The sequence below is a fragment of the Azolla caroliniana genome, unplaced genomic scaffold (assembly GCF_043228905.1).
Source record: "Azolla caroliniana isolate FFs.n. ecotype wild unplaced genomic scaffold, voAzoCaro1.0.p SCAF_1, whole genome shotgun sequence".
In the NCBI taxonomy this organism is placed as follows: Eukaryota; Viridiplantae; Streptophyta; class Polypodiopsida; order Salviniales; family Salviniaceae; genus Azolla; species Azolla caroliniana.
Genome location: NW_028230436.1, coordinates 10,300,344 through 10,371,700, shown reverse-complemented (window position 1 = coordinate 10,371,700; position 71,357 = coordinate 10,300,344). Strand labels below are relative to the sequence as shown.

At 37.8% G+C, this 71,357-nt stretch overlaps 7 protein-coding genes across 7 annotated transcripts in view; 4 read left to right on the top strand and 3 right to left on the bottom strand.

Annotated features, from left to right (window-relative positions):
• The first annotated feature begins 25,651 nt into the window (after positions 1-25,651).
• On the top strand, positions 25,652-28,801 carry LOC147868934 (uncharacterized). The gene is made up of 2 exons (XM_087324873.1): positions 25,652-25,906; positions 27,510-28,801. Exons 1-2 carry the CDS (start codon positions 25,817-25,819, stop codon positions 28,590-28,592), a joined length of 1,173 nt encoding a protein of 390 aa, XP_087180999.1. The 5' UTR covers positions 25,652-25,816; the 3' UTR covers positions 28,593-28,801.
• Positions 28,802-31,397: 2,596 nt separating this feature from the next.
• Positions 31,398-32,314, top strand: LOC147868933 (xyloglucan endotransglucosylase/hydrolase protein 31-like). The gene has a single exon (XM_087324882.1). The coding sequence runs from the start codon at positions 31,476-31,478 to the stop codon at positions 32,085-32,087; it is 612 nt and encodes a 203-aa protein (XP_087181008.1). The 5' UTR covers positions 31,398-31,475; the 3' UTR covers positions 32,088-32,314.
• Positions 32,315-34,763: 2,449 nt separating this feature from the next.
• Positions 34,764-39,927, top strand: ATP3 (gamma subunit of Mt ATP synthase). The gene is made up of 9 exons (XM_087324860.1): positions 34,764-34,916; positions 36,770-36,812; positions 36,926-37,078; positions 37,169-37,282; positions 37,418-37,545; positions 37,641-37,763; positions 38,106-38,225; positions 39,311-39,432; positions 39,533-39,927. Exons 2-9 carry the CDS (start codon positions 36,794-36,796, stop codon positions 39,600-39,602), a joined length of 849 nt encoding a protein of 282 aa, XP_087180986.1. The 5' UTR covers positions 34,764-34,916; positions 36,770-36,793; the 3' UTR covers positions 39,603-39,927.
• Positions 39,928-42,227: 2,300 nt separating this feature from the next.
• On the bottom strand, positions 42,228-44,027 carry LOC147868931 (protein RGF1 INDUCIBLE TRANSCRIPTION FACTOR 1-like). The gene is made up of 4 exons (XM_087334706.1): positions 43,802-44,027; positions 43,187-43,261; positions 42,953-43,096; positions 42,228-42,757 (listed from the first exon to the last, which is right to left on the bottom strand). Exons 1-4 carry the CDS (start codon positions 43,970-43,972, stop codon positions 42,395-42,397), a joined length of 753 nt encoding a protein of 250 aa, XP_087190832.1. The 5' UTR covers positions 43,973-44,027; the 3' UTR covers positions 42,228-42,394.
• A 6,561-nt stretch (positions 44,028-50,588) lies between these two features.
• Positions 50,589-52,508, bottom strand: LOC147868930 (Excinuclease ABC, C subunit, N-terminal). The gene is made up of 3 exons (XM_087324848.1): positions 52,259-52,508; positions 51,211-51,317; positions 50,589-51,046 (listed from the first exon to the last, which is right to left on the bottom strand). Exons 1-3 carry the CDS (start codon positions 52,447-52,449, stop codon positions 50,841-50,843), a joined length of 504 nt encoding a protein of 167 aa, XP_087180974.1. The 5' UTR covers positions 52,450-52,508; the 3' UTR covers positions 50,589-50,840.
• An 887-nt stretch (positions 52,509-53,395) lies between these two features.
• On the top strand, positions 53,396-55,456 carry LOC147868929 (2,3-bisphosphoglycerate-dependent phosphoglycerate mutase). The gene is made up of 3 exons (XM_087324836.1): positions 53,396-53,554; positions 53,653-53,705; positions 55,087-55,456. Exons 1-3 carry the CDS (start codon positions 53,467-53,469, stop codon positions 55,222-55,224), a joined length of 279 nt encoding a protein of 92 aa, XP_087180962.1. The 5' UTR covers positions 53,396-53,466; the 3' UTR covers positions 55,225-55,456.
• An 8,109-nt stretch (positions 55,457-63,565) lies between these two features.
• LOC147868928 (serine/threonine-protein kinase ATG1c-like) overlaps positions 63,566-71,357 on the bottom strand; it is a 7,902-nt gene continuing 110 nt past the window's right edge. The window contains exons 1-13 of the mRNA XM_087324827.1: positions 71,087-71,357; positions 68,205-68,322; positions 67,872-67,930; positions 67,735-67,799; positions 67,542-67,635; positions 66,707-66,787; positions 66,520-66,631; positions 65,674-65,731; positions 65,187-65,491; positions 64,797-65,104; positions 64,435-64,690; positions 64,285-64,355; positions 63,566-64,100 (exon numbers count right to left, since the gene is read on the bottom strand). The exon at positions 71,087-71,357 is cut by the window's right edge and continues 110 nt beyond it. Of these exons, the coding sequence (XP_087180953.1) occupies positions 63,876-64,100; positions 64,285-64,355; positions 64,435-64,690; positions 64,797-65,104; positions 65,187-65,491; positions 65,674-65,731; positions 66,520-66,631; positions 66,707-66,787; positions 67,542-67,635; positions 67,735-67,799; positions 67,872-67,930; positions 68,205-68,322; positions 71,087-71,317 (1,983 nt within the window). The 5' untranslated portion in view covers positions 71,318-71,357 and the 3' untranslated portion in view covers positions 63,566-63,875. The remainder of the gene's footprint in view (positions 64,101-64,284; positions 64,356-64,434; positions 64,691-64,796; positions 65,105-65,186; positions 65,492-65,673; positions 65,732-66,519; positions 66,632-66,706; positions 66,788-67,541; positions 67,636-67,734; positions 67,800-67,871; positions 67,931-68,204; positions 68,323-71,086) is intronic.

The window sequence follows — 71,357 nt, the reverse complement described above, 5'->3', positions numbered from 1 at the left end:
GGGGTTTTTGTAACTGAAACATACCTGGACGATGATCGAGCGGGTTCTGTGTTGTAGCTCTCAATCTGCAATGTCGATTTTCTGCTGTTGCGGGAGCTACGTCTGCGTTCGTGCTCTGAGTACTCCATCTGCGTTCAAAATCAGACTTAGGCTAAACAGGAAATTGATGACATTGAAGTCGACCTTAGATGATGGTGCTATTCCCCAAGTTCCACTACGTCTGAAACAGAAGTTCAAATATTTGAGTTTTTTCATAAATTAGTTTTTCAAATATTTGATTTTCCCACAAAAAAAACTAGCTAAACAAATAGCTAATTAGCTATGGCCATTTTAGTAGCTAATTAGCTATAATAGTGTTTCCACTCGCATGCTTTTACCCATGTGTCTTGTGTTTGGTATGTGAGGTTGTGGGTTCAAGTCTCTCAAATGTTATTCAATACAATATTTTAGTTTATTTTTCTATCATGAAGCAAATCCTTCACGACACATAAACCCCCACACGCTCCTATTCATCGAGGCCTCACACTCTATATAACCTTTTACAAAGATTTGAATAAGCTCATATAAATTGGTAGAGGTTATTTTCTCATCGTGGCATGGAAACGTCAAGACATCCTCCCTCTCTAGACCTACGCATCCTCTGGTATGCGCCAACGAATGTGTCCTTCTTCAGCTTCATGGATGTCATCTTCGTTGAGGAAGTTAGTGCTTTGATCTTCCCTTCTCTTGAATAGCTTAATTTGCTTTCCTACAATTGGTAACTTTTAAGCAACTCCATCCATTTCAGTTAGGACATACGTTGCATTTTTATTCAGTTGTCTAATGATATATGACCCGAACCATCTTTTGGCAAATTTGCAAGAAGTACTATGTTGGTTATCCAAGCTGCTATCATAAACTATGACCCAATCACCTTCTTGGAGCTTTCTTGGTCGAAGGTGATGGGTTTTATCAAATCTTTCTTTGTTCCATAGTCGACATTGTTTCATCCTTTCCATAGCTATTTGAACATCTTCACCCCTTCTTTATAGTTGTCTTATTCTAAGAGCAAGCAAATCTTCTCGACTTATTTCATCTACCCATGGCAAGGCAACCCAGGAAAATACCGATTGCTCTACTGGAATAATTGGTTTTTGACCAAGTATCAATTCTGATGGCATAAAGTCAGTTACGGAACTGTGAGTAGTGTGGTCAGCCCATAGTGCATACGGTAACAGATGAGGCCAGTTAGCTATCTTTCCATCACAAGCTTTCACCAAAGCTTTTACTATAGGGTTATGTCCACGCTCAACCTTCCCATTAGCTTCAGGATTATATGCCGTAGTTAAGGACAGTAGAATTCCCATTCTTGAAAAAAATTGTTCAGCTTCGTCAGAATCTAGTTCTCCTCTGTCTGCAACAATCTTCCCAACGCACCCGTACCTACAGATCACATCTTCAAGAAGGAACTTACAAACAACTGAAGTGGTTTTTTGGCGTAGGGCTCGGCCTTCCACTTGATTTGTTAAATCTTCTCTTGCCAATACAGATATCTCATTTGCCAAACCCCCACAAGCATCATTACAATATCCACAACCCATTTATAATGTAGAGATAAAGAATAAGTAGGTTGCAACCCATCATGATGCCAAATATTCGAATACATTTGGTAGTTCTCACACGATTGTACATAATCTGCAACATCATTGTACATTCTAGCCCACCAAAACTTCTCTTTTAATTTCGAGTAGGTGGCCCAAACTCCACGATGACCTGCCCATAAAGTATCATGAAATTCAAATATTAGTTTTTTTTGCTCTTCCCTTCTTCAAACCACTCTTTGCGGGATCCCTTTCACAACTTTTGGATGTCTCCAAAGATATCCCTCATGAAGAAAAAATTTATAAGCTTTCTTTCTTATTTTATGAAATAGCTCCCTTGACCATGTTCCATCTTTCTCGTGAATACTCAAGTATTTTCCAATTTGTAACATCTCCCCCTCATACTCAGATTCACGAAGAATAACATGAACACCCAAATCACATGACCCCTTCAAGTTACAATTTATGGAAAAGAAATCAAAACTCTCATCTTCTTCATCAGTCATTACCATAGTATTTTTACCTTTAAACCTCGCTCTTGAGAGCATATCGGCAACTGGGTTATCCGTTCCTGCAATGTGCTTGATTTCAAGACATAGTGATGTTATGTAAGCTATCCATCTAAGCATAGCTATATCAAATGTTTCACAACTTGAAATCATTCCTAGCAATGGACGACAATTTGTTTCAACCACAACTTCAGCACCAATTAAGTATTCACGATTTGTTTTAATAGTTGTTAACATACCCCATAACTCTCTTTTAATCTGTGGGTAAGCTCTTTGGTGTTCTGTTAAGATTTTTGCACCACATCGAACTGCATATCTCAACCCATCCTTCTCTTCTTGGCTAACAGCCCAACCGATCCCGATTGGATTTGTATCCACAGTAACAATGATGGGGTGTTCACTATCGTACCTAGCCTTCCGTAAAACAGGGGCATTCAACAACATTTCCTTTAGTTGGTGAATTGCATTTGTATGTACATTAGTCCAAAGGAAACTTGAATTCTTCTTAAGCAACCCATAAAGCGGATCAGCCACATGTGCAAAATGTGGAATCCAAATTCGGTAAAACACACAAGCACCCAAAAACCTACGCACTTCTATTAGAGATTTACAATCATCCTTTAGATTTTGAATTGCATTTACCTTAATTGGGGATGGCTCTCTTCCGTAGGGTCCACACATGTGCCCTACAATCAGAACATCGAGAACCCCAAACATAGATTTTTAACCTGAAAATGTAAGATGAACCTCTTCTAACCTTGAAACGATTCTTTCACAAGCATCAATGTGGTCTACAACAAACTTTCTACATCCGTTCGGCATGAGTTTTTCATCCTTCTTATTCATCGAGCATCCTTTAATTGGAACATCATCTAGAAAAGGCATAGGTATTTTTGGCACAAAATCTCTTAAAATTTTATTCATAGCATTCACCATATGTGCTACAAAATTTGTAGCACCTTGAGGCAATGTACACATTCGCATCAATCCAATTGGTGTTCTTATAGTAGTTATATCATAACTATCAATAGCAAGCTGAAATTGATCATATCCTGAATACAAATCACACATAGAATATATAGCTCTTCCTGCGAAAGCTTCTGCAAAGGCATCTACAATCGGTTCAACACCGATGTTTCAAATAGTAACTCTATTGACAGGCTATAAATCCTGAATGAACCTTAATGAACCGTTCTTTTTAGGTACAGTAAACCACTTATTCGAGTAGGGGGCATCTGATGGCTCCAAGATACCCAATTCTATTTTTTCCTTAAGCAAAGCTATTACTTGCGGTATTTGGGCCCGAGGAAGAGGGATAGGCCTTAAATTCCAAGGAATATGCAGAACTGTAAATATAATCATTGGTTCCACAATTGTTGGGTCTACACAACCAATTTCACTCGGCTCAAATGCAAATGCTTTCCCATGACTAGCAATCATATTTCGAAAACATTGTATCTCAACAGGCAAAAGAAAATCATTCTCACCAATTTTTAGTTGATCTAGAGTAGCATTTGTAAACTTATGACCAATATCCTTAAAATCCCGCAATGTTGGCTCAAACACGACATTCTTTTTCATTTCAGTACTATCCATAAGTAGATGCATGGCACGGGCTTGACCTTTTTGTCTATTGTTTTATATTTAGTGTTAACTTTTATTGCATAGTTATTTTTACTTGCTTTTTTAGCCATTTCATGATAGCTATTGCCAACTATTTCACTATTAGCTATACAACCATTTTTTTCAATAAACTCAGCAATATGAAGGTACATATCAATAGAATTTACATGAACAAATCTCTTGTCGCGTTCTTTCTCATTCAAGCAATTTTCTAATATTCTGATTGTATCCACATTTGAATATTCAAGAAACATACCAAAAATTATGTCATCCCTTTCAATCATCCCTGAAGTGCACAATGCATCCAACATCTTCCTGCTCCCTTTATTTTGTGCATGACTTTCCACACCAAAGTAATAGGTAAATCCATCCATTGTATTAGACAAAGTATTGATTGTTTTATTAATTGGAAAACATTTTTGCAAGGAAAGAAAAGCTTTGGGACCATTGTGTCCCTACCCATCAATGATCCTATTTAAAAATCCAACTCATAAGATGACATATCATGCTCACATGAGTTAATTCGTAATTCTTCTTTATTTCTATCATGCTACTGCCTAACAGTAAGAAATTGAACACTCCTTTTACCATCAGTATTCCGAATTCTAGCATATGTCAAGCCATCTTCAAGCACCTTCGTCTCCATCCTAGAAGATGTGATATATGGTTGACCAAGAATCACTAGGTATGACGAGGTCTTTTGGATAAAGAAATGTTGCTCCATTGGCACATCTCCAATGGTGACTTTGATGTTTGGGCAAGCTCCATGAAGTTGCTCGGTCGTTGAATTAGCCAATTTTACCCTCCACCCATGATTCGTTTCCATTGGCCATCCGCCTTTCCTATAAACATCATAAGAAATTAGATTAATTCCTGAGCCGTGGTCAATTAAGGCCACGACCGAATCTTCAAGGTTTTCAATCTGCACGGGTGTCTTAGTTGTTGCTCTTGCCCAATGTTTCTTAGCATAGTAGCTTTTTAGCTCTTTCAGCTTCTCTTCAAAAGTTGTTGTCGTAATAGCTTGTGTACCAACAATGGAAGAGCAAGCTTTGAGGACTTCCACCGTTGCTTTCTTTACTTCACTTCTTGGGTTTTCGACGGCTTCAATACTTTGTCGTTTTCTTTTAATTCCATCTATTATTGCATCATGAAATTCTTTTTTAGCTATGCCCAAAAGTTCCCTCAAGGAAAGTTCCACTTTGCTATCTAAAATTCTTTCTTCTAATACTTTTTTTAAATCAGTTGAAGGTTCAATATCAGATAATAATTTGAACGAGAGACTCTTCTTATCCTTACCTTTTTCAATGTCAGGGCTTACCATTTTTGGACTTTCTGTCTCCCTCTTGTTAGCGCTTCTTAGGTCCCTCTTCTTGTTATCTTCATTTTCCGCCCATTTACGTTTCTCTTCCATGATCACTTCATGGGCTTGGGTTGTTGCAACCTTGGTGAAAGCTAAGAGGCCATCCACTGGGTCTTCCCAACCAATTTTGCTTCAGACAGCATCACCTCCAGACTTCAACTTTTACAACTTGATTTTACCCTTTCTTGCAGCTTTCAAAATACACTTCCAAAATTCAAATTCAGATCCTCCTTCACCAACATGGATGACTGTAGTTGTTGGTTGATACACAGCTTGTGTCTTAGTTATTTCCATGTCTTCAATTATCCTTCTCATACCACCTCTTCTAAAGTTAGTTTGGAGAGGTAATCGAGTTTCAGAAGAATGAATCTTACCATCTTTGATATCACCCCTCTTTCTATCGCTTCTTGATAGTTATCACACCCTCCTCTTGAATGGTCGACACTATCACACCATATGCATCTTCTTTCATAATCTTTTTGGGGTTGTGAGGATTTTTCTTCTGGTAGCTTTGCAACATGTAATGAAAGATCTTTTATACCTTTTATAAGATCGTCCATCACTAATTCGGGTACCTTGGAAATAGTTGACGGACTCCCAGTATCCTCCTTGATGGTTGTCTTCACTTCATCTTTCATACCTCTAGCAATCGAAAGATCCTCACACCATTGGGCTCTTTTGCTGATTCTGTTGCAAGCTTCATGTACTCGATTCCAATCAGACACTAGTCCAATGGGTGTAGTCCACTCTTCAAGGAAGGCAACTAATTTTTCTCGATAGGATCGTTCTGATGCCTTCAAGAATAATATGACCTTTCTTCTTCCAAAAGAGTCCTTTCTGTCGTCGTTAATTGATTATAACGAGCTTCAAGCTCTTTCAACAACTCCATCACCGAAATCTTCTTGTCCTCTTTGTCCACCCAATCCAAGACATTCCTCCTTGATGCTCGGATTGTATCACCAAGCATGTATTCATTTAATCAAGCTTGCTCAAATGCAACCCAATCATTAGAACTTTTTGTGAGTTCAGAGACTCTATTTCTCAAAGGGAGTTCAACCATGCTCACAAAATTCATCTGAACATCAAGTTGATTTAATCCTTTACTACCCATGTCAATAACATATACTTGTAAGAATTTAGTTATATTTTTACCTTCAAAGAGACCTATTTTCTCTACAAGCTTGTCAATAGCATGATCGATTCGTTGAAGAGCAGTTGCACGTTCTTGGTTATGCATCATTCTTTCAATCATTTGAAGCACCACGTTGATTTGTGGCTCCACAATGACTTCTTGGTTGATTCGTGGCTCCGAAACTTCTTGTTGGTTCTCCATCTCTCTTAACTTCCCATTTCACGTCGGGTTCACCACTGTCGCGTTGATCTTGGCGTACAAGAGCAACCGAAAAGAAAATCGTGAATCTAGGAAGTAAGCACCAAGCTTCTTGTCAAAGAAAGAGGAAAAACGGAAATAACTTGTATTGATATCTGAAGATGAGTACAAAATATTTCTTGTACAATAATATAGCTTGTCCCTCCTATTACAATAATATTCCTCATCTCCTGTTCCCCCTCTTTTCCCTTTCCCTCTTTAAATAGGTGCCCCCATGCATATGATGCATGTGAGGGTACAAGACATGCATGTGATGCATGATCGCCATTAAATGGCATTCATGCATTACATGTGGTGCATGATAGACATCCCACACATTTGAGCTTTCATGTATGAACTGGCATAAGTACAAACATTAAAATATAGCTTTAAAAGAACAAATGACCTAGCCTAATGGTATGTGCCTTGTGTTTGGTATGTGAGGTTGAGGGTTCAAGTTTCTCAAATGTTATTCAATACAATATTTTAGTTTATTTTTCTATTGTGAAACAAATCCTTCACAACACCTAAACCCCCACACGCCCCTATTCATCGAGGCCTCACACTCTATATAACCTTTTACAAAGATTTGAATGAGCTCATATAAATTGGTAGAGGTTATTTTCTCATCGTGGCATGGAAACGTCACAACACCGCCATTAGCCGATCAAGTCCAGTTTGAGACATGTGACCGAGTCGGCCATGCCATAAGTTTGGGTTGGTCTTTTTGGCTATGTCCAGGGCCCCTTCTGGATTGATTGCCATTAATGGGTGCATGTTGTTGTACTTGTGCCCACTCCCAATTTTGAGGTTTCCTCGGCTGATCATCCATGCTGACTCACTAAGAGTCGTTCGATACCCATCTTCGGCTAGCATGCCGATGGAGACCAGGCTCCTTTTCAAATTGGGTATGTGCCGAACTTGGTGCAGGGTTATTGTGTTTTGTCATTGGCCAATCGGATGGGAACCTCTCCTGTCCCTGCTATTCTACACTCTTGCTCGTTTCCTAGTTGGACTGTGCCGCTGGCGTCGGTTGAATAGTTTGAAAACCATTCGATGTTGGGGGTCACATGGAATGTGGAACCGGAATCCAGTAACCACGTGTGTGCACCTTGTGCATAGTATATGACTTCTCCGATCATTGAGTCTTCTAAGGAGAGAACTTCTCCTGATCGGGAGTCAGCAACGTTGATTTGGTTGCCGACTGGAGAGTGGTCCGAGTCAGATCATCCTTGATTCCGCTCGGATCACTGACCACTCTCCTTCCTCTTGATTCACTAGCAATCAGAAACATTGTGGCTAGCTTTTCTGCAGTGTGTGCAGAATTCACCTAATTGGCCCGTTCTCAACTTCAACCGTTGTCGGTCTCCCCTCGTTTTTTATCAGTTGGTATTCTGACTAGTTCTGTCGGCTTGTTCTCTCGATCGACTCTGTCAGTCGAATGACTCGGTCGAGTGATGGGCTTCTACTGATTCATCGATGGTAAGTCCCATCAATTTTCGCCAAATGTCCCCGGTGAGGACTTGGCCGATCGTCTCATCTAGATTTAGGATCGGTCGACTATTAGCGTATGTCGTGCAGAATACCTTCCAACTCTCCGGCAAGCTCGATAGGAGGGCAAGGGCTTTCATTTCTTCTTCGAAGTTGATCCCTTGTGAGGAGAGTTCTGACAACACCCGGCTAAAGGTGTTGATGTGGGAGGTACCCGGATCGGTCTCTCTCATCTTCATGTTGAACAATTGTTTGATCAAAATCAATTTTGAAGATGAGGACTTTTTCTCGTACATGGCTTGTAAATTCTCACATAGTGAGAACGATGTCGTCTCTTTTGCCATGCTAAAGTAGACGTTTTCGGCTAGGTGCATTCAAATGGTGGAGCGTGCGATTTCGTCCATTGATCTCCACTCATCGGCTAACATTGAAGCAAGCTTTTTGGAGTGTCGAATGGCCTCGACCTGTCTTCAAATCATCAGTGCGTCCTGCATCATCTCCTTCCATAGGGCAAAGTTTTTGCCGTCAAATTTTCAAATTTCAATTCCTGTATCGGATGTTGATGCCATGATTCTCTTGGAAGTGAGATTTACTAACCTAGTCTTTTCTTTCAGCCTTTTCTGTTGTCTGTTGCCGCCGAACAACAAATTGCTTTGATACCAGTTGACGCATAAGTGTATGAGAAAACGTATGAGTATTTGTCTCAATTCGTACTTAGAAAACAACACAAAAAGAGAAGCAAAGATATACACAGATTGAAGCTTTAATGGAAGCTCTATTACGTTCTCTGTGTCTCTATCGCTCAGAGACTCAATATTCAATACATGACCAAGAAGATCGTCACTTTACAACGTTAGGTTATTGCTTATATATACTAAGCCCTAACTATGTGGACGAGTTCACACTAGGATACAAAGTTGAAGGAGTCAACGTTTTATGCCAACAAGTGGGAGTTACGCTCTTTGGTCGGCCGACCGTGTCGGCCTCGTTCGAGCCGACCTTGTTATGGGCATGATCATATAATATCCCATGGTGAGAATTTACCGTAGTATTCTATACACATGGATAAGTGTGAGGGTTAAACGAGAGCGTAAAGAAGGGGAGGATTACTTTTAATCCTCGGGATTGAGGCAACCCATTAGGCCAAGTGTGAACTTGCCTGGAGGCCTTGGGTCCTGCTATAAATATGAGGCCTAGCTACCCTCATTTCATGATCTCCGGACTACGTCGAGAGTCTGTTTCGTGGTGGGTCAACTCTTGTAGCGAGCACGCCAGCACGATGTACAACTTGACACCACAACAGTGGTATGGGACGCCGATTGAGGCTCGATCCCTTCGCTCGGGGGTGGTCTGGTGGATCGGCACCCTTCTTTCTCTCTCTCCTTTCTTATTTCATATATCTTATATCCTTATCATATGCTTACATTTGATCATTACTCTAATAGTTGGTATCAGAGCTTGTGTTTCTAATGTTTCTTTTGCTGGTTTTTGTTGTCTTCTTGATGGATGTCGATCAATCGACATGCGGTCAACCTTGATCCAGATAGCGATCAACAAAGGAACTTTGGTAACTCTTTCTTGTTTTTTTTTCTATTCTTTCTTCTCCCAATCTAATCATGTATAGTCAATATGTGTTTTCTTTCATTGATTCAATGTTGTTGTAGTGGTAATAATTGGTTGTATAAAACGTTTACATATGTGTATGAGGTCAATACCTCATTTGACATATATTTGATATATGATTCGTGTTGTATGCGTACGAGGTTAATACCTCAATTGTGTAATACGTTCACATACATATGTTACGTATGCGTATGTGGTCAACACCTCGATTTCTAAGTAAATGATATGTGTTTGGTGTTGTATGCATAAGAGATCAATACCTCAATTGCGTATTATGATTAACCCTTATTTTTTGATGTTTTGTATCCGTAGAGGCTATATGCCTCGATTACGTATCTCGATTACATCATTGTTGGCTATTTGATATTACAATTTTTTTTAATATATGCATATGCGGTCACGTGTATACGTATTTGATCGTATATATGTGATAAATATACATATGTGTATATTAGTTATTGCGTGATTTCTATATCGTATGTGTATATTCAGGGAAAGGATCTTGGTGGCCATCCTCACATTTTTGTGAGAATGGCGTAGTCACCATCCTTTTTTCAACAATTTTTTTGTTGACATCCCCGTTGGTCACTTCTTTTTCGTTACGTAACAAAATGATCATAGCCACAATGATGTCGACAACGTAGGGCTTGACCCACTTCATGTGAGGTCACTTCTATGACACACATATCCAACATCCCTCGCTCATTACATGGATACAATGCCACCATGAGATCATTCTTACAAAAGGCATTCGTGATGACGTAACCATGTGATGGGCCACGTGTGCCTACTACGAAAAGAGGTCTCATTTCGCTTTACCATTAGGTTGCACTTTGGCGTATGCCATCGTAATTGTGAGAGTTGAGGTTAGGTAACGTACCAACATAATTTGTGGTAAACGAGAGTGAAATAAGGACTCTTGACATATATGTTTCTTTTAAAAAAACATATATGGGCAAATGCCTCACATATCTCTTATACGCATTTTTAAAATATTAAACATTCAACACGAGCAACCTATTTGGTTAGCTCAAGTGTTTAATGCATTTGTTCTCGAGGTCTCGAGTTCAAATATGACCAAGACCATACAACATTGTTGATACATATGACTATAATACATGTTTAGACTTTAGGTCTAAGTGCACTTCGGGGTCCTCGTAATAGGACTTAAAGAGCCGAAACCACATACGTGGGCACAGAAATATAGTTTATTGTTAACATTTTTTTCGTGTATAAACTATTCATGACACGAACATACATGGTTGAGCCTCAGGGAGCAGCCATGAAAAAATTGATATAGAGATCAGGGAAAGACATTCATTTGTCACCCCCATGGTTTTTAAAACACCTTTGTGTTACCATAGTAACCTAATCTTGAACCTCATCTCATGCGTCTAGAGGGGTATTGACGCGAGATCATGATATCGATTAATGTTGACCCATGATATGTTTACATCACGACTTGATGTTATGACTATTTGTTTGACCTTATCCTATTTCTTAATAATAACGACCCGATGTCATCCGCTCAAGCGGAAGGAACTAAAGGAAATCCTCCTAGACCAATTTCCATTGAGTTGTATTTCTTACAAATACAAAATTTCCTTAGTTCAACCACTCATCAGATGTCCAAACTTCGGCAATCTCAAAGTGCTCTTGAGGCATGTGTCATTAGTTTACAACATAACACTAATAGACCCGATGAGCATCAGGGTGAACCATCATTTGTTGTAAAGCCATTTACGGGAGCAAAAATGGAAAGAACCGAAGAAGCAATCTGCACGTGGTTGGGCCGATGGGAGTCTCATTTTGAGCTCTATCCCAAGCCAGATAGTACGACGATTGCATATGTCGGTCGAGAACTAGGGGGTAAGGTCGCCGCCTGGTGGCGTGGGCTCTGAACTTTAGGAAAATTGCCTGATACCTGGACAAATTTTGTCACAATTTTCAAGGGCCAAATTTGCAACCTCCCTCTCAAGTCGAGGCAGCACAAGCTTTAATGAACCTCTCTAGCAGGAAGTTTTCCTCGCTAGAAGACTATGTTCACCATGCTAGAACCCAAATCCAAAAATCGGGTCTAGTAGGGGACAACTGGTTAATAGCTTGTTTTGTCATTGACATCCCCAATTCGAACTATCACTAGATAGTGCACAATAAGGATCCAAAATCCTTTGAAGAGGCCGTTGAAATAGTTCTTCGCTATCAACGCACTTCGAAGAAGGACCATAACAAACCCAACAAAGCGCTCGAGACTAAGCAGTTGCAATTCGCTGGGAAACGCAAGACACCCAACGAATTCATGGATCGCGATTGTAAGCGACAACATCCTTTTTGCGTATTCTGCAAAAAGAAGGGTCATACAAAAGAACAATGTTGAAAGCTCCAACAGAAAGAGCACAACAACAAAGCAAAAGTTGCAGACCATAAAGGTCGGATTCCTAATGTCCTTGAGGTCTATACAAATGATTTAAGTAATTGTCAATGATCTTTCCCTCACTATGTATTGGGACCCAATGATTTACTACGTGCAAACGGGTATATCAATGGATCTCCCGTACAATTTTTATTTGATTCAGGAAGCTCACACAATTTTGTGAATGATCGTTTGGTTCAGATATGGGGAATCCAACCCACCATAAGTGATCACACCTATAGGGTGCACTTGGCTAATGGAAGAGTACAATACATCAACAGGGTGATTCGTTCATTAGGAATTTCTATTTATACTTATATAGAGGAAGTAGACTTCCATGTAATGAATCTTTGTACCACTGATGTAATACTAGACTAAGCAATTCAAGAACTATTTACGAATGTGTTATATATGTTATAGTAAATCTCCATGGGGTGCACATGTTCTCTTGGTAAAAAAGAAAGAGGGCACATGGCTTATGTGTATTAATTATCGATGCCTGAATAAAGTGACGATCAAGAATTCATATCCATTGCCCCGGGTTGACGATCTAATTGACCGTCTCCAGGGAGCTCGGTATTTTACGAAACTTGATGTCATGATATGGCAAGACTCGAACCCACGAGCTCTTAACCATCACACCATCTATTGTAATTTGTAGGATATCATTTTCATTTATGATTTATTATAAGAAATTAATGCATATTCCAGATTTCTCTGGAACATTCTAGAAGCTTAAGGACTACTCCTAAGAGCACTATAAAAGGAGGCACAAGGCATTGTTTTGAACCAAATTGGTTCAACGCCAGTCTTAAGCCTCTAGCCACTTTGTACTTATCCTTCACATAATATATTAGTTGTTATCATCATCTCTCTCTCTCTCATCCTCGCTATCTCTCTCTCCTCTTCCCTCTTTCTCTCTCGGGAATCTTACGCAGTCCCGTCCTCTTAGTACTAATAGTACTTCTCTTCTTTAGTACTAATTCTCTCTCTACTTTAGTACTATTCCTGACAGTTTGAACCAATTTTCCTCCTCAAGCCTACTTGTCGTTCTCCCTCATCCTCCTACCCTTTTCCCTATACTATGGCTACTGTTAGTACCCAAGAATATCAATCCGTTTTCTTCGAGCTACAGTGCCTAAAAGAAAAATTTGTTGCCTTGGAACAAGAAAACCAACAGCTGATAGGGGATTTGCAACAAATCGCTCTAGAAAAACAACAAATGCAGCAACATCATGGGGAGTTAGCATTACGGGTACAACAACTCGAAGCAGCATTGCAACAACAAGGATCAAGTTCCCAATGATTTCATAAAGAGCCATAGATTGGACTTCCTGTGAAATTTGATGGAACACGATTGCAATTCAGGGGATTCCTTAATCAGGTACGATTAGTCATCCAAATGCATCCTTCCCGATACCCCACTGATGCATCCCGAGTCGGCCTAATAGGCACGTTGCTTAGCGGCTCAGCCTTAGCATGGTTCGCTCCGCTTCTAGAAAAACAATCGCCCTTGCTTAATAACTCTGAAGATTTTATTAGTGAGTTTAAAGCCTGCTTTGGAGACACCGACAGCATCAGGATGGCGATCAACAAGATCCGACGATTGCGTCAAGGCGATCGTCCAGCCTCTGCCTACGTGGCAGATTTCCGTCTACTCACTTCAGATATCCCCTGGGATGATCAGGCACTAATGGAGCAGTTTCGCTCCAGCCTGCGAAACGATGTCAAAGATTTACTTCTAACCTTCCCTGAAGAACCAAAGTCTCTTACGGAAGCAATCAGTCGAGCGGTCCGATGCGACAACCGCCTTTTCGAACGGCGTTCGGAACGTCAATTACAAATACCACACTCTAGGTCGGAGCCCACTTACGCCTCAATCGCGGCTAAACCATTTGCACGAGACATACCTCAAGCAAATACTCTGACACCGATGGAGATCGACACCATGCGTCGACGAGGCCCGTTATCAGAAGAAGAAAAACAATGACAACGTGCAAATCGATTATGTCTTTATTGCGGTGGACCAGGGCATATCACAATCAATTGTCCCCATAGGCCAAGAAGACAGGTAAATCAAATCGTAGCCTATACTAAACCCGAGTCAATTCTTCCCTTCGGAGTGTCTGATAGTATTAATAGTACTAATAGAGTGTCTGATAGTATTAATAGTACTCATAGCCCAAGTATCTCAAACAAATTTGAAATCCTTAGTCAATTAGATGAAGAGTTAAACAATTGAGTCCAGCCAAAATAGGAGCCATTGGTTGGACAACCCTAGATCTGTACAACCCATTAGTGATTCCATTCCCTCCAAGCAAGTTAGCAATGTGTTCCTAGCCCAAGTCATGGTTAGTACTAAAAGTACTCCCCCAGTACACGTCCTAGCACTTCTAGATTCCAGAGCTAATTCCTGTTTCATGGATCGAAATTTTGCCCAAGCTTCTCAGATATCCTTAAGAAAACTTCCTTGCCCCGCATCTGTAGTAGTCATTGATGGTCGTCCCATTGCTTCCGGGAATATTGTAGAAGAGTCAGAACCCATTCAAGTTGTCCTAGGTAGTTTTGTGTGTGTAGTATCATTTAATATAATTAGTAGTCCAGAGCATCCCATTGTCCTGGGATTACCTTGGTTTGAATTACATAATCCAGACATAGATTGGAGAACAAGAGAAGTCCAACATCGACAACCCCAAGAATCTACTCATCGAGTTTCGACCATTTCACTACGTCAATTACGCGAAGAAGGACACAAGGAGGCAATGTTCCTATTTGCAATATCAGTACATCCTTCCAGCACTATTAAGGAGGAATCCTTAGGGCAACTCCCGGCGAAATATCATCCTTATGCCGATGTATTTGACAAGGTAAAAGCCGGTACTCTTCCTCATCATCGTCCCTATGATTTTCCCATCGATTTACAACCAGGAGCAGAGCCACCATGGGGGCCAATTTACAACTTGTCACCCACCGAGTTAGAAGTCCTTCGAGCCTACATAGAGGAGAACTTGGCAAGCGTGTTTATTCGTCATTCAAAATCTCCAGCCGGTGCACCCATCTTCTTTGTCAAGAAGAAAGATGGCTCACTTCATCTCATCGTTGATTACCATGGCTTGAGTAAAGTCACCATCCGGAATAGGTATGCACTTCCTCTTATATCAAGTCTTTTAGAGCGAGTTAATGGTGCCAAGTTTTTTACAAAAATCGATCTACGAGGAGCATATAACCTCGTGCGGATCCAACCAGGAGATGAATGGAAGACCGCCTTTCGCACGCGGTATGGGCACTTCGAATATACTGTTATGCCGTTCGGTCTAACCAATGCACCCGCAGTCTTCCAACACATGGCAAATGATATATTCAAAGACCTCTTGGATATTTGTTTGATAATCTATCGGGATGGTCTATTGATTTATTCGAAGACCCAGGAAGAGCACGATTCTCATGTACTATTAGTACTAAAACGACTCTGCGAGAATGGTCTTTATGCCAAGCTAGAAAAATGTAGCTTTGACTGCAAGCAAGTGGAATTTCTAGGCTACGTCATCTCCTCAAAGGGCATCTCCATGGATCCAACTAAAGTCCAAACTGTGCTAGAATGGCAAACTCCACGGTCAATACGAGATGTACAATGTTTTCTAGGTTTTGCTAACTTTTACCGCAAGTTTATACAGGATTACTCGAAGATTATTTTACCTCTCACACAACTTACGAAGAAGGGACAAGCATTTCTTTGGTTCAATGAAGCGGACATGGCTTTTCGGCATCTTAAGAAAGCCTTTACATCAACGCCTATTCTAGCTCATGTGGATACAAGCAAACCATTCATCATGGAGGCCGACGCATCAGATTTCACCCTCGGTAGCATCCTTTCTCAACAAGGAGATAAAGAAGAGTTACATCTTGTGGCTTTCCATTCGTGCAAATTCGATGTTGCGGAAATCAACTACGAAATACATGACAAGGAGTTATTAGCCATCGTGGATTCATTTGTGCAATGGCGGCATTTTTTGGAGGGCTCTCCACATCAGGTCATCATCTTCAGTGATCACAAGAATCTTTCTTATTTCCAGAACGCTCGTGTGCTAAATCGATGGCAAGCTAGGTTGGCTCAATTCCTCACACGTTTTGATTTCAAAATCGCATATTGACCGGGGAAGCAGCAAGGAAAGGTAGATGCACTATCACGGCGTTCATATCTTGCACCTCATCCTGGTGATCCAGTGTTTGATAATCAAAAGCAAGTAATCTTGGGACCAACACGATTGCACACAACGCGGATTTTTCACATCCCAATGGATTCCCAAATTACCGACACCATACGTGCGAACTTGAAGATGGACAATTTTGCTCAAGACATTCTGGCGCACATTGATACCTCTCGGGCATCTTGTTCCCAGTCTCAACAACCAGGTATGGACTACCGATAATTCGAATATCATGATGGTTTGTTATTCTTTAAAAATCTTGTATATGTCCCCAATTTCTCATGTCGCCTTCAAATCGTCCAAAGTTGTCACAACACCCATATGGCGGGACATTTCGGTAGCACTAAGACATTGGATCTAGTTCAACGATCCTTTTGGTGGCCCCATATGTGACGTTTTGTCAACGACTACGTTCGGACCTGTGATGCTTGCTGCCCAGCAAAGATGCCACGACACCATCCATATGGCTTGTTGGAACCCTTACCGATTCCAAGTAAGCCGTGGCAATCTATTTGTCTTGACTTTATTACAAATCTACCAATCTCGAAGGGGTTCGATGCTATCTTAACCATCGTTGATCGATATACGAAGATGGCACACTTTGTGCCGTGTACTAAGGTCATCACTAGCGAGGAAACCGCCGCCCTTGTCATGCGTGAGTTATTTCGGCATCATGGCCTCTCAGACAGTGTCATCAGTGACTGAGGACCACAATTCGTCTCCAAATTTTGGCAGCATCTCTTCAAGATGCTCAAGGTCTCTTGCAACCTCTCCTCCGGCTACCATCCTCAGACCGATGGGCAGGCGGAACGAACAAACCAAACGCTAGAGCAATATCTCCGGTGTTTCCTGAGTTATCAATAGGACGATTGGGCCGAGATTCTCCACTTTGCGGAGTTTGCGTATAATAATGTTGTTCACTCCTCGACCTGAGTCTCCCCATTCTATGCTTATACCGGTTCTCATCCTCGTTGGTCGATGATCGACACCCTAGAGCTACCTACCAATCCTCGTGCCGAGGATCATTTGGAGAGACTACGCAAGATCTAGATGGATCTCTCTACTCATCTTCGTCATGCTCAACAGACACAGAAGACTTACGCGGATCGTCATCGGCTTCCCTCCTCTTTTGCCATCGGAGATCGAGTATGGCTTTTACGTCATCACATCAAGACTACTCGACTGTGCGACAAGTTGGATTATCGACGACTCGGGTTTTGCCCATCTGATATTTGGCTCGCAACACTTGCAATTTGCTTGTGGCGGTCTAGGACTCGAATTCAAGCTTTGCTTTGGCGATGTTGTACAAGGAGATGACCCCATCGAGCTTTTTCTGGAACAACTCCATGTCCTACTCGTATTTGCGAACGAGCCTGGATTTCTCTTCCTCGACCTCCGGCTTGCACTGCTCTAGTTTTTGTCTGGATATTTTTGCGTGATACCGGAGGGATTCTTCTAACACATGCAACCGACTATCCATCTTGCACATTAATTGGTGCTTCCGGTTGAAGTCTCGCTGCAGTTCCTTGTGCTTGTGTTGTAGTTCAATGAGTTCTTCATTCTGGTTGAGGAGTACTTTGTGGAAGGATTCTTTTTGTTGCTGCATCATGGCAACTGATTCATCTTTTATTGCTTGCACCGCTGCTGCAGCCTGCTCCTCTTTTTCTTGAAGTGTGCAAGTGTATCCGTCTACCTTCTCCTTCAGGGTTGTGTCGAATTGTGTGAGCAACTCGACTTCTCGGTGTTGGGCTTGTTGGAGGGTTACACAAAGTTCCTTGATTTCGGCGTGGGCGACGTCCTAATGTTCCTTGGCCTTTGCGGCCATGGACATCTATATCATGCACATTCTGATGTACAGTATATAAGTCGAAGATTTGCTTAGTGTTGAACCATTCCATGTAGAAAAACTTTTACTAGTCAAGAATTGACAAGTCTTGTTATGCGAGAAGTTTTCAAGCACCATGGCCTTCCAAATGAAATCATTAGTGATCGTGGACCACAATTTATTGCAAAGTTTTGGACACACTTACTTGAGAGCCTTGGAATTTCTCGTAAACTATCTTCAAGCTACCATCCTCAAACCAATGGGAAAACGGAACGCACAAATCGAACATTAGAACAATATCTCCATTGCTTTATCAACTATCAACAAGATGATTGGATGGATTTCTTACATATGGCAGAATTTGCTTACAATAATTCAATCCATTCTTCTACAGGATTCACTCCGTTCTTTGCAAACACAGGATATCATCCTCGAAGGATGATGCTCGAATGTCCAAAAGTCTCAAAAAATCCCACGGTCAAAGATCATCTAGAAAAACTCAAAGAAATTCAAACCAACCTTTCTCACAATTTGCTTCATGCTTAAGCCAAGTACAAGAAGGTGGCGGATAAACATCGCTTAGATTCTTCACTTGAAGACCCTAAGTTTAAAGTTGGTAATCGTGTCTAGTTATTGCGTCATAATGTGAAAACTACTCGACCAAGTGCCAAATTTTGCAATTCGTCTCCAAATTTTGGCAGCATCTCTTCAAGATGCTCAAGGTCTCTTGCAACCTCTCCTCCTGAAGAGATGCTCAAGGTCTCTTGCAACCTCTCCTCCGGCTACCATCCTCAGACCGATGGGTAGGCGGAACGAACAAACCAAACGCTAGAGCAATATCTCCGGTGTTTCCTGAGTTATCAACAAGACGATTGGGCCGAGATTCTCCACTTTGCGGAGTTTGCGTATAATAATGTTGTTCACTCCTTGACCTGAGTCTCCCCATTCTATGCTTATACCGGTTCTCATCCTCGTTGGTCGATGATCGACACCCTAGAGCTACCTACCAATCCTCGTGCCGATGATCATTTGGAGAGACTACGCAAGATCCAGATGGATCTCTCTACTCATCTTCGTCATGCTCAACAGACACAGAAGACTTATGTGGATCGCCATCGGCTTCCCTCCTCTTTTGCCATCGGAGATCGAGTATGGCTTTTACGTCGTCACATCAAGACTACTCGACCGTGCGACAAGTTGGATTATCGACGACTCGGTCCTTTCTGTATTACCGGTAAGGTTAATGATGTCATGTTCCGCCTTGATCTTCCTCCGCATCTTCGGATACATCCGGTCTTCCATAGTTCTCTTCTTGAACCTTATAAAGCAAACACTATTCCCGATCGTGTTACACCGCCACCGCCCCCGCTTGAGTTCGACGTCGGCCCGGAGTATGAAGTTGTTGCCATCCTCGACTCCAAATTTGTTCGCAACAAACTTTATTATTTGGTCGATTGGCTCGGTTATAGTCCGAGCGAACGTACTTGGGAACCCGTTGAGCATGTCGCCAATGCTCAGGATCTTCTTGCTGATTTTCACCGATAGTATCCCAACAAACCCGGTCCTCAATCAGCGTCGACTCGTTCCACTCGTCGTCTTAAGGGCGGGATAGTGTCATGATATGGCAAGACTCGAACCCATGACCTTATGGTATATGGGTCGAGCTCTTAACCATCACACCATCTATTGTAATTTATAGGATATTATTTTCATTTATGCTTTATAATAAGAAATTAATACATATTCCAGATTTCTCTGGAACATTCTAGAAGCTTAAGGACTACTCCTAAGAGCACTATAAAAGGAGGCACAAAGCATTGTTTTGAACCAAATTGGTTCAACGCCAGTCTTAAGCCTCTTAGCCACTTTGTACTTATCCTTCACATAATATATTAGCTGTTATCATCATCTCTCTCTCTCTCATCCTCACTATCTCTCTCTCCTCTTCCCTCTTTCTCTCTCAGGAATCTTACGCAGTCCCATCCTCTTAATACTAATAGTACTTCTCTTCTTTAGTACTAATTCTCTCTCTGTTTTAGTACTATTCCTTACAGTTGATCTCCGTACGGGCTACCATCAAATTCGTATTAGTGAGGACGATGTTCCTAAAACGACATTTCGTATGCGCTATGGCCATTATGAGTTTTTGGTTATGCCTTTTAGTTTGACCAATGCGTCGGCCACATTTCAACAAGAAATGAATGACATTTTCTGAGAACAACTTGGAAAATTTGTCGTTATTTTCTTGGATGATATTCTAGTTTATAGTCGTACATTCGAAGGACGTGCTAAACATGTCCGCTTTGTAGCAAACATTGCAAGACAAGCAATTCTATGCGAAGATCTCAAAATGCGAGTTCTTCAAGAAATCAATTACTTATCTTGGACATCTCATAACCGAACGAGTTGAAATTGATCCTTCTCGCATCGAGAAAATCAAACTTTGGCCCACTCTTTGGAATATTCGAGAAGTTCGATCATTCCTTGGTTTTGTCGGGTTTTTGCGCAAATCCCTTCATAATTACTCCTAATTGACGACACCGTTTACTGATCTTCTAAAAGGTCAAACGTATTGATCCTTCTAAAAGTCTACAAAACCTATTGTGTGGAATGCTACACTAGACCTCCCCTTTAAGGAACTCAAAGGACCTGTGTGCAAGGCTCCTTCGCTTCTTTTACCTGATCCCTCAAAACCTTTTGAGGTTGAAACCGATGCAAGCAATTATGTTATAGGTGTTGCCTTATATCAAGATGGTAAGCCAATAGCATTTGAGAGTAAGAAACTTGATTCTGCTCAATCTCGGTATACCGTTTAAGAAAAGGAATTATTTGCAGTTATACATGCACTCAAAACATGGCGTCATTATCTTTATGGAAATCATTTTGTGGTAACTACAGACCACGAGTCCTTGAAATATTTATGTGACCAACAAAACCCGAAAGGTTGTAAGGCACGATGGGCTTATCTCATCCAAGACTTTGATTTTTCCATACGATATCGTAAAGGTTCCATGAACAATGTCGATGATGCACTAAGTCGCATCCGTGAAGTTAACATGCTTAGCTTCATTGAAATAACATCAGATCTTTATGATCACCTTTGAGGAAAGTATCCTGATGACAATTATTTTGCGAAATACTGGGCAAGAGTTGAGTCTGGAACAGACACCACCACATCCTCGAAGGAATCCTTCCACATTGTTAACGGTCTGCTCTACCGTAATGGGAAGGTTTGTGTTCCAAATTTGCCTGAGGTCAAAAAGAGAATTCTTTTTTAATGCCATGATGCAACCTCAGCATGGCACCCTAGAATACATCGTACACTCGTTCTCATCTCCACTAAATTCTATTGGCCTACAATGTGTCCTGACATACATAGTTATGTGACTAAATGTCACCAATATCAAGTTAACAAAGTTGTGCGACTTAAAGCCGCAAGACTTTTACATTCCTTGGACATTCCCAATAATAAGTGGGAAAGTATATCCATAGATTTTATTGTTAGCCTTCCTCGTACCCAAAAAGGCCATGATGCCATCTGGGTTGTGGTTGATAGACTAACTAAAATGGAATGGATGGATAAATCTATTAAAGAAGCCACATGGGAACACGAAAATACTCTTAGAACTAACTTCCCTAACTTTCCATTACAAGAGTGCAATGTTTTAAAGAGTATGTTATGGGCATGACCATATAATATCCCGTGAATTTACCGTAGTATTCTATACACGTGGATAAATGTGAGGGTTAAACGAGAGTGTAAAGAAGGGGAGGATTACTTTTAATCCTCGGGATTGAGACAATCCATTAGGCCAAGTGTGAACTTGGTTGGAGGCCTTGGGTCTCACTATAAATATGAGGCCTAGCTACCCCCATTTCATGATCTCTGGACTACGTCAAGACTCTATTTCGTGGTGGGTCAACTCTTGTAGCGAGAGCACCATCACTAGGTACAACTCGACGCCACGGCAGTGGTATGGGACACCGATCGAGGCTCAAGTCCGTCTCAATCCCTTCGCTCGGGGGTGGTCGGGTGGATTAGCACCCTTCTTTCGCTCTCTCCTTTCTTATTTCATATATCTTATATCCTTATCATATGCTTACATTAGATCATCACTCTAATAGACCTCTACTCCCACGGCCGAATCCTCTTCCCTCATCCGATTGGGAGTAGAGCATCTAACCATCAAATATAACTGAGCATGTGGTCATGAACGCATGACGCAAGGCAGTACAACACACAGCTCGCGGCCTGCTCCCATGTTGGGTTGGGTTGCGTTTCGTGAGCTCCCTCGATGTAGCTCCAGTAACCTTGTTTGACAAGGTACTAATGCATCTTGTACTCCCAAGATGTGAAGTTTTTCCTATCGAGCTTCTCCGTAGGAAGAGCACTTCTCATCTAAGTATTCATGATGATTTCTTCTCTATTTTTTAACCGGTTATGTTGATCGTCGATGTGTAGCATGACACAGTCAATTAAGTTTGATCAGATAACCACACACTTTGATACCATGTGAAGAATGAGAGGCGTAGATGGTGTTATGCAACGGAAGTGAGCTTTGTGTGTGAGTGTGTGTGCATGTGATGCCACAAAGAGAGAGAGAGAGAGAGAGAGAGAGAGAGATTAACGTCTTCTAAGGCCAAAATTGGCCCATGAGACAAATGGTTTACAACAAAAAATGGGATATTTACCCATTCATCGAAAGTATAAAATAAAATAAAATAACCATTACGAAATGTTCAGCCACATCCATCCTTTTGGGACAATTTGGCCACATCAGTCCATCCGGATAGTTTGGCCCAGGTCCAACCATTTCTTCTGTGCTACTAACACATAGAGAGAGAGAGAGTTCTAAATAAGAAAATTGTATATTACATCCAACAGTAACTAAGTTACAAAAGGTTGGTTTAAATACCAACTGATCTAGTGCAAGTGCCCTTTCTACTAATTACAAAACTAGCCTAGTGTGATGTCCATTGACTCGTGTGAACACTGCTCTATGGGAAGTTGAGTTTGATTCTCAACAAGTATTCAATCAACCTTTGTCACTTTGCCTCATGAAACAATTTTCATGCATACTTATCATTTACTGTTATAGGCATCAACTTGCGAACCAATTCTATTGCTAGTTTTAATGGGTTAAGGATAGGATACTTGGGGAATCGATTATCCTAGGAAGTGAGACAAACACATATGAACCTATGACATGTGAAAACATGTAGTGATTTGGGAGACTTAGGTGTTGAGCTACATAAAGTGGACTATACAACATCTTCAAATGTTTTTGAGACTCTATTGGTGAGGATCAACTCATCTTTGTCCTTCGAATATATTATTCAGCATCCAATATGGTAAATATTAAGTGATATGGGACATCTTTGGTATTTCTGTTTGTCTCAAGTCCTTTGCTCGAGGGTGATCGACGTGGTTAAGTACCCTTAATCTATTATTCTCCTTAATCTCTTATTCCTTTTCTCATTGTTGGCATGATCCGTAACATTTCCTAAGCTCACTTTCACACTTGCTTGTGTTGCTTTAATTGATAGCAAGGAGTCAAGCAAGTGTGAAGGTTCTTCGAGAGTTCTTTCCTCTAGCCCCTTGCATTTCAAACTAATGGATAATAATAAGATTTAGAAAGAAATCAGTTTTATAGATATATTTTCAGTAATATATTACAATCTCCATTTTGAATCTTTTTTGTTAATAAAAATACAATGCCCCTATTTTAATGTCCTTCCTTTTATAGCAAATGGGAAGTAGCATCAAGAGAGAGTGGGAGAATTTCATAATATAATATGAAGTAATGAATCAAGGTTCCCAAGAATTGGTAAGGGAGACATCAATGAAAGAAAGAAATAGAACCATGAGTAATTACAAAGATGAAACAGATGCTTCATAGATGACATTGAGAGACCTAACAATGAATAAGTGATATAAATCATTACCAGTAGAGGAGGGAAAAGGAACAAATGTATACTTGTAACTTGATATTAATAATCAAATAGAAAAGGAGACAAAAAGAATAAATCAATAAATGAAAAAAATGATTACATGGACATTAGAGAAATCATTATATGGAGCAAGAGGACAAACAAAATGTTATATTGCTATCTTCCAAATGCCCAAGTTACCTTATGGGATCAAAACTTACATCCATGTGAAATGTTGAATAAGGAATGTGTGTTGTAAAATATAGAAAATGTAAGGAGCTATTAGTTGATACAAATGGTTATTAAGAATATCAAGAGAAGAATGAGGAAATATGATAGGAATCGTTGCATGGTTACATTCGTAAGAAAAATCAAGATGATCTAGAGATACTTAATTTTCACTATGAAAAATAATCACATTGCATCATATCAATGCTCTACAGCACGTTGAATGTAGTGTTGTGTTTGGTGGTGTTGTTTCTTTGTTGTTGTTGACCATCAAATGTTGGATATATGTGTTGTCACCCTTGTTTCCAAGTGGCTAGTGGTTTTGTAACACAACACCCTATAATTTGGTATAGCCATTAAGTCCAACTTAAACAAAAGCATGTTATATATGTATAACTAAGTGAATGGGAGAGCAAAAGCATCATACTACAGACACATACATACACGTGCATATGTACATATACATACTAACATACATGCAAAAATGTTTCTAAAGGATGTTATTGCACCATGTTAGATTTTGATTTTGATCTAAGACAAAGAACAGATAAAAGGTTGCATGACCGAAAGTAAACCCACCCCATAGGATAGCTTCTAAAAGCACCATCTGATTGTTTGGAGTAGCAGAATCAAATTTCGAGAATTTCACGCAGTTCGGCAAGTCTCGCGTAGTTCTTTACTCTAGTCTGATCATTGAAGCATGCATGTGTTATTTAGTTAATTGTCATTAAATTCTACACTTCAAGTAGGCATGAAGTCGAGTACAAGCGGATGATGCATCTCACAAGCAAAACGAGTAGAGATCAGATGCATGTTACATACATTACATTACATTATACATACATACATACATACATACCAATACATACATACATACCAATACATACATACATACATACATACATACAAATACATACATACATACATACATACATACATACATGATCAGATGCATGTTACATACATTACATTACATTATACATACATACATACATACATACCAATACATACATACATACATACATACATACAAATACATACATACATACATACATACAACATACATACATACATACACACACATACATGAATTCACACATTTGATCGATAACATACAATTCATATGATTGCAAGCATGCATAAATATCGAGATTTATTAATAAGAATCAAAATACTCATGATAGTAGAAGGAAGATACAAAAACAAAGGAATATAAAAGGATAGTATTGATGAAGAATAGAGAAATATGTTAAGAGTAAAACGAGAGAAACAGAGAGTATTTTTTGCTTGCTTTTTTTATTTTCTCTGCTCTGCTCTGCCTTCAATGTGAACACACAGACTCCGTCTCCTACTAATACACACAGTCTCCGCCCAATCTCCTCTGTGTCTCCTCTTCCCCCCTTGGCTATGGCGAACCTCCTCCTGTCCTCCAAACCCTAGCAATCTTTCAACCCCCCTCCCTCCTCCTCCTCCTCCTCCTCCTCTGTCCTTAACAGGTCACGGATTTCCTTCCCCCTCCCCCCCAGCCAATCCCTTCACTGACCCCCAAATGCTTACAATCTGTCAGGTAACAGAAAACGAAATGTTCAGAAACGAAAGGACGTCTTCTTCTTCCTGAGGAAATCAGCGGGAGATAACGAAAGGAAATGCGTTGCTATGGCCACTCAATCGAGGAGTGATGCTGCTGTAGCCATCAGTGAAGCTATCTCTTCTTCCGCAGAACATCTCTATGAACCTCCTGAACAGGTATGTAACTCCATTAAACTGTAACAGTTTTTTTTTTATGCATTTCCTTCTTGGATTCCTGTTTATTAGCTCCGATCTGGAGGAAAAGTCCTTTTAGTAGAAATTGAAACCTTAACATTCAAAATGCTGCTTGAAATGGTAACTTTATGAGCTGTAGATGGAAAGCATGTGTTATGGCCATGGTTATTCTAGGTATGGAAACTATAGCGATTCAAAAATGCCGCTTGAAATGGTGGATTTTTTTAGTTAGGAAGGATAAAAATTTCTCTAAATAATGTTTTTTTACCATGAAAATTAGCAATAACCACAAAAAGGTGGGTTTTCATACGAATATGTATGAATTTTCAAGAAAATTAAACCTTTTAATGTTTTAGAGAGAGAGAGCTATTAGTGATTAAAATACAAATATCTGTTTGAAACAATTTATTTTACAGCTTTTCTTTCCATGGAAACTTGCCAGTAACTTGAATTACAGAAACTGTCATTTGTCATGAAGTTTTGGAGGGTCTTGAAATGATACACTGCTATTTTACCATGAAATTAGCAAGGCGTTGAAATGATGTATTTTTAAGTTGGTGAAGGAAACTATTTGTTCAACTTATGGTGACGGTAGAGCTGGAAATATTTGCGAGTAAACCTGCCGCTTGAAATGCATTCGAGTTAGGAAGGGAAACATTTATTCTGGATTATGTCACAACAATTATTATGTCGACATATACTGTTGTTTTTATGTGAAAAAGATTCAGTTTTCAGTTATGGAAATGTGGACGTTTGCTCAAGGCTGTGGTTATGGCATGAAGAAGGTTAAGATATGCTGTTATATTTTTACATGAAAATTAGCATGAAGCACAAAGATGAGAATTTTCTTATCAATAGGTTCCTCCTGCTTGAAATAAAGCCACTGATTAATCTTTGTAGACAGCCACTTTCAAGGGTTTTGGAATCTTTTGCACAAAGTTTTTGAATAAATTATACAAGAACTTTAAGACCATATCTTTCACCCAAAAGAAACTAAACGTCATAGAAATTGGAAAAGTTAGCCCAAAGCTTTATAATCTTTAGGTTTCACAAGGTATGAATGCACCAAATTATGTAAACTTACTGATCCTGTGGGGCTCCTTATGATTTATTCTGGCTATAATCTATTATTTTTGGGGGTTTCTTATGATAGCATTTCCAATTATATTAATAACTCTGCTTATGTGATTAGAAAATAGAAAATAGAAAAATAGAAATTAATGTGTTCAAGGGTATGGTTATACAAATGGAGATAAGCTATTAAATGTTCTGCCATATTAAAATTTGGCTTAGTAATAGCATGAGGATTGAGATAAACTTTCCTTTATGCCACAGAAAAAAGCGTAATCATCAGTGTCATATCAGGTGATTTCAAGTTGCAATTTACAATTTGCTTATGGATTAGAAAATTCAGAATGAGATTATAATAAAGGGTAGAAGAATCATTTTTCAAGGTGATGTTTATAACCTGCAACAAACAAGAGGGTCAAGATAAACTTTTTTTCCATGAAAGTTAGATTTAACAACAAGAGGCAATTGCTTATCGTGTTATAACTTATCATGGATTTCGTATATATAATTTCAGAGGAGATGGAGAATGGATTGGGCCAGGTATTGGTGTTTCAAGTCTCCAAAGCGAGAGAGGAGAATAGTACCATCAACAAGGTCTGAAGGAGGAGGAGTGAGTGGACCCGTGGGGACATGGCCAATTTCACAACCTGGTCTTGGCCTTGCACCCCCTTCATCACCAGCTTCGTTCATAAATTCTTCAGTTCAATCTCCAGCGAGTTTTTCCTTATCATTGAACACTGCATCTACAAGTATGTGCTCACCAGGTCCAGTTAACACCATGTTTACGATTGGACCTTATGCACATGAAACACAATTAGTTTCTCCTCCAGTTTTCTCTACATTCACAACAGAGCCTAACACAGCCCCTTTTACACCTCCCCCTGAACTTGCGCACTTGACCACACCCTCATCTCCTGACGTGCCTTTTGCACAATATATTGCTTCTTCCCTTGAAACTAAATCTTCTCGGAGAGAGAACATATCTCCTCTTTCTACATCGACCATGCCATCACCTTGTGATACACCAGTTTGCTATACACCTATATCGGGACATATGTATCTCGGTAGTCCATTTGGTCACCATGTTTCTCCACCAACTTCAGATGTTTTTGGTAAAGAAAAAGAGTTTTTCCCCCTACGTCATCATCATCCTATGAATCGAAATGTTAATTCTTCTTTCCCTACGTTTGACCCCTTTGCCTCGGCAACTTTTGATGGTGTTCCTTTTGCATCTTTTATTCTGCCTTGTGAAGCAACTGATCCATCACAGTCTGGTGTTTTGTGCCATGATTCAAATCAAAGCCATGAAGAAGATGTATCGGGAAACAATGATATAGATGGACTACATATAAAATCAAAGGATTTGGTTGGTTTGGATTTGATGCATGAACCTATGGATCTCAGTAGTGAGAAAGTGGCATCAGGCCTCATAAAGGACCTTATTGGGAATGTCCAAGGTCAATCTAATGCAAGTGAAGATGGACATTGTATCGAAAGAGGATGGTTTGATATGCATGCCTTTCATGGGACTTCTAAAGATGACGAAATATCGTTGGCAGTTCAATATGAGCATAATACCGTTCTCTGCCAAAAATAACTGTTTTTTTTCAACATCACTAACTCTTGTAGAAATAGTAAGGAAAATTATGCAACAGAAGAAAAACGCTGAATTGACATCTAGTCACTACAGTGGATCACTCACAATCCTATGGCCTGTATTTCTCTTTTGAGTTGAAACCTATGATTATATGTTTATTGCCTTGAGTGCTTAGAATATTCATTAACGAAATCTGCAAAGCTTTTTTCTGGGAATTGTTTTGTGCTGCAGAGATAACATGCTATATGATGCAATCAGATGCCTATCAGGTAAGGAAGGTGTTTGTCAGTGGTATTTTCTTGCTTTATGCATATTTTGTAAATCTGCTATTCTGTACACAAGGATAGAGCTGAAGGAAGAGGAATTCTCATTTGATATGTCGGTCATAATTTATTACAGGTTTTCAGTACCACGTTTGAATGCAATATATGCAATAGTGTTTTCTTATTCATATAATGACGATGTTGCATATTTGATTTTTGAACACGATTGGTACTACCAACAAGTAAATTGGTGGCTTCTAAGGTTGTAGAACTAATGAATATATATGAAAAATACAGCTTTTCAAAGATATATGAAACAATAAATTAAAAGTATATTTTATCTGTTCATGTTGGTTGATTGAGTGTAGAGAAAAACGATCGAAAGATATTTCCTGCGTTCATCTGTACTTGTAGAGGGAAACGGATGAAAAGCATGCTCACCTTCAACTTATAGCCAATTAAAATCAGTGAGCAGGTTTTAATGAAAACTTATTAAAGTTCACATCTCTATCCCACAAATGACTCACAATAGGGTTTGTTAGCCACGATTGCTATCTGCCTCTTATCTCATCTAAAGAATGTGCTTATTTGTGAATCCGAAGACACTGTCAAGCATCATTGGTACAACCTCAGTCACTTCCCCATAATGTGTGTTTCATTGGAGTAAAAATAGATTGAATAGAAGCCTTGGTTACCACTTAAGGAAAGAGGAAATTGGAATCCAGACACATCAATAATTGGAATTCTAGTAGGAAGTCTAAGGTTGTATGGATGTGCATCATAGATGTGCTTTCGTTGTAAGCTCATGTCATTGTGTATCCTAATATTGGCGTCATTTTGGTCTTTTCAAAACCATTTGCCCTAATTGCCATATTGTTTTGTCCAACAATGATGTAAGACAATTATATTACTAATGGTTGTAAAATTCTTCAGCAATATGGTTGAACATTTTCTATTATGCATGCACTGAGTTTGCTTCAAGAGAGTTTTGTGAACATTATAGTATCTTTTTTTCGGATGAGAAGTTACCTTCTATCAAATTTTATAAAATAGCTGTCTTATATTCTAAAGATGCCATGCCAAGCACATGCTTCTAGTTATTAAAGATAAAAGGATAGAGTTTTTGCTCATTAGTAACTCAATACCAACATTATATCAACTTTATAACAATCTCACAATACAAACTAGTGTCCACCGACATACAATACAAATTTGCTAGAGAATTGTTATAGAATATAGATCATGTCATGTAGAAGCCTTGATCAGTAAAGGCCAAAATTGTACACTCTCTTTTTCTTCTAAAATAAGGTTTTCATGAGCCTTTAGACATGGGCAAATTCTATTTATTATAAAGCCTTAGAATTAAGAATTGTACAATAGAGTAGACGGCTTTAAAACTTTTGAACACATCATGAGTTGTAATTTATTCAGGCTTTAAAACTTTTGAACACATCATGAGTTGTAATTTATTCATGCACACTCAGTAATATATTCTTTTGGAACATGTCCATCCAAAATTATATTTTAAAGTAAAATCGGTGAACATAAGGACAATATTGCAATAGCTTAGCGGCAAATAATACAACGTTGAAACAACTAAATTTGGCGCTCAAAAGTCTCAACTAGCTAAAGTAGCATGGGGAATATCACAAACTTTTGCTTTCACATCAAAGGCACTCAAATTTATCCCCTACTTTCACATTAGGCTTATATAAGTCTTTTCGTTCAGCTAACAACTCAATCTACTTTGACATCGCCTTAGATTGTTCTAATTAACCCCATCAACAACACCTTTTGATTTTGTTCATGCCACATTGGCATTGTCCATCCGAAAAATGTCATAAATAGTAATGACTTTCTACCATTGTAATTCACATGATCAATCATTTCTACCATGTTTTACCTTTGTCTTGAGAATGATGGACAAATTTTGGTACATTGGTGTGACGCCCCCATCATCAAGTAGCATTCATGTGGCTTGTCCACTTTTGTGGTCATTCATTGATTAGGGAAAGAAGAAGGGTATTTTAAGAGTTTTGAAAAGAAGGGGGAAACTTCTAGTTTCTCTTTATTTCTTCACTACACCCCTACACAATTTCTTCATTTTCCAAAAGTTCTATGTGCTATATTTATGTATATATTGTGGTGTGCATGTGTTCCTTTGTGCCACCCTTTTAGCTCACCCTTTTTAGGATGCATGTGCTCAAGTTGACCCACCCTTTTAGCACACCCTGTTTAGCCAAGCCAACCCAAATGGGTTCTGTTGTATCAACTATAAATTGATTAAGAAGTAAGAAGCTAAGTAGACTGGTTTTGATCTCTTATGTGCATTTCACAATATTTGAGGCTTTTCTTCTCTCTTTCAAGGGTAAATTGTTGAAATAAATAAAAAACCGTTGATATTCAGAGGTTAATTCCTTTCTAATTTCTAAAACGACCCGGGGGGTATTTTGAGAGTTTTGTGAAAATAGAAGGTAAATCTGAAGATTTCCCAATACTTTCCCTATCCTCCTCACCTGTAGGCTTTATGTATACATATACAGAAAGAAGGAGGATTTGAAGGGGGGAAAGAACGGTATAAGGAAGAAGCAAATCGAGAGTAAAGAAGGAACATAACGAGATGGCGTCATGGTGTCAAATTCCGACCAAGAAGATCCATGAAATCGCAGTGGACTACAATCCCGTGGTTTGCGAACACAAGAAAGAAGAAGATGCAATCGAGATAAGGTTCGATGAGATCGGTGGGGCTCGATGGCGAACTCTTCAGCAATACGAAATGGGCACCTTTAGTGCCCGTATCAAATGCCCTTCCGGAAACACCTCTGGCCTCAACTGTAGTTTCTATCTCTCCTCCCTCGAAGGCGACAAATCGCAAGATGAGATCGACTTCGAATTCCTCGGTAAAGACAAGGGTATTGTTCAAACCAACTATTATACCCAGGGTGTGGGTAACCAAGAAATCATCCACACTCTTGGGTTCGATTCGTCAGCCGATTTCCACGAGTATGAGATCCGATGGGTGCCCACCCATTTCATCGAATGGCTTATTGATGGCATTGTTGTCCGCCGTGTAGATCGATCCGAAGATGAACCTTTTCCTTGTTTGCCGATGTTTCTCTATGCTTCGGTTTGGAATGCGAGTGATATTGATAAGGGTCGATGGGCAGGTAAATACATCGGATGTGATGCTCCTTATATATGCACTTACAAAGATGTCCGTATACCTGCATAAAACAACCTTTGGTGGCTTAATAATGTCCATGCCATTATGTTTGTGGTATTGATGGAGATGGTTTATGTTGCAATGGCCACAGTAGCTTTTTGCGGTAGTGTCCATGTAAAAATGTGGTAATTTCCATATTGCTTAGATATGGTATTGACCATGCTTACATTGTGGTAATGGCCATGGTTGAATGTGTTTGGCCCATGCTTTTATTTTATGGCATTGTTTTCAAAATCCTTGCATGTGGTAATCATCTTCATTTGGTTATGTGGTAGATGGACATGGATTTTATGTTGTAATGGCCACAGTTGCTTATATGTGGTAGTGACCATGAAAAAATGTGGTAATTTCTAAATTGTGTATGTGTGGTAATGACCATATGTATATATGTGGTAATGACCATGCTTACATTGCAGTAATGACCATGGTTGGATGTGTCCGGCCTATGCTTTTATTGTATGCCATTGTTTTCACAATCCTAACATGTGGTAATGTCTTGATTTTCACTTGGTTTTTTGTAATACTGATGATGCCTATGTACACATGATGGTTTAGAAATTATGATGCATGGAATATGGAAAATTGTCAAATGTAGGGCTTTGATATGCCCACATACAATATATAGCCGTGTCATTTCTTTCAGTATGAAACTCCGTGGGAAAGAAATCGATAACTTCATGCATATATCCCTATGGTAGGGAAAATGTTTATTTTGCCAATTTTCACAAGGTATTGCACTTAGATCGAAGTCCTAAAAGCCTTTTTCCTCTCTCTCATCACTCGATTAGTTTTTTTTGTTTTTACTTTCCTTCAACGTTTCCTTGGCTCTACATGATCTTTGTGAGAGTTTATTGATATGTTACATTCAATTTCCATTGTGTTGAAAGGTTAAAGATGTTTGCCTCAAAAGTTTAATTCATCATAAATTAGCACGTAAAATCAAAGTAATAATTCCAGCAACAAAATACTTATTATCTTGGGCGTAGTTAACGATGACGAAATTATACTTTATTATATAGGGCCAAGAATAAACTCAACTTAAGACATATCAACATAAGACCTAGTGTTTACCACTAGAATATATGAACCATTTATTGTTTAAATTTTGATATTTAGATTATAAGTATTTATATATATTTTTTATGTATGTATAAATTCTATTAGTACTATATGTACTTAAAAGGAACACAATCAATTACCATACAAAGCAAACTTTAGATTTCACTCCCTTAAGGAGTATGTTCATCATGTCAAACACAATTTGAAAAATCAAATTTTGATGGAGAATTTTAGTTTATGTCTTGTTCCTTGATGGGCTTCTAGATTTGGATTATCATTGGATAGTACATAAACTTTCAAAAGTGTGAGGGACGCACACTCATTAAGGAAAGTATGTGACAAGTGTTAGCAGCTTGTAGGTCTCATCAACCCATTCTCCAATTTAACCCTCTCACAAATGGGGCATGGACGTTGTCAACTTGTTTATGTTGCAATCCAAACTAGAAGTAATACATCATAATTGCCTATCAACTATTGCATGAAATGGGTTGAAGTGAAAACATTACAACTGCCAACCACTCTATACTAAAACATCTAGCTCTGCTATGGATTTCCCATCGAACTCATTAGTGACAAAGAGGGCATTACCCACAAGTGATAGATTTAGCCAATGCACGTGACAAGACCTTGCAAAGAAAGATCATCAACTAGAACCTAGCAAGTTGGGACAAGAAGTTACGGTCCTCACACCTACTAGACTTACTTAAAAGCTAGTGTTGGTTCTCTTCATGACATCATGCCCAATTCGCTTCTCAACCATGCCATAGTCAATGGTGCCAACAATGTGTGTATGATCTATCATCATCAAAAACTTCTAAGTGATAGAGTAAGGTGGCAGTATGATGCAAGAGGATTTTGTGAATCAACGGCAAGTGCAAGGGAAGGGAGGCATGCGCGTGATGTGGTATGTACAGGACTTGGTATGTGGTGGAGGAGTTCATCTCCCTCCCTCCCTCTCTTTCTCTACCTTTGATCATATTCGACCATGGTTTCCACATATCTTTGACCAAACCCAATCTTTGCACGAATTTCTCTCCACAACCACAATGTGCACTCTTCGATTGCACACATTCGTTGGTAAAGTTCTCGAACATTGAGAGTCGCTACTCATTTTCACATGTATTACATGAAATGTAATATTTTTTGTCTCATAGGTCATATTTGACGTCCGAAGATGATAATAGAATCTCTCTCTCTCTCTCTCTCTATGTTTTGGTTCTCGGAAGCATTATTGAACAGCCCGCCCCTCTCCACACCCATCCACACACACACGAATGCGCCAAAACAGACATACACGCATACATACATACACACACACACACACATATACATATACATATACATATACATATACATATACATATACATATACATATACATATACATATACATACATACATACATCACACACATATACATATACACATACAGACATACATACATACATACATACATACATACATACATACATACATACATCACACACATATACATATACACATACATACATACATACATACATACATACATACATACATACATACATACATACATACATACATACATACATACACAGACACACACATAAATACATACAGACAGACATACAGAGATACATACATACATGCATGCATACATACACACAGACAGACATACAGATATACATACATATATTAACGCCCCACGTGTTAGGGTTTCTGAGCTGCTTTTCCTGCTGCTGCTGCTGCTGCTGCTGCCATAGCCTCGGATCTTCGATCGTCGTCCTAACAGCATCTACAGGTCGGTCTTTCTGTCTTCTTCTTGTCCTTGTCTGTTATACTTTTGCATTCCAAAGATACAAAGCCTCGATTGTCGTCGGAAGAGAATCTACCTATTCATTCGTCGTCGTCCCCCACACCCCTTTCGTCTTCCTTCTCCCTTCGTCCTTCTGTGCTTCGTTTTTCATTCCATAGCTTTGACGCTCTGATCGGTTTCCGAGAAGAATCTACAGGTTCGCGGCTTTTATTTTTTTGTCTACCCTGTTTAGATTTCCTCTCATTAGCTTCTAAGATCTTCTCTTCGTCTGAGAAGAATCGACAGGTTCTAGGCTTTGATCCTTCTCCTCACCGTTCAGAAGATTTTATTGCTATATTAGAAGAAAATGTAGGTGTTTTCATTTTATTTCCTCCTCCTCCTCCTATATTTGCATTTTCATTCTTCCTTGTGAAGGTGCAAATTTCCTTTCTCCTGTTCGATATCTGTCATATTTGGCTACCTTAGGAGCTTGTTTCTTTCTTGATCTGGGATTTTGGTGCGCAGACAATGTTCTGCAGTGCAAACCTCAGGCCTCATGAAGAAGAAATGGGTTTTTGTCAACATTTCTTCAGAAGTTTTATGCATTTCTCAATTAATCTCCAAAATCCCTCTCAAAAAGATGAGATTGAGTTTGGATTGGCATAATAAGCAACCGGATGGATCCCTCAACTACATACTCTGCTGACATTGCATGCAGTTCTCAGTATTGTTTTCGAAGTATGGATTGATGAAGTTTGTAATTTGAAGGGTACTAAACTTCTATTTCTTTCCTTCACAAGGAAACTACCAAGTCCTATTTATATATATATTTCTCTATACATATACACAGAGGCATATACATACACATACATATTGCATATCCATACATGATATGTACAACAGCTTCGAAGTAGGTGAGATCAAAGAGTTTACATGATTACCAAGCACAATTTACATGGAAAGATATTGGAAGCATGTGAACCATATTTGTCAAACCTAAGCTAGGGAATGAGAAAGCAAAATCAAAATTTTATTTTTAGACATTGATTAGTGTGGTCTTGAGACTGGCACCAAAGACTCGCTTCCCTTTTGATATTTCCTTTATTGATAATTAATAGAAGATAAAGCGATTCTAGCCTATTTCAGAGCCTAAAACCAGATGTGAACACAGTCAATGATTTGAGCCTATTTCAGAGTCTAAAACCAGATGTGAAGTTTCCAAAATATTTTTGCCCAATTATACTCACAAAGGAGTAAAGATGTGATTCTTGCAGATAAAGCATTAAGATTTAGCCCAAACCCTAGAAACACCGGCAATGATTTAAGTTTATTTCGGAGTCTAAATCCAGGTGTGAAACTTTGAGATTATTCTTAACTGAGCATACTCACAAAGGAATAAAGCTATGATTCCCGGAGAATCCGGCTGTCTTAAATGACTTTCACTTCCACTAAAATGGAAATTTAAGTTCACAAAACAAATATGACAAGCCTTTTTCATGCTGCAAAGTCACCTCTATCTTAGCTCTCTCTGTCATCCACTCACTGATCTCAAGATTATTGTATAAGGCACAAGTTACAAATAGACACAGACACCACCAAATACAATAGAACCCAATGTTAGCTGAACCAACAACATGCTGATCTGGACGTTTGCTTTCTGTGGCTTCTCTGATGTTTCGGTCCTTTGGTGCTTAACTATTGTACACTAGCCATGCAGTAGCATATTGCCTAATTTGAAGATTTCACTGGAATTTGTAAATGTAAAATAAAATAAAAACTACACTGTCATACACTAGAAGAAAATAACATGGATTGGAGAGAGAAGAGAGAAGGGAAAATTAAAGATTCAAATGATCCAGGTTTCAGCTACATTTGGAGCAATAATGGCATCCTCTCAAATTGGTAAGTTGCATTTTTTCGACAGTTTCAATATTCTGGTGATCGTGGAAGGGTTGGCTAAACTGGCCAATTGAGCTTTAACTTCTTTGTTCTAAGGGTGGGCCATTTATTTACAGTACGCAATAGGATGAAAAGTGTTAAAAGTATTCAGAAAATCACAAAGGCCATGAAGATGGTTGCAGCATCTAAACTTAGGGGAATCCAATCAAAGACCGAGAGTTCAAGAGGCTTCTGGCAACCATTTGTGGCCTTGATTGGCGATCATCCTGGTGCATACCAATTTACTTTGAAGTTTTATGACCGAGATTGTGGATATTGAATTAGAGATTTTAAAATTTTTTGATATGAATTTTGAACAGAGATTGATTCAAAAAAGAATGTGATTCTTGCAATCTCCAGTGATAGGGGTCTCTGTGGTGGAATCAATTCTGGTGTTGTGAAGTATAGCAAATGTATTAAGAAGTTGATCGATGGTATGTATTCTGAGATTCTTCATACTTGCATGTGGATGTATCATTTCACCAACATATCATCATATGTAGATTTGAAACATAAAACTTCAAAACGGTATAATCTCAGTATTTATTTCCTCAATTTCCATTAACCAGATTCTGAGGAGCCTACAAAATATATTATGATTGGTGAGAAAGGTAAGGCACAATTACAACGTGATTCCAAGAAAAGCATTCATATGGTAATCACAGAAACACAAAAGTTGCCAATCAGTTATATGCAGGCAAGGATACATGGCTGGATATTTATTGTTTTTAAACCAATAGAAACATTGTATGGTGGGAAATATTTATTGTGTGGTTTATGTAATTTTTGCAGACATCCATGATTGCTGATGAGATACTGAAGAATGTTGAGTTTGACACAATTAGGCTGGTCTACAATAAGTTTGCGTCTGTTGTTTCCTTCCAACCATCTATTGCGACTATTCTGTCTCCGGAGGTTAGAATTATTTATTCCAATTTGCTGGTTGTTGATTATATAGTAGGGATCAACTCTGAAATACCCCTGAGTTTTTCTTTATTTCTTCAGTTCGCCCTCTCAAGAGAGACAAAGGCGACTGAGTGTATACTGGCCCAAATAGCATTTATAATTGAGAAATGGGATGAATTGACCATATAGTTGCTCAAATACCGCTAATAACTTTTAGAGAGGTTGCTAAATTCTTGAAGTTGATTGACCGAAAAAAAAATTAGAACAATAAAGGAAAATGCGGGCTTTTCAGAGTGTTTCCTTGTGCATATGTTAGTGTTAGTATTCTTAATGTGGCATTTATTGCAACAGGTGTTGGCAAAAGAGTCAGAAAGTGGTGGTAAGGTTAGCCAATTAGAATCTTATGAAATAGAAGGTGCTGATAGCAAAGAGGAAGTGCTACAGAACCTGACTGAGTTCCAATTTTCTGCTGTAAGTATTTTTCAGAGTCTTCTCTTGTTTATCAAAGAATGTTATTTGGTGTTTTAGTACTTTTTGGTAATGTATGGTTGGCCATGTTGTTTGATAATATCAATCATAATCTCCAAACTAGAAGCAAAATGAGGTATGGAAGTTATGCGTTTTTGTAGCCTGAGATGGAGCTGGGCATACATTTTTCTCTTAAAATATCAGCACTAAGAAATATCTTGGCTGTTAGGGAACTTGGTTTTCTATTTTCTCTGAAGACATCATCACTACGGAACAATTTCAATGGTAGGAATTTGTAATGTTGCTAGTGAATTCGAAGCATGTCCTTAGCTTGAGAGGAATTTGGTGTTCATGTTCTTTCAAGACATTGACAACAAATAATTCAATGGCCTGAATTATTTGTTGGGAATCTTAGAAAAAGATTAGATTTGCTTATCATAAGCTTAGCTCTCCTAACTCCAACTCAAATGACTTCTGAAAAAGTCCTCATAGGGCCATCACAGAAAAATGAGGTGGAAACATTTGTGTGAATCTACATACATACATGGACACTCATGTGTATACACTTTTCCAATTTTCTTCACAATTAACAGGTTATGTGAAGTTTTTTTTATTTTTATTTTTATGTTTAAAAGTTTTGGTTCACCGATTTACATTTACTTGCAAGTGGAATATGAAAAGCCAAAAAATCCTACATTAGCTTCCTGGAATGTCCTCATGTTAAGTTTGTGAATGTTGAGCATATTCTAATTCCTTTTAAAGCTTTTTTTATAAATGCCCAACAAGTTTCTGCTGTAATTTCTTTTCCATGGTCTAATTGTCCTTTTGATCTAGTTGAATTTCTTTCTTTCTCAAGGTCTCAAGTGCCATAGTGGATGTTCTTGAAATATTATCTCCTTGGACTATTGATTGAGATTCCCAAAATATAATTTAATTGTTCTTTTCTGGAAAAACCCATGTTAAGTGCTTGCAACATTCTGTATTCTTTTAGGTTTAACTTGAGTTAATATCTTGGTTCATATTCACATAATTATTGGAATGAACGCTGACTGTTCCAGCTGTTTCTGTCCGATTGTGATGCTATATAGATGCTTTTCAATGCTTCCTTGGAGAATGCTTGCAGTGAGCAAGGTGCTCGTATGTCTGCAATGGATAGCTCGACAAGGAATGCAACTGAAATGTTGGAGAAGCTCACTCTCAAATACAACAGGTTGGACTTTGCAAAGTTTTTTTCTATGAGAAAGTTCTTACATCTTAGTAAGTTTGATTCTGTTTATAAAATTCCTTATGTCCCTTGTTCATTAATGCAGATCTCGCCAAGCCTCAATTACAACTGAGCTTACTGAGATTATATCCGGTGCCGCAGCTCTGGAGGGTTAATCATAAGCCAATGTTTGGGTAGCTATTGATGAAAATAACATTACACCAACTTCTCAAAATAAGCTGGAAAGTTTTGAAGTCACATCTGTTGGGTTTTGTTCACCTTTTGCTGAATAAATTCTTCCTTCATGCTTTGAAATTGTGGCTAGTCACCTTTGACGTTTATAATCAAGTGATGCCAGAACTTTGGTAGGAAACTCATTTAATGTACATTTCGTCAAGAAGATGAAATAGCATCTTGATCTGGATGTCTAATTTCGACAATCATAATGTCTACCCAGTTATTAGCTCTAAATTTACAGTTCTAAGATTGTTATTTTTCTTATGCCCAAGCACTGACTATTATAAAGGCCGTACTAAAACTATTTCAAGGTTCCTATTCATCATTAATGAGTTTTTGAGCCTTATGACACAATGGGGACACCTTGAAATTTTTGCTGAAGGTTGGGGTGGCATTTGACTGAATATTCTTTCTCAGGTGGTACATGTTTGGCTTGGTGTAATGCGGCATATATAGGTAGTGTTTTTATAAAGTTCATATTATCATTTATACCATTTGCTACTATCATTTCCTAGTTTGGTTCCACATTATCTATTAATGGTTTACCATCATCCTATATTTGCTGTTATATACTTGTCATGTGGCTTGAATTCCTTGTAAAACATTTGATTTGAACATTTTGTAATTGGCTCTTATGCAGCCAGAAAATTATGTCTCTTTTTTAGTATCAATTGGTTAGTACATCTATGATGGCTCGAACCTTGTTAATGTTTGCCATCCATCTGCATATGTAAACGAAGGGGGAGTGGAATGCTATTACATATTTGGATTTCACTGATTTTCAATGGAATTTAGCATATTCCAGAGTTGGCAGTAGGCTTTGTGCTTGCATATAGGCATGTTTTTTAACACGTTACATCCAGGGAGAAAAGAAAGTAAACAATAAAATACATCTAAAAGAAATCTTGCAATGAGAATAATAGGAAGAAATGGAGTATTTTATTATATCAAAGTTGAGATGTGGAGACCGCTTAAAAATATCTTTATGGTGGGTTATTGCTAGCTCTGGTTGAAAGATTGAATGGTTTACTGGTTTTGATTGCATTTGAAATCATGGTAAATTGTCAATGAGGATTTTGGTCTTCCCAAAAAATGTAGGCCAGTTTGTTAACAGCAAAATTTTAAATAAAGTTTTGGAGGGGTTCCAATTTGTATCTAGAGTGTGCATATACAAATGTTTCTTAATATTTGTTTTTTACAAGTGCCCAAAATTTATGTCACTTGTTCTTTAATTAGAAAGATGAGAAAATTCATTTTGAAATTGAACATTTTCCAACATGAAAGTCAAATACATAGCATTTTAATTAAATTAAAACATATAAAAACGTCTCTACTTGAGGAAGGAAATGTTATGTATTTTGAAAGAATTCATCACCCTTAAAAGAGTCGTGAATTGATGTGCCAAAACCTTCTCCTTTATATGTGAGCTCATGTCCATTGTTCAACTCTCAAATTTGTTTTAAAAAATGCAGAACTCGTATCATATCCAAAACCTTCCCCTTGATCAATCTACAAGGAGAGAAACAAGTTGGTGGGGGAAGGATATTGTAGCCAAAAGGAACGTCATATTTGTTTTCTCTTATAACATTAGTCTTCTTGTTACTCTTTCCGATTGATTAAATTAATATTCAAACCCTAGGTCCCTAGGAGTAGACATTTTTCTGGGCCACAACCCAAGAACTTAATGACAAAGTTGACCTTTGATATGAAGAATGCTTGCATCTCAATAAATTATATATGCAATGCAACACGAGTCTTGGAGGCAAGGTTCCATCAATTTTTAAAACCTATTGCTCCCCTAAATTCATAGATCATATTACTATAGCCATATTAGATATTCAAGATTTCAAATATAAGTTGAGAATATTGTCAAGTTTGGACAAGTAAGATATTAAATGCTCTCCAACACATTGAGGATGCTATGCCACAAATTTGCAACAAGTGAGAGAACTTATATTTGTAACAAAGAAGTGAACTTCAAAAAGTAGAATCATGATTCATCACAATGTGGGGTAGCAAAAAATTATGGTCAGGGAGACTTTAAACAACTTAACAAAGAGACCACTTTCATGTACATCTCCTCTTAACAAGGTACCAATATTTATTTAAAAATTTGGTGAGAATAGGAAAACCCCAAACATGCACTAAAAATGCTTCTCTGTTTGTTATTTGTGTTTAAACTCTTGTTATAATTTCATATTGAATAGCCGTGTAAATAATGAATAGCACAACTTTTTAATGGGTATATAGCTTGAGAATCCTAAAGATACGCCAAACAAGAAGAGCACATCCCCTTGATGTGATGTGATGTTCATGTAGTGAAATCATCTCTTATCACATTGACCCCCATCTTTCCAAGTTTCTACCCAAAAAGCCTATTTCCCTTTATGGGCTCTTCTAATGTTGTGACTATGAAGCTTCAACAGAAATTCGATCCAACATCTTATCCTACATTTAAAGGTGCACGAATATTAAGTACAAGGGATGGGTGGCCATTGCAATTCTCACTATATATATCTCCCTATATATTTTACACAGTACACCTTGCAAATCATCACTTCTTTCTTTCTCAATATATATACTTTATATTCAAGCCTTTAAAATAAAGTCCCTTTTCTATCAAGATCTTGTGTGTGTGAGTACATTGTGCCTTCACCAACACGACAAAATTCATGGCAACTTAAGCAAGGATTTCTCACTCAATATCCCAGACACTATTTTTAAGTGGGATTTATGAAATAGGTGATCTATGCGGAGTGCTCTTCCTTCTCTTCATGGACACAGATGCAAATGAAATAGATGTTTGGTCAGACGATTTGATCCTTGGTTTCTTGGCCACCCTATCACTCAATTCGCCTCTCGACATGAGATCATCGTGAGTAGTTGAGCCGGATGATGTCGATGGTGTACATGAAATTAACCCACTCAAGATAGAGTTAGGAGAGCGTTGCTCGCTATGTTCGACATCCATGCATTCCTCCAATTCTTCCTCTAGCATACATGCTAATAAATCAGAGATAATTCGCTTTGCATTACACACCCGCGGAAAGAGTTCTTGCAAGGGTCCTTCTCCGTGCTTCATCACCACTTCTACCTACAAACATTTCAAATTCCCATGAATAAACCCACCAAGCAAAATAAAACCTTCATTTATGCACTATATTGCTAGTATATAGTGCTAGTAAGATATACGTGGATGAGGGAATACAAGTGAACATAGTGCACGTCATGTCGAAAGAGAAAAAAACCTACAATATATTTGCAATGAGATTTGGGATTAGCTTTATACCTTACAACCCATGGAGCAATACTTATAGGTGTCTTGCAAACCCCTCTCGCAATTTTTGCAAGGGTTATAACCGGGCCCTTTCGATGGACGAGGTTGAGGACGTTGGTTCAAAAATACAACTTTTGCACTATTGATGATGTAAGGCTAAATTGCAAAACAACATAGTTTTTTTTAGGGTTTAGGGTCTATGGTATAAGCATAGAAAGATATTTAATGGCCTTAGGGGAGGTTCACCTGGACATGAGTGCAATCCACCATCTTTTGAATGTCCTCAATTCTTATAACATCATGGTAGACATATCTCCTGATCTGCAAAATGTTAAAGACATATATTGAGTTAAATAAGAACCACTTTGTCAATGCTAATCCATCCATGAATAGATTTTTAAGTGTTTTTAAGTATCTAAAGTTGTTTGATGGATTCCTTGCAATAATAATATCAACAAATCAAAGCAAGATCCAAATGGTTGATGAAAATGGCCAAACGACTATGAAGCCTAGTGTGACATATTTAACTACATACTCTTAAAACAAGCCTTCGAAATTCGATCTTAACCTATCCATACCTAGATAATCTGTTTTAAGTGCTTAATCATCTAGTTAAGCATCTAATTAATCATCAAAGTGCAAACCAACTCATGTGTACCCCATGGATTATTAGGCTTGTATAACAACATACAACCTTGCATAGTATATGTTCTTCTTGTATAGAGGTGGGGCTGAAAGCACAAGTGATGAACACATGTGTAGTTTTGAGGATTAAGGTCAGGATTAGTGAGCATAATTAAGGATGATGCAGTGAGTGATTAAGGATGAAATAGAGGCGAGTTAATTAATGATGGAACTTACCTGGATAAGCTTATGGTGGCTATGGTTGGGGAGGCAATGCTGACAAATGCCCATGGTGCAATCCAAACAGAATATGTTCCTCTCATTCTTCTTGGATGAGGAATGGGATCCACAAGGTGTGAAAAACTTCTCACACAGCAATGCTTCCACCCATGCTGGCTTCTCATTCATATGATTTTCCACATAATTCTCAGCTGCACTGTAACAACTTGGGTTACTGTATATCCCAACCTGAATTCATTAAGGAAACCATTTTTTGAGTTTCAATTTCATCTATATATAGTGACATACCTATTTCTCTAAATATTTCAAATTGATCTAACAGCTTAGATAATCATTTGTTTTGCCCTATGTTCACATACACTGCCGATGAGATTAACGTGTTAAAAACAGAGATTAATCCAAATGATGGAAGAAAAAGACATTGTCCTTTTTTTTGCACCTGATTTCAAACGAATCAAAATGGTCACAAAAAAACAAAAAAAAAAAATGTTCCTTTTTTATTTTCTATACAAATAAGCTTTAACCCCTGATACTTAAAAAAACCTCACAAAACCCTCTCCCAAAAAGTTTACACGAAAGAAAATATCTAAATCTCCTAATGGAATTTAATTGATCGAATGATTTGCTAAGTATGTATTTGATCGAACGATGACCCAATCAATGAAAGTCGATGACAAACAAAGACCCATATTTTGCAAATTTGATTAATTGCTATAATTAAGAAACGGAAAGGGAAGGGAGGGAGTCGAGGATTAAACCATTTCTTCCGATGGAGGCTTAGGATCAAAATCAGATAAAAAACAAAGGATCAGAAGTAAGATCAAATTAATTTGGAGAAACGAAAATGGGCGACTTTTTGCTTCTTCTTCTTCTTCTGAAAAGATAAGCGAAAGCACCAAGCGTAGGTTATATAATTTGGGTTAGTTAAATAAATGGAGCAGCTGAGAAACAGGGGAGGTAAAACAGAGGAGCTATGGAATAATGAGAAAATGAGAGAGAGAGGAGGGGAAGAGGCAAAGAACAGGGAGGGGATGAAGGAAGGAATGGAGGGATGGATCTGAGCCGTTGATGCATCCCATCGGACGGCCCTTGGTCTGCCCCTGCCGCCCCATAAACACGGCTTACTAAATAAATATCATTTCAATTCTCTTCTTTTTCCCTTCTTAATTCCTTCTTCTTCTTCTTCTTCTTTTTGTTCGTTTTTTATTTCCTTTTTTTTTCAAAATTTGATTAGTTATTTTGTAATTCTTAACACCCTCCTGGTTTTTTTTGGGGGGGGGGGGGGGGTAAAACAAAAAACCCTAAAAAGAGTTTTGAACTTGCAATTCAATCTTTTCTCTTTGTTTTTTTTTCTTCTTTTTTGTATCATTCGAATGCCTCGAGCGAGCCCCGAAATTGCTCGATCGAAGCTCTTTTTGGGCTTTGATGGTCGCAATTGTTAGATTAAGGGAAAAGGATTATAGATCTACCTCCCATTCTGGGTTTCTCATAATCCCCGTGGCCTTTCGTGCATGAACAAGAAACGAAATGAGGCCAACCAGCAAAGAAACTCAACCTTAACATTCGATCCTTTCATTTTGGGATCATGGGTTCGGACATTGTGTAGGGCGAAAGAAGCCAGAAGCCACCTTTTCCCGTCTCTATTGGTTGTGTACGAGCTTATAAACCCCTCTTATTAGTCTGTTACCACTTAATAGGTGCCAATCATCGATCGTATGGGCCACATCCATCCACCAACTATGGGGGTACAACCAACCAAGAGGAATAGTCGGACACGACATCGATTGTTAGTTGTTGGATACTTATTCGATGGTTGGTGAGCATCTCTATGTCAACATTGTAACCCCATGCACACATTAAGCCCACTGTTGCATCCCCAATATGCTAGTACCATGTTCCCCTTTCCTGTAATCCCCTCCCATATTGTAACTGAAACCAGACATCCTTTGTTGCATTTGATGTACCATTAATAGCTAGTTTGGACAAGAATGATAGTTCTATCTTACCAATACTCCATATTTAATCAATCTAAATATATATGAGCACAACAATTTATCCATAAGGAAGTCACAAAGCTCATTACATTCTACACTGAGCAATTTTGTTGTTCCCCAAGTGTCCTACCCATTCTAATTGTTTGTTACTATTTTCTGCATACGTGTTGTCCATATTTATCTAATGGAACGATGAAATATTAGGAACTTTACTTCAATAAACACAAATCATATAAAAAAAACAATACATAATCATGAAATATTTATCCAATGGAACAATTAAATATTAGGCCCAAAAAATAAAAAGTTGGGCTAAGGTGTACAATTCATACAATGACCTAATTAGCCTCCATTTATAATAGATTTGTTTGATAGAGCTACTTGTGCAATTTCAAAAAACTATATTTGCAATCCATTTTATTCTTTGCCGTAGTCTATCTCTATTTCTGGAGTGATATATGATTTGTCTATGTTTAACAAAAAGTATGTAACTCATAATCATATAGTTTTGTGGAGTGATGTGAATTAATCTAAGTTAAACGAAAGCATGTAAATTCATGTATTGCATGGTTTTGGGAGTAAGTTGGAACGACGGATACATACACATATAGAGAGAGTTGCAATTGCATTATTAATGGTGCACATTCATATGTGTGTATTTATCTTTATATAATATTTATAGTTGACTCGTATTACTAGAAAGTGCTAGAAGAATTCATTAGGATTCATAGCAATGTGTAGATGTTGAGAGATAAAACATTGATGCCAGTGAGACCGTCACTTGGTTCTTATAGCTTTAAATAATCTTATAACTTGAAGCCAATCTTCTTATCTAATGCCAAACTTCTAATAATCTTATAACTTTATGGCCTCTTCCAAGATCACTGGGTTCTTTCATAACTATGTGCTCATGAGAATATGTGCCATATCGAGTTCACAATGCATGTACGCTTATAGTTTTGGGTTCCCGAGAAATTGTGTGGAAACTTGTCAACGTCTTCAATTTCAGGGTCAACTTAGGCAGGCGTTTGCTACCATCACTTAAAAGAAATGTTGTAAGACTAGAAAGACATTGTCACATCACCACTAAAGGCAAGTGAGCTTATCATATTCCTGATCTCCCTTACTATCTATAGCCAATATATTGCCCCAACAATGTCGACTTCATTGGTATGTGTGGAAACAAGAAAAGATGGTATTGATGTAAAAAAGTTTTTTATGTTGAGATCATGGGCTCATGCTTTTACACATTTTATATTGTAATTTTGAGGGAGTTAGCCCTAAAGGGCAAGATTTTGAATACTACGAAAAGGAGAGGTATGCCATGTCAAGCTAAGGAGTTTAATTGATTTGTTTGCCTTTATGAAAATGAATGAAACCTAATGTATCTTTTCATCTCCCTTTTTGCTCTTTTGTTGAGTGCACATCTCTCTTTAAGACCGTCATTGGCATTTGTCCTAGAACTAAGAAAAAAACAAAAAATTAATAATTGCTTTGAGAGTCATGTAGACATAACAAAATGCAACAATATGGTTAGCTATATATGTGCACCATAATTGTTAAACACCACTAATTTATAAGGGATATCTGATGAAAATGAAGAATCGAGTATCATCTCATAGCACAAAAGGTACAAAGCCCTAATAAAAAGAGATAAAGAAATGTCGAAACTGAAATCACAACATTGCATTCCATATTTTGATGTCATGTTCCACTCTTCCCATTCTATATTATGATTGAACTTTTGCATCATAACTAAAAGTTGTTCATGTCAAGAACCAAGAACCACTAACCTTCTTTGCATTTTCCCCTCATTGGATTTGGTCTAAACATGGAACATGTGAACAAATAAAACCGATAAAAGATCTGCCTTTGGATTGAGTATGTACTACTTGTTGCTTAATTTGCAAGTGTCTAGGTACTTTGGTAAAATCACGAAAATCCAATGGTTGCTATCAAAATCTTTAAATTTTGGCTTCTACTTGCCAAGATAACTATGTGTGGAGTAAAAGGGAAAATTAGTCAACTTTGCTAAATAGTTTGCTACATTTTCTTATGGGACAACCTTGAAATCATTGGAGATTCAAATGTGACTTCAAATATCGATTCTTGAACCTCATGTCGAGTTATAGCTTAATATATTGCAGTTCAACAAGTGAATATTAACCAATTAACATCAATAGGCTTGGAATCTTACGATCATGTTTAGAAAACTTCCCTCTAGAGGACTTACAAGCCAATGCATTTGGACAAAGTTGTTGTAAGTGATTCAAGGCAACCCAAGAATTAACAATTTAAACATATTACAAGGTGTAATAACGTAACTCTTGTATCAAAGATCTCATAGTTTGCATTTTCCCTTAATATTGTACCCCAACATAATGCCAACATTGTAGTCAACATCTTCTCCCTAGAATCTACTAAATTACTAAGTGTCTTGTTCAATGCAACACAATCAAAAGATCCCCATCCTACTCTAATTGACCCATTTCTAGCTCTTTGTTTCTAATTCAAAAATTAAGCCCGTACGACAATGTCTAGAAAATAAGGTTTGTTGGTTGGAAAAAGCAACTTGCTTGGGATATTATATTACTAGGTTCTGATGGAGACTTTTATATCGTGTATTTTACTACACATGAGTCATTAACTGCATCTCAAATAAAGTGTACACCTACGTCTTATGATCAATCGATCATTCCAAGAATTTGAAGGAAAAGGAGTATGCTATTTGTTTCTAGTAAGTGGTAGGATTCAAGTTGTTTGGTATATCCCAAAGAAAGAACATGCATGTAAAAGGGGGGCTAAAATACTAGGCTTATTAAAATGATATGAGTAAACATTGTTATTGTTTAAATGGATACATGATATCATTTTTTCCATCCCTTATCAACGATAAAGGTTGATCACAAATAGAATCCCCCACCCCAACCCAACCAACACACTTGATCTTGAACAAAGTTATATACTTTTATAATTGTCACATACGATATAAAACACTAGTTGAAGCATAAGATTCAAACTTGGGAGGCATGTTATCCCATAGCTTAAAGATGACCATCAAAACTGTAAAAGCATAAAAATACTAAGATAGGAAAGTGATGATGGAAAATCTTACTTACTATAGCATTCCAAACAAATAGTGAGTTTATGTATCACAAGATTCAAATCAAGATTAGGTTTATGCAAAAGAAAACTCAACAATTGAAGATTATGTTTGTAGAAGACAATGTTATTCTTTTCAAACTCGGTTTGCATAAGTAAATTTATGAAGGCATAGTTAGGAGCAAAGGGTTGTGGAAAGTGAATGTATAAAGCTATTTTATGAGAATGATAAAAACTAGAAATATGAATTGTTTATTATTATTATGGTCTCAGCTCAAGCTAATTGCCAAAGGCTTAATCTCCACCATTAAGGTTACAAAGCAAAAGTATCCAATGTCTTATGTGATGTATAAGGGTAGTCTTCCATATTGTGCTTTAGTAGGAAATGCCTTATTGGAACTAAATAAACTCAAAAGATGTAGTAAATTTGTGTCAAAAGTAGATTAAACAAAACAAATAATGTGTCATTGATTTCTTACAACTATATTGACAATATTTTTTATATTTCTTCAATGGAATGATATGAGTTGAAATGCCATATCTTAGCTAGACTTCATTCCTATGAGTTTCTCATATTTAGCTCCAAACTTTCGAGGTTATTTCTACACAATTTAGGATATCAAATATTGCTTGCTCCCCAAGCTTTCACATCTCAACAGCAGAATAAACTCAACATCTACCTCCACGATGCATTGAAAGTTGTCCAAATAAAGCTTACTTCTTATTCAAGCTGATGGGTAGAATTATGAAAATGTTAAACACAAATATTCAACATCAAGATGTTTCTACCTATAAAAAAACAAATACAAACACATTAGCAAATCGTGCACTCAAAAAATGTCATTAACATTATAGCTATATGTACAAGAGGGGATGTAGCTTAAAACATGTGTTGAAATAATTGTGGAATTGCTATGTGCTGAAATCACTATAAATCATACAAAGATGGTAGATGAGGAGGCAAAAACTATCCATAGTGCCTCTAAAAAGTCATGCTATCTCTCAAAGAATAGAAACCATGTAGGGTAATTGTTCAATAAGTACTATTAAGAAAACTTGACATAATCAAAAAATTGTTTTAGGACAAAATTTCTCATAATTTCAACGTGTGATCTCATCACCAACACAAGAAAAAAGGCCCATTTGTCATTTATAACCGACAATAAAGCTAAAACTGATTAAGTGTTACAAATATATCAAAACACAATTGTGCATTAAATAATTGAAATAAAATTGGATATAGTATCTAAATTGGCAAGTACATTCTGCCCATAATCAGAGTAGTTGATCAACACTTCGAATACCTATAAACCTTGCAAAGTTTACAGACTGATTCACACACGATTATGGCCAAAAAATGTACTTCTTGGCTGATCTAAACCTGCTTATTAATCCTCTCGCAGCAAATTTTGCCCATTTAATTAACATCCAAACAAGATAATGTAAATTGTACAATGATATAACCTTGATAAAGTGGAACATTTCTCCATGAAGAGTCTTTTGCCATAAACAAAACGAATTGTCATGCTTTACAAGACACACATAGTTGGGAAATAAAACTACAGTAAAAAATGATAAGAGGTTTTGTTGATGGCTACGATCATCATGGTTTTAAGTAAGAGAAGTTCCTAAGTGAAGCTTCAAAATCTTCAGAAATGAATATATCAATAGATCTATGAAATGGATTATATATATACATAATATACATCAGATTGATTCATAGATGGAGAAGAATTAACCATACAACAACATGGGTGAAGTAAAAATTTTGAATATCAAACTGCGCCGATTATGGATAGATTCAATCCCTTGCATTCCTCTCTGTTGATTGAGAGAATGTTCATTTATGGGATCACATGCTAAGGTTTTTGACATGCCAATAAGGGAAACACCTAAATTTCACTTTATGTTGTCAATCATATCAAGATCCCCCTCCAGAATCAAGAATATTCATGGTTTAGATGCCACTCGATGTTCAAGCATTGCCAATCGCTCGAGCTCCGGATTCTATCGAGAGCCCTTTTTCTTTTGTGAACCGAAGGAGCATCAAAGAGAGAATCTCTTGGAATTGTTTCATCTTGCACTGATGGATGTTTTGCATTCATTCTCTTTGAAACATCTTTCCACCTCCACTCAAATTTGCAAGCTAATTAGCATGAAAGAGAAACTAAGATCTTTCACTTCATTAAAATTAACAGAGGCTATGCTATACATCTTTCCATTTCCAATCATTTTTTTCCCAAACCTTGCTTACGTTCCTCAAAACTAAGTAATATGGAAGAGAAAAGTTATGATTACAAATTTCATTACCTTCACTATATGTTGCAAAGCCTTGGACAGTACATATAATCTTCCATGGCCTTCCAGATCTGGATGCCTTTGCACCACCTGCTATTTCACCATTGTGCTGTCTAATTCTATAAGTAAAAGAATGGCACAGTAATTCCAGTTAGCTTCATAGCCACCATATTCACCATTGAAATAAGCTAAAACCATCATATCACAGTACATCATGTCAGATCATCATATCACATTGTATTACTGTCATTGTCATCATTATCATCATGTGTTGAGGAAATATTGCTACTATTCATGAAAATGCCAATCAAATATTTGATGGTCATAATCTTTAAATATGAAGGGAACAAAATCCACCATATCTATAAACATATTTTCAGTAAATTTGTGGTAAATCCTAAATCCCCATGGCGTTTTCTAATTATTTCATGTGTAAGAAGCTAACCTACACATAGCTTCGCTCTCCATAAATTCTCGTTTGATGGAACCAGTTAAAAATATTCACTCATGAATTATCCAATCTTTAATATTCATCAAAGCCATAATACAAAATACCTATTTGTTGTCTATTTCCATGGATTTCCAACACAGAAAGAAAACACCTTACATCATTGTTGAAAGAAATTGTCCTTCTTTGCAATGTACAGGCAATGATGCACATCACATATTTGTATACTAAAAATGCAAAATTTACCATCCATTTCCATGCAATTTAAATTATAAACAGTCAAAATCCTTGACTCGAGAATTATAAACATATAAAAATACCTATGTGAAGTTTCTTTTCATGGATTTAAATAGAGAAATACAACACCTACTTTTATTCGTCTATTGTTTCTTTGGTTCCAGTAATGAATACTTTCACAAAACCTATTTTCATTTCAGTTTCCATGGCTTTAACAGAGAAATGGTTGCCGTAATCATATGTGTTAACTGAAACAGAACCTATTTGAGTCGATTTTCATGAATTTACATATAAGATCCTGTGCGCATCGACTCTTCATGGGAATTTAACACAATTTCTCCTTTCTTCGTGAAGAAAAAATAGAGAGAGGCATACCTGCGATGAAGATCGGAAGTGACACCAACGTAGGTTCGACACAGATCTGCAGAGAGAAGGCAGTAAACGAAGAAAGACGAGGGTGAAGGAGAAGAAGGGACAGGAAAGCTGTTATCTGAGAGGAGACCACTGTTGGATGTCTGAGAATCGGTTCTGGCCTGGTGGCGAAGAATCGCGGAGGAGAAGCGCATCGAAGAAGAGAACGGTGGCGAGGCGGGGGGAGGCGAAACGGCTCGGATACCGGTTCCGGTTCCGATTCCGGTTCGGAGGAGCGTCAACATGTGTGTGTGTGTGTGTCTCTCTCTCTCTCTGAGAGAGAAGAAGAGAAATAAATATGTGGTGTGTGTGTATGAGGCCAAATTAGAGGTGTGGGAGGGACCAAATTCCATACTAATAGTAATAATAATATATGTAATATATGAATGTCTTATCATCTCACTTCCTTAAAAAGGAGGCGTTACTACTACTCTTGGAGTAGTTAGTCACAACCAACCCAAATACAACAAGTTCTCTCGGCTTGAAAAATAATGCTCCCGCCCGCCCAATTGATGGCAAAAAACCTTTCCTCTCCGTGGATGGAAACATTCCGAGGAGGGCGCGTGTATGACCCTCCCATTTTTATCATGCCCCGTCTCACAAGTCGTCCGTCCCATCATATTTCCCGCCAATCGAATCGAACACACGCCTTATATGCATTTGTTGTTTGAGCATGCTACCTACTTACTTACTTACTGTATGTAAAGCAAAGCAGCGTGAGCCCGATATGTCCATCCATCCATCTATCCATCCATCCTCCACTTAAAAAGTTTTTCGATTCTCATATCTTTCATGTTTGCATGACCATCATCGTGATCTCTCTCTCTCTCTCTCTCTCTCTCTATGGACAAACACATCTTAAGATGGCAAAGAACTCAATGTAGGCCATGTTGGGCTCTTAAAAAGACATGAATAGAAATTTCTTTCTTTGTGTGTGTCTATTGGGCATCGAGTGTGAAACCGAATGAGTGCCATTTCACACACACACACACACATGGAACGCAGACTTTTGAAGTACATATGTAAAATCCATTAACTTTCTCTGAAGATTCCTACTGAGGGAGGCCCCGACAGAGAATAAGAAACCCTAAACAAAACCTCTTTGAAGAAGAAGCCACTGTGAGGGGACGAGCGACCGAGAATCTCATCTCTCATTGCGAGGGGACGATCGAATGACGCAGAAGGGATCGCTTTTCAAAGGGCAGCAGAAGAAATCTGCAGCTGCCAATCGCCATGGAAAACTCATCAACATCAGGAAAGGTTAGTATGAAATTAATTGATTAAACAATCTACTTCAATTTTCCTTCTTTCATATAAGGATTACATATACTCTTTTTTCCCGTATTTATTTTCCTCAGGGAAGGTCTTCAAGAAGCCCTCAAAAAAAACAGAGGAGATGGAAGTTAACAAGGTATTCCATTCCTCGTTTCTCACTTTTATTTTGGCGTGGATATATATATATATATATATATATATTAACGAGCACAATGATATATTAACATCCATGAGAGATCAATATAACCTTTGGCACCAGAAATCATTACCAAAGAACCCTCTGCAGCTGGAGAGTGTCTTTTCAAAATCGTCGAACAATATGAAAAACTTAAATGATGAATTGAAAACATTAAGCTAGACGCTGGAAATTCGATACTTTGCATCAGTGTGTCACCGTAGGATGATGTGATATGCCACATTTCGCCCTTTTGGGCATCCACCAACTGGCCATTGATAAACTTTCTTAAAGTGAGTACTAATGTGGCTGAATACTACAGTTACTCATGTTCTCATGTTCTCATGTCCTGTACTTTTCCTCCTAGCTGCACATCCAGATATTCGTCGACTTTTCCAGATATCTTGGAAGTTATCTCCGCAAAAGCATCCAAATTCCCATGTGGCATTGGGCCTTAGATGAAAATATCTATAAGTAGTATTCTGCATAAACAAGAAGCAATACTGTGAGGTGTCTAATAGCTGGTTTTTCCTCATGATCTCTCAGGGCTTCTTGGATAAACTCTCCTAGTTGGTCAATACATAGAATATGTGCAGCAGGTCTAGAGAGAATTCTTGTTTCACTCTCATGGTGCTCGTAAGCTCTCTAAAAAAGCTATTCTTTGTCTTCAACCTGCATCTTATTTACTGTTATAGCAGAGTTACTAGAGACATATGGCATATGGGACAAAAGGTGAAACGTTTTTGCCTCGTTATGTGTGGAATTGGGTAGTGACTCTCAACGCTCAAGAATTTTACCAGTAAATGTTGCAATCAACAATGCACATTGCGATTGTGAGAGAAATATGTAGAGGGATTGAATTGGGTTTCCAACATGTGAAAAGCAAATTCAAATGCGGTCGAATGTAGCACATTGTATCAAAGTGGGATACTCTGAACTCTTGAACTTGTTCTTGGCAAAATATGTATAGTAAAGTCTCCCAAGTGTATCTCAATGCGCCCTCTCATATCAGAGAAATGTGAACTAAATTGTATGGAAGCAATGGTGTCGATGCCAAGTGAAGGGAGGGGCTCTTGCATGTATTGATGAATGCAGTTTCCCCGTATGGAGAAGAAGATGATTTTGTAGTTTGAAGCAACAAATGTGAACCTCCACATCTTTCCCAATCCATGATACATTGATGTTGCAAAAAAGCCTCATTCATGAACAGACTATTGATACATAAGGAAACAAATGTGATTTGTCCCATTTTCCAAACCATTTCTTCATATCTTGCATCCATTTAGAGAGAGAGAGAGAGAGAGAGAGAGAGAGATGTCTAATGCTCACGTTTTTTGTATAGGAAGTTCAAAAGTTCATAGACCAAGCAAATGAGTCGAAAGCAGCAACAATAGCTTGTAAAGAGGGGGCCCGCTTGAGGTTAATCAAGATGCCTGAGGAGGCAGCAACTTCGAAGAAATCAAAGAAGTCTAAGTCTTGAATATAAAATCATGTTCGTTGGAATTGTCATGATTGATATTTCAAGAAGCCATTGATCATTCGGTCTGATAATTTAGAGTACCTCCCGTGTGTGTTAAGAGAAAAATTGGCTTATGATGTGTGACTTCTGTAATGGAGGCGCTTTACAGCAATGATCTTTGTGTATTCAATGTTTACTTTTAAAAATTTCAAAGCAAATGGAAATATTATTAATGCAAGGTTAAGCTTGTTAACTTATGGGCAATATCATCATTTTGCAGTTTTTATAAGGAAAGAATTTCATTTTGCCCCTCTTTTCTCTCGCTAAATAATTGAGGTAAGAATTGTTCTTTAAATCAGAGAGATGTGAACTACTTTGTGGTTGATGTGCTGTAAACATGATGGAGCCCAAATCAAAATGGTTGATCAATAATCTCTAATCAAGCAATCATGTGCTTGAAATAACCACTAATTAAAACAAGAAAAACTCTAACTTACCTGGTCAAGCACTAATTGCTGTGATCTAACGTTAGTTATACCCTTGATTGAGTGATAATGGTACCAATCAATTTTTTATAACCTCTGGTCAAGCATTAATTTTGAAACAAGAGGCAATGAACATCCAAACGAAATCCCAATAATTACTTTACTAGCTAAGTGTAAAGAACCCCCTTTAATTGAGTATTATCATTGCTAGTGAAGTGTGAATCACCTTGAATTCTCTATTAACTAACCACACTCTTCAGGTCTGTGATTTAGGCAATTAAACTAAAAATCAATTTCAAATTCTGGATTTACTTTGGTAATTTCTTTAAGTAGTTTATTGGTGTTTTCCCTATCTAAGGAGCTTTTCAGTTTTCTTGGCCTCCAAAAGTTGGCATTTGCATCTCATAGGTTGCAGCTTGTAGACATTTTATAGCTTCTCCTTTTGCAATCAATGCATAGCATGTCATGGTACTGAATTATCAAGGTAAATCATGGCTTCCTCTTAAGTATGTGGGGACTATTTCTTATTATCGTTAAAGAGTATACAAAAAAATACTAAAAATCATAGTCATGTTACCAAGCAAACCCAAAAGCAACTTCAACATCGATTTGATAATAACTTTGGTTATTTTATTAGCGCCTTTCTGATCACTTTGGTTATTTCTATTAGTGCCTTTTTGATTGCGCTCATACATATGATTGGGATTGTACTAGTGGATATGCTTGCTTGACATATCAATTCTCAATTTCAGCACGATCATCGAGAGTTATCAAAACATCTTTGCTCCCCCAACAGGAGATCTCCATAAACTATTTAATGTAGATCCTAGTGCTACTTGAACATACAGCGAATGAGTCATAATGCTTTTAAAATTATCATTCTGCTACTTTCAAGAAAATTAGTACATCTTCTTGACGATAGTACACTCAAAGCATTTCCTCCTGCTTTTCCAGCCACAAGAATATTTCATGATGTTTTGGATGTTCTAGGTCTTCAAAAAATCTTCTGTCTGATGGCAAAATGGCCAAACTTGGCATTTTCGTCCGTTTAAACCAACTACAATGTTGCATCATAAAAGAATGCCATACCACAGCAATTCCCTCCCAATGTGATCACTTGTTTAAGATAATCCCTTAATGATGAGATTGCCCATTCCAAGGTATGGTAATTGGTAGTTCCTTGGTGATTTTGGATCTTCATGAAGAGTCACCTTGATTCTATAAATTTACAGGAGTCGTTGAAGGTTCTCGTTCACTTATAAAGATCGTGTTCTCATACCAAACATCATGCCCATTCTAAATAATATGTTCAAGTGCTCCTCTGAATGTTATCAATCATCATTATTTTTTGGTGGATTGTTTTCCTCACTCTTGAACTAATTATCTATCATTTGTGATGGCCTTTCTAATTTCATAAATGTATATCTCTTGGGGAGGAAGTCAATTGAGGCAGCTCCATCTGACACACTCTGGGGATGTAATAGAGTTCTTACAATAAATTTTGTATTGAATCCTCTTCCAACTACTTTGGTAGTTGGTAAGGCTTCATGATAGTCTGGACAAGCAATGTTCCTTCCTTCAATGCCACATCTTCAATGGTTTTCGGCGTAAAAAGCATGTGCCAAAAGAAACACGCCATGAGTTGGAGTTGGTCCGATTATTCTTTGCTGTAATGTGTACCATACTCCTAAATGAATATGGTTGTGAATGATCAATTTCGTTTGTTCGTCCACCCAAAGTTTGTAGTGCTTACCTTTTGGACCACTAAACAAGAGATGTGACAAGGGTTAGGAAACATCATCAATAACAATAAGTTTAGAACATAGGGATTATCTTTACATAGAAATTGAGCACTGTAAAGGCTTCGATTGGGGAGTGATTCACACCCGGAGATCTCCACAATTGGGGGTTATTCAAACCAGGAGACCTACACTTTTTTAAGCCCAAACATGGTCTTGCAATCTAGACTGGAATGGAACAATGATTTACAAACGATGCTTTTAAGGCTAAAAATGCCTGTGAGGCAACAGATTGCCACAGCTAGATGTCTAACCTACTTCATCAATATGGCATTTACATTAGGGCTGGTGGCCATAGTCCCATTGTTATTGGCCCAAGTCCGAGGATGCTGGAATTAGACTTGCGCTCCCATGAACCCTCCTTAGATGACTTCGTAATCATTGGAATTACAAGACATTGTCGAATCTCCCACCATAGGTCTCACCACTTGCCCTCTAATAAAGGATTTCAATTGTGCTCGATTGAAATGAATATGCGGAAATCCCACTATCGGGACTCGGGGAAGGTAGAGCTCCCGGAAGGGAGGGAGGTCCGAAGATGTGGATGGGGGATGTGTGTGAAGAGACCCAATAACCAGCATTAAGGTTGGAATGAAGTGAGTAGAAGAAAACTCCCATGAGTTGGAATGCAGAGAGATCACTTGATCACATAAGAGATACAGTTGGGGGGCCGGGGCAATGGCAATGCAAGACATAGGATTATTTCTTAAGGTTTTGGGAGCCTAGATAAGATAAGCTCAATTTCTTGAAGGGCAATTGAGAGTAAGAAGCTAAGCAGCCTTGGAAATCGACAACACTAACACTTGCAGGAGAGGGTCTATGCAAGTGAGGAGGCATGATGGGGAAGGCCTTATGCTTGGGCCTGCTATGGCCTTTGCCTAGCATGGGCTTCATCACCATGAAAGCACCATCACCATCACCATCACCATCACCATTCTCCACATCCATATTTACATTATCTACATCCACATGTCCATCACCATGCACATGCACATGTCCATCACCATGCACATCCACATGTCCATCACCATGCACATCCACATCCACATCCACATCCATATCAGCATTACCATTACCCTCACCATGCCTATGATCTGTGGACCTCTGATGTGGTCCAACATGTGCTTTGCCTTCATCTCCACTGTGTAACCTTATGAGCTGGCTCAAAGTGCTCCTTGCTTTCTTCCCCTTCTGCCGGCGGCGATGGTGTTTATGGAGGGTTATTTCCGAACTACTCGCGATGGGCCGGGATGTCCGGATGTGGCAAGCCTCCTGCACATCGTGGCCAGGGTTCACTTCATCCTTGCAGAAAAGGTGGGTGAGGATGGATGATCGGACGAAGGAGAGAGAAGAGGAGGAAGAGGAGGAAGAAGAGGAAGAAGAGGAGGAGGAAGCATAATTAGGGTTAGGGTTTCGGAAGTTGAATTCTGTATCCATGAGGCTTCAAGAGGGGAGGATGTACAAAATCAACAGTAACTGTAGTAGTAGTGGTGGTGGTGATGGTAAATAGCCATGGGGAAACAGAACAGAACAGAGGCAGAGAGAGAGAGAGAGAGAGAGAGAGAGAGAGAGAGAGAGAAGAAGAGAGAGAATGTACAGAGAGTGTGCACAGTGAGGTTGATGATGACAATGATGATGATGGCGTCACCAAGCCTACGCTTTATTTTTTTTAATTCTTTTTTTTTTTTCCTTCTTCTTTTCCATCTTTGGCTTTTAGAGAAATTACAGAAAATTGGAACTTAAATTGTATTTTTTTATTTTTTTTAAATAGAATAAAATAGAAACAGAAGGAGGTGGAGTCACAGGGGTAGTTTGGGAAATAAACAAAAAGCGCAAAAAAGAAGAAGAAGAAGAAGAAGAGAATGGTATATTCATTTTATATTTTTTTGGATCCTCTTGTTTTTTTGCTTTTTGCTTTTTGCTTTTTGCTTTGTGAGAGGTTTGGAAATTGGGAGGTAGTTTTTTTTCCCTTCCCATTCATTCATTCTCAGATGCTTATTTCTACACTATTTATTTATTTGTCCTCTTTTTTTTTGGGGTGGGGTGGGGTGGCTGGTAGGCCAAATCTAATGAGATTCTTCCAAATCTTTAGACACATAGATGAGATGGATTAGATAGCCACATACATAGACAGATGGCTATTGGCTATGGCTATGTCCATAAACATAGCTCTACATTCATCATGTAATAATAGCATGTTGTATATATATTAATATAACATACATATATGTATGTATATGTGTATATATAGTAGCATAGGATTGGTATGATGATTCATGATTGTGTAGACTCCTCGTGCAACAAAAGTAATCATAAAAATACCCTCCACTTTTTACCCCCCCATCCCTCCCCAAAACACTACAAAGTACATGTCAACTCTCCACAAACAACAAAAAAAGTAGTAGTACCCTCACCACTTTCTTGAAAGTACCTACTACTACCCTTTCTCTAGTTTTGCTCGCTAGCTTAGAATCTCTTACCTCAAGCATTACACACACCACCCAATGCATTACAAACCCATGTATCCATCGAATAAATCCTGCACCTTTGCTTGTTGGTTGGGAATCAAGTTTCCAATGCTTAATTGTTTCCACCACGGAATGTGAATTAAAAAAGAGCAGATGATTGTGTGGCTCCTCCATTTTGAGGTGGTGGGACAACCACTCCATGAGTTAATTAGCTATTAAGGACTGTACTACAATTCGAATTGAAGTTCATATCCATAGATCAGAAGCATTACATACTTAGTCTAACAACACTCTCAAAGTTCTGGTGAGTACTTCAAAAATATCTAAGTGTACATTCAAGAGTCATTGGGTGGGTCATGGGTTGCTCCAATGGCAATGTCCAATATACCATGCTCAAGATGAATATCTTCTTCTCAATCGTGGATCACTCCTCCACTTCGTAGCTTGGATTACAGGAAATCCTTGGCAAGCACCTATTGATGCCCATTATTTTTTGCTTATGCCTAATTTCTAGAAGGGAATTCTTGCCCCAGTGAGAATTCAGGCATCCAACTTAAGTACTTCAAGCAACATTGTACATTGGAATGGTTTTTTTTTTTTCAAAAAATGGAATGGGGTTTTTCATAACCAAACAACACTCGAGTAATAATAATTTCATGACTAAATAACACTTTTTCATCCAAATCAGTTGGAATAATTTGTAATGTAAATCCCGAAGTTAAAGGTAATTATTTTAAGACATCTTAAAGTTTGGAGGTATATTGTGGTGTACCTTGCATTTCATAGTATATGTAGTATGTACCACTAATAATAGAATATTTGAAAGTTACTATGAACTCAATATCAACTAGCAAACCTTCAAGTGCATTTCTTGATACCTCCATATTTTAATCTCATCATGCAAGGTTGGATTGAAATTACCATAACAATCCTTACTCTCAATCAATTGAAATTATTTGTTCATAGACATCTTAATATTTTTTTGTCATTATTCTCGGGCAACTCAAAGTTTATACTTTTAACTCCAAAGAGGATGCAACACCTTCAACTCCAAAGAGGATGTCTACACTAAACAAAGGTGGAGGGTTTTTTGTGAGAGGTGAGAGGGTTTTATATTCAAACACATAAGTTCAAAAAAATTCCAATGTGAACTTGTTACCTTATAGAACTCCTCCTTACACAACTGACAGATACGAGCATCAGGAGGGGATGGCTTTGGTGATAAAAGCACAAGAGGTTTTTTTCTCCACCATCGACAATGTCCACTCAACTCCTATCAATGCCAAATCTCAAGTTGTGTTGGAATTGGTCAGCCCAATAACTCTTTGGACTCTATGGAAACAACAGTGTAGAGGGGTCCTCTCCAACCAAACCGCACAGCCAATAGTGTTAATGCAAGAGATATGGAGTGAAGTTGTAGCCACTCTAAAAAGCCAATACGATGGCCTCAAGGGCGACTCCGATGGAGTTGAAAGACAACGACTAGCCTTCATCCAGCAATGGTCGACCTCCCCCTTTATTGAGTCAGTGGGCATCCACATAAGGTGGACCTATCGCGTCCCTATAGCAATTTGTATATATTAATCGCATATGTAAAATTTTATAACTAATGGAAGGAGTTTTTTTTGGAAAAAAAAAACTCCTTACAATATGGATGTTTCTTTCTTGAATCTATTCTAGTCCTACAAGACAAACTTATTTAACATATGCAATGTCTTGGAGAGATGCAAGATTACATGCCCAAAAATGTGTGTTTTGCTTCTCAAGGAAGTTCCACTAACATGGGCCTCCTGGCCTCCTAGATACAAAACTTGTTCTCCTATGACCAGAATGCTACTGTCCTTGTGGAGGAACATCTCATAGATTTTTGTTACTTGGTTAATAAATGGATGTTTTTGTTACGCGAACAAGGGTGACTTATCACAAAAAATGCCACATTTAATTGAAGCAATCATGTAAGTCATACATTTTAAAGAAATGAAAGAATGTTTAAAATTAATGTGATTGTGTGAGTGAGTGAGTGAGTGAGTGTGTGTTATACCAAGAACTAATGTATTCTCATATATGGTTTTCAAAGGTGTACATGGTTTTCAAAGATGAACAATGCTCCTCATAACCATCAAGATCAAACATTTAAGCACAAAAATTGCATGCCTTAACATCTTAGCAAGAGAGCCAACTAGTTCCAACCTAAGAATCTACTATGGTGAGATAGACTTGATGTTTTATTAAAGGCTTTGTTCAGGAAACATCTAAAGGTAAGGTCAATATTTTATCACAACCTTTCTTTGGTAGGTGTGCTAGGTTCTCACTATCACTAAAGTATCATTATTAGCCTTCAATCATCATTAGCCTTATCTTAATGTATCCTTAAGGAACGACTACGGATGGCGAAGTTGTAGAGAACAAGTCCTCATTCACAAAGGTTGGCGTTGTGTCATGTCTTGATTTCATAAAAAAACTAGGCCTAAACGTGGACATCTAAGGCTTTCAATTATGAGTTCTCACTAAAGGAGCCAAAGTTCATATTCTTTGCAAGTTTGGTTGGAGTTGGGTTTATTCACTAGCTTGATTAGGATTAATAAAACACTTTTAAGTCCTACATTGGTATGCATAGATTCTATGGAAGTTGAGACTATGTTTGCATTACAAGTTTTAATGGACTTACATATGTCATTCAAGAAAGGTTAATGCGGTCATGTCAAAGCTGTGCTATTAATCTTTTAGAGCTTTATGCATGTTGCCCATTTAACTAGGTGGTTCTTCTTGTATAGACACATCATTTTATAAGGATGTTCATTACAAAATATTGCAAGAAACTTCCACCCCAAGTAGACCACTAGTTTCTAAAAGTAAGAGAGAATGTTGAATGGCCAACCAAGGTACTTCAACAAAACACACTTTTGAGAAATGGAAATTTCTCAATGGTCATATCTAGCGTTCTATTCCTGCACGGCATGGCATGCACATCTTTGAAGCTACAGGAACCAAATTCTTTCCTTTTTGTGCTCATCATAATCAGCTAGGGTTGAAGGAGAGTAGGCATATGCTCATATCAAGGACCTAGTTTGTCATACGGGAGTTTCGGGGTGGGTCAATGCTTGCTAGTTGCTCCTCTTGGGTTTACTCAACAGGCAGAAGCTAGTCTATGCCAGTGGGATTAACAAAAACATGAAAACAAACTTACATCTAACAAGATGAAAATCTGTCAATGAGGCACATGATTAGTTTCATGTTATTTAGTTCTCGCAGACCCGACTAAATGGACATGAAGCCACTACAACACAGATATGAGTTGTAAAGCAAGGCGCCATAGATCAAACAACACCAACAATGTTAGGAAACGTAAGGATTGTTTTAACTTTCATATAACAATTTAGCAACACCAATAATTGAGTAGTTTTTCATACTCATATATCAAGTTGGAACCATGAACGTTCTAGCTGAAAATGAATATAGTCACTTAAACCATGTCAAAACATTACGGAAATCAATTTCTGAGACACCCATAATCCTCCTTGAGGTTTCTTATCAGTTCTTATTTCACAAATTCTGACAGAGCTTTACATTAAAAGGACTTGACTAACCTATCTTTCTTCCTTACGACACAGTTAAATTAACAGTGCTGGGGTGATTAAAACTTATAATACACTGTAAACCTTTTTGTGATTGGGTGGTTGAACCAGATGATGCATTTGCAAATCCAACTGGATCTCGTGGCTTTAATTACAAATATATTGAATCAATATAGACACATGTTATTTACAAAACCACCTTTTTGTACAAATATGTACAGAATCAAATAATTACCTAAACACTACCTTTTTAACCCCTTCAATTCACTTTATAAAGTATGATCCAAATGATAAATAGGAATGAATATAATTTCCTCTGAAAATACTACCCATCAATCTAGGAAACTAACCTTCTTGCAGTTGATTGGAATCTATCTTTTGAGCAGCGCATAACTTTTGTCTTGTCACAAGAATCTCGATGTAGTTGTGAAGTCGCTGCCTATCAGAATGATCTAAAACCAAAGGTGCTGATGGCAAGATTATTGCTTCAACAAGGAGAAAGTATAGCATTATTGCTGCTTTAGAATAGGCCAGGGCTGCATCTGCAAAGTTTCCCATGAGTTCATTGACCTACATTTGATTAAATGAGTGAATGATCAATACTTGGGCTTAATAAACATTTCCTTAGGCATAACAAAGTGATCTAATTAATTAGTTGAACTAGCGCCCAATTTGGATCGATTATTTAATTAGCTATCATTTACTAGCATGATAATTAACATGAAAAAAATGGTAGGGGTATGTCGTTATATACAGCTGCACTTCTTCCTTTTGCCAAAGCATACTGAAATATGAGATCCATAGCATCAGGGATCTCAGTATCACCTGCAATTACACAAGAAAATCAGGGATCCATGAAACCTACTGTTCGAAGAAATAAAAAGATGCTGTAATGTGGACATACCATCCAAAGAATACAGAAGTGGAGCAAATTCCTCTGCTCGCTCTACCGCCAGTGGGAAGTGGTACCTTACGCTGGAATGTACTGCTTCAGTGCCACCATCATCTGACTCAACCAAGAAAGGTAGAAATAGCTTGTGATCAGCTTCACTGATTGTTTTAAGAGACCCATCTCTTTGTTGCAAGCTCAACGCCTCCTTCCACAAAGCTAAGCATACCAATTGTATTGAGAATGCTTCCAAATGTTGTCTAGCAGCATACTGCATAAAAGAGCAAATACTACTGTAAGAACTCAACTCTAATTTGGTGGTTTGTCATAGAGATGGATCAAAAAATTGTGAGGTACTAAATTATATCGAGATTTGCCTTTTCATTAGCCAACTCTGAAATGGTTTGGGCACACTTATGTAATCCATACAATCTTATGGGAAATGATGATGTCGCCTCTCCCACTACATCAATAGAGTTCCAAGCCGCATGAGAAATTGAAGGATTATTATTCTTGATAATTCCACCTGCAGAATTACGAGCGGAAAGGGAGTTCTTCGAAGCACATTTGGATGGCGATTGATTCTCTGGGTCTGTAAATTGGTCACTTGGTGAGAATGAGCTTATGTCTGTTGATGAAACAGGTACACTAACAAGAACATAATCGTCGGAGTCCATGAGAGCTCCTGGTGTAAAAGACAAAGTGGTTGGTTTAATATGTATATAATAGCAACTAAAACTAATCTCAAACATAAAGAATAAAGATACCTTTTGAATGGGTTGTTAAAAATCCACCTTGATCTGCTCTGAATGAACTGCTTTGGGCAGAAATTGGCTTGCTTGTTTTAACTTTCACATTTTCCCTACTTGTCAATCCAAGGCTAGTTTCCTTTGGCTCCAGGAAATCAACATTATTTCCCTTGGGACTTCTACTAAAAACCGTGTTTATACTTGACGGGCTCGAAACAAGATGCTGCTCCTCATCAAGCAAAAACGGCATTGCTTCATCTTGAGTGAATTTCGCTGCAGGAGGTGACAATATCTCCTCCAAATTGCTGCTGCTCATCTGATGCCTACACTACCCAAATCGTTCAGTTTAGTATGTGTAAACACCCATCCTTGTATGCATGATTGAGTATACATTGCTCATGATTCATGTAGAATGCATTTACTAATATGCAAATTTATTTCAAGTTTTGTCCTATGCAATGGTGAAAGTTGCTAGAAAAATATAAATCATGATTTAAGAGATTACTTGATTGGCTCAGCAATGAAGCTGTGATTGAAAAATTCCTCGAAGGACAGCCGTTCCACTGCCAAGAAGATTATAAACGCTATCAATAACCAAAAACGCTAAAAAGCCGTGCAACATCTTTATATCTTATGTTTGTACATAGATGTTTCAGAGGACCTTTATATGCACACATAATTCTGTTTTCTGACATTCTCACACACAAATCCATTATACCACTAAATCTAAAACATTAAAATTTCCCCTTTGTGGAAGTTACGATATATACTTTTTTGAACTACAACATATAGTGAAAAGGTATAGTTGTACGAGTAAACAGACTCCAGTAGTACAATTGACAGCTAATTGAGAAATAGATCAGTGTGATGAAAAAAACAGCTACTAGAAGTCCTAAATATTTCTGCGGGCCCTTCTACAAAATACAGAGGCAGCCTAAGTAAAACACTCAAGAACAATATTTTCAGAGATTGAACATATTTAGTTCATGGCAGACCTTGACCAAGTAATCATTCATTGCAGTATTATCTTCTAAAGGCAATTCTGTGGGATTGACTAAATGGTATTCAGTTAATGCAAAGAACAGGTCAATTATTTCTCCCTGGCTCTGGCAGCAGGCATAGAGGAAAAAAGGAGCATAGGTGACAGCATGTAGCTGAAAACACAACCAGGTAATAAATTGGCATGGTCATACTGGAAGAGAAAGGGAGAGGCGTGACAGTTGATGGACCAAACAGTTTTTGTAACTTTACTTTAAAACTCAGTCTTAAGAACCAAAATCCTTTCCATAAATTTTAGTATGTTCTTTGTTCCAATTTCATGTCAAATCGGTTTCAAAGGAATGTTGGAAACCTGGATCCTTTCTTAGAAGTTTTCGGCAAAGATCAATGCATTCGGGATGCAGTTCTCTGGCAACCGAAGGTGGAAAACGAAGCTCATTTGATTTTTGAATATTTTGGAGCAGCTGCACAATAGCAAAATCTAGATTTAACAGAAAGTAATATCGATGCAAAGGCAAGTGCTAGATTTTGAGAAGCACCTGGAATGGGCTCTGACCCAAAAAGGGTGGCTGTCCAGTTACTAGTTGATAAAGAATTGTCCCAACACTCCACAAATCAGCCTGTCCAAGAACAAAATACTTCTTAGAAACTTAATAATAGAGCTTCTCAGCTATATTATCTCCTCTTTTTGTGGCTGCATCTTACATGTCTCAAAGTAAACAGTCTTAAAGTAAAGTGTGTTTTTGGAGAGAAGATCAATGCATGCTGAAAAGATTTGGTGTTTTCTGTTGGTTTCTAGTTTGTTCCAACTTCTAGATATGAATGTCACACTGAGCTAAGCTCAGAATTCCAAAGGCTCCTATCATAAAAGTTTTAAAGGCTTGGACCATTCTAATCTTGACATGTCAATAGTCACAAAAACCCCGAGTTGGCAGGGGATATTGCCAGAATCAGACTACAAATAGATTTCAATATCCTGCTGGAACAAAAATCATCATACATGGCACAATCTGCATCTTATTGTTTTAGACCTATGATGTTTCCTAGTTTACATAATTGTGACTCTTTTGATTATTGACTGAAGTACGAATCACCTTAATGCATAAGATGTGCAAACAAGAATGTTTCTATGGAACATGATGACTCTGAACACAAGTTTGACTACTGTATCGACTAGTTAACAGCAAATACTACACTTATTTTGCTATGTAGCACAATTGCCACACCTCCATATTGCATAAGAGCCTCAGCAAAAAAAGGAAGTTAAAAATCTTTCAGATTACAATGATTCCTTTTTATCCGAATGACACTATAGACAGTTCCCATTTATGGTATAACAAAAGCTAAGAAAAGGAATGAACAACTTTACAATACCTTGGCATCATACTTTTTTGACTGTAGAATCTCTGGTGCCATGTACAAAGGAGATCCGCATAGTGTTTCAGCCATCCCTTGAGGCTGCAATGATCTGCAAAAGGCTGGTTTCAACATCTTTGGATTGTGAAAGTTTTAGAGCACCATAAAACAAATTCAGCACAAGGACCAAATCAAAAGATTCCAAAGCCACCTTGCAAAGCCAAAATCTGCTATTTTGAGCGATGCATTACTATCACTTGTCGATAAAAGAAGATTCTACAAATAGAAAGGTTGTATTAGCATTTAAATAAGATAATCAGAAAGTGAATGGTATGAGAAATCAACAACCTGAGGCTTCAAGTCCCTATGCATAAGATTGTTTGTTCGAAGAACTTGTAAACCAGCACCTATACAACAACAATATAAGAGATGTGTAATGCCAAGAATGCATAGAATAAAGTTCTTAAGACAATCAGCATCCTTTATTTCTGTGAATAGCCTGGAAGGAAACCCTGAGGAATATGGACAACTACAGTCTTTCATGAATGCAGAGATATCTAAAATCGGTATCATTGACGAGATGCAAAAGATGTACAAGAACTATTGAATACCCTCTATCTTCCAAAATGCCAAAGTAGAAAATGGTTTAAACATAAAAACTTTTTGAGCATCAACGCATACCTAACTGGCGCATAAAATGTTTGGCAACTGCGTCTGATACTTTTCCATGCTTCTGGATAAAAGCACCTAAGTCACCTCCAGCACAAAATTCTAGAACAAGAAAAATCCGGTTTGATGCCTGCGATAGTGATAGAATAAAGATTTCATTTGTCTTCTTTTTTATTTAACAATGTCTGCTAATCATACTGGTTTTTGACCTTAACAATTTGATAGCAGTTGTCAAATTGAAGCTTATAAAATTTGTGTTTTAAGGAAATTGAATTTCAAAACTCATGTCTAATATCAAGTATAGGCACAGTATTGTTTCGGTAACTTATGCATTTCCCATGACAATCTTTGGCATTGTAACAATGCTCTTGCTGAAATCTGTTTCGTAAATTTATCTATCTGAGTGGCCTTGGACTTTTCCAGTATAGATGGCAAATGCTATTGCTGAAATCTGATTGGCAAATTTTTTCATCTATAAGAATGCCAAATTGGCAATAAGGAGAATATGTCTTTAATCTGATGGTTTGCTTTGATCTAGAACAGAATCCTGTTTCTCAATGCACATTAAATGTCCATATATCATCATTCATATGTAGACAACAATATATGTCTCACTAACATTCGAGAATTATTGAGACTGAGTGCATTTTATCAACACCACCAAGAAAAGTTTTCCGGCAGTTAAGAAAGGTGAAACATTCAGGTGAGTGTGAAACACGAACCTAAACATCAAAATACAATACTTATGAACAATCACAATTGTTTCTTTCTGAAGAGAAAATCTTCTTGTACTTGCACTTTTTTTTTGTCATCCCGCTTCTACATTTTTAAAACCAAAAAATAGTGCTGCCCTTGTTCTAAGGCATATTTTATATTACCCCATACATCTGGGTTCAGATCTCACTAACTCCATTAGCTTGCTAGATGCCACTGCTGAGTATAGGGATTAACAATGATTTTCTGGTCTCCACTGGACAACATGCCATTCGCCGTCTCCTATCACTTCTTCCTTCATGTTGCTAACTTAGTTGCTCTTGCTGCATTAATAATTCTTTCAGATCATGATAGAGTTAATTATATTGGGGGATTGGCTCCAATTTGAAGGAGTTCTTCACTTTTGGATTCACCATTGTTCATTTATGCAGTAAGCTTTATTGTTTCATTTAGTTATCCGGAAATGTGCAGAAGTGGCAACGGTGAGGTGGTAGCTTGCCTTTACGGAGGTGATTTTCCTTTTTCGGCAAGTGCCGACATGGCTGTCCATCACCCACCTCTTTTCCCTTTCGCAAAGAAGGACTCCTACATGTATATAAGAATTCGCCAATTCCTCCAAAATACATATATTTTGGAATTAATTCCCTCGTCTCTTCCTTTTTCATATTGTATCTGTTAGCAGTTACAGTTGTGACGTGGGTGCCACTGTTATATATTAAATATATCTTTTTTGCTTAGTACAAGTTTCTAGTTTGCATCAAGTGTTTTTCTACAGTTTGTGGTTCAGTAACCACTCAAGTCAATACTCCTCCTTTTGTAGTCTACAAACTTACTCTTCCTCTTGCTCCTCATTCCTTCCAGCAACTCTTCCTTCCTGAATTCTACCTCTTTTTGCTTCCTCTTTTTGCTTCCTCTTTCCACTTATCATTCAGTCAAAATCTTGCATGTTTCTTCATTTTCCTCTTTATTCTTTCTAATGCATTGCAATACAAAGATGATGCAAATCTGTTTTATTCGCTTCTTCCTTCTACTTCAGCAACTGCAAAGTATCACCCATAAGGACTACCAACTTTCAAATGATAGGGCCTAGTCTAATATTATCATTCATCAATATCAGTCACTCTCTCAGAGTGGGCTGAAACAATATGATGCAAAGTGATCCACTCATTCTAAGATAGTTCAGGACTTATACTTGGTTCAATTGCATATAGATACTTGGCATGTCCAATTTTTTCTTACAATGCCATATATGGATAGCAATTTGGTTTACTTTGTATTATCCATTTCCAATGGCACGGAATATTTCTCCGCTTGATTTCATATATAGAGTCAGCATTCGTATAAATCATAAGAACAATGATTAACCCTGTGAATAGATCCTATCAATTGGCATTCATGATGAAGCATTGACTTTTGTAGTTGCATGGCTTTCTCTCGTGATAGAAAAAGTTTTCAAGGATAATCGTTCAGTCTAATTTGTCTTAACTCCAATTATTAACATGTTTGATATGGATAATAAGAATCATTGTTGATAGGCTTATTAATCTGCAAATTACACATGGTGCCTCTAGCCACGAAGATGATCATAAGTATTTTATTATAATTCCCACAATTTCCAATCTCAACAAATTGATTTTAAAATTCCTATTATATTCACAAAACAATTGTGGGTTTTTTCACAGAACATGTTATTATTATTTGACGCAGGAAAAGCATGGAAATTCGTGGAACAGATAAACAGTACAATTTTCTATTACGTCCCCATTTATGTGGCATTCTCCAATTATTTCACACAAGAAAATAATATGCTGACCTTTTTTTAAAATAATCTCCAATTATTTCATGCATAAATGAGAAAGAAACTCAACTAGTTGTAAAGAAAACGAAAAAACCTAAATTCTCATCTAAAATCCAAAAAGTTTGTGGCTTTCTTCCCCAAACTTTTATATTGCTTCATGCATGAAGAAGAAAGCAAAACATAAAAATTTTAAATTTTAAAAAGAAAGAGATGAATGATGTTAGGATCCCATTTTCTACAAAACGATACATAATATTTCGTTTAAAACCCAAAATAATAATGAGATAAAAAAACCTAACCATGATTTCATGCTGTTTAATCCAAGAAACTAAAAAACCTAAAAAAAATATTTTCCGTACTATGCAGTGCCAAGCATGCATACCTGGATGGTGGCGAAGAGGCGGATGATGTTAGGGTGGCTAGTTCGTTTAAGTATCTCGATCTCAGACATGAGGTTCTCACAGAGCTTCTGGTTAAGCTTATCTGCAGCTATCTCTTTGATAGCAACTTCCATACCTGTGAGTCTGTGTTTGGCTTTCCAAACAACGGCGAATGAACCAGAACCTATCTGATGCATTAGTTCGTATTCTCCAACAATCCTTGGTCGATCCATCGCGACTTCGCATCGCCTTCCTTTCTGTCCCTGTCCCTGT

Bases quoted from the DNA above. Each gene is read 5' to 3' on its own strand.
- LOC147868934 (XM_087324873.1), top strand. From the start codon at position 25,817: ATGGCCACTCAATCGAGGAGTGATGCTGCTGTAGCCATCAGTGAAGCT. The intron at 25,907-27,509 runs GTATGTAACTCC...ATATAATTTCAG, and splicing joins TCTATGAACCTCCTGAACAG to AGGAGATGGAGAATGGATTG.
- LOC147868933 (XM_087324882.1), top strand. From the start codon at position 31,476: ATGGCGTCATGGTGTCAAATTCCGACCAAGAAGATCCATGAAATCGCA.
- ATP3 (XM_087324860.1), top strand. The intron at 37,079-37,168 runs GTGCATACCAAT...AATTTTGAACAG, and splicing joins CTTGATTGGCGATCATCCTG to AGATTGATTCAAAAAAGAAT. The intron at 39,433-39,532 runs GTTGGACTTTGC...TCATTAATGCAG, and splicing joins CTCACTCTCAAATACAACAG to ATCTCGCCAAGCCTCAATTA.
- LOC147868931 (XM_087334706.1), bottom strand. From the start codon at position 43,972: ATGAATGAGAAGCCAGCATGGGTGGAAGCATTGCTGTGTGAGAAGTTT. The intron at 43,262-43,801 runs GTAAGTTCCATC...AACATTTTGCAG, and splicing joins GCCACCATAAGCTTATCCAG to ATCAGGAGATATGTCTACCA. The intron at 43,097-43,186 runs GTGAACCTCCCC...TTTGCAATTTAG, and splicing joins TGGATTGCACTCATGTCCAG to CCTTACATCATCAATAGTGC.
- LOC147868930 (XM_087324848.1), bottom strand. From the start codon at position 52,449: ATGCGCTTCTCCTCCGCGATTCTTCGCCACCAGGCCAGAACCGATTCT. The intron at 51,318-52,258 runs GTATGCCTCTCT...TTTTACTTATAG, and splicing joins ACTTCCGATCTTCATCGCAG to AATTAGACAGCACAATGGTG. The intron at 51,047-51,210 runs GTAATGAAATTT...CATGCTAATTAG, and splicing joins CTTTGCAACATATAGTGAAG to CTTGCAAATTTGAGTGGAGG.
- LOC147868929 (XM_087324836.1), top strand. From the start codon at position 53,467: ATGACGCAGAAGGGATCGCTTTTCAAAGGGCAGCAGAAGAAATCTGCA. The intron at 53,555-53,652 runs GTTAGTATGAAA...TATTTTCCTCAG, and splicing joins ACTCATCAACATCAGGAAAG to GGAAGGTCTTCAAGAAGCCC. The intron at 53,706-55,086 runs GTATTCCATTCC...TTTTTTGTATAG, and splicing joins AGGAGATGGAAGTTAACAAG to GAAGTTCAAAAGTTCATAGA.